This window comes from Tenrec ecaudatus, chromosome 10, assembly GCF_050624435.1.
Source record: "Tenrec ecaudatus isolate mTenEca1 chromosome 10, mTenEca1.hap1, whole genome shotgun sequence".
NCBI classification, from domain to species: Eukaryota; Metazoa; Chordata; class Mammalia; order Afrosoricida; family Tenrecidae; genus Tenrec; species Tenrec ecaudatus.
Window position 1 is genome coordinate 104,735,853 of NC_134539.1, and position 72,089 is coordinate 104,807,941.

At 43.8% G+C, this 72,089-nt stretch overlaps 1 protein-coding gene across 2 annotated transcripts; it reads right to left on the reverse strand.

The window, feature by feature from the left end:
• Nucleotides 1-14,054: 14,054 nt before the first annotated feature.
• CDRT4 (CMT1A duplicated region transcript 4) lies at nt 14,055-43,013 on the reverse strand. Of its 2 annotated transcripts, XM_075561091.1 has the most exons (3): nt 42,668-43,013; nt 20,449-20,525; nt 14,055-18,602 (listed from the first exon to the last, which is right to left on the reverse strand). In XM_075561091.1, the coding sequence occupies exons 2-3, from the start codon at nt 20,504-20,506 to the stop codon at nt 18,133-18,135; spliced, it is 528 nt and encodes a 175-aa protein (XP_075417206.1). In that variant the 5' UTR covers nt 20,507-20,525; nt 42,668-43,013; the 3' UTR covers nt 14,055-18,132. The 2 variants fall into 2 exon arrangements, with proteins under 2 accessions (XP_075417206.1, XP_075417207.1); XM_075561092.1 differs by lacking the exon at nt 42,668-43,013 and having other exon boundaries at nt 20,449-20,861.
• Nucleotides 43,014-72,089: the final 29,076 nt, after the last annotated feature.

Below are 72,089 nucleotides of genomic sequence, written 5' to 3' on the forward strand. Positions count from 1 at the left end.
GTTACCATATGACCCAGCAATCCCCCTACTGGGCATATACCCAGAAGAGCCAAGAAACAAGCCACGGCCAGACATCTGTGCTCCAATGTTCATTGCAGCACAGTTCACAATCACAAGGAGTTGGAAACAACCCAAATTCTCATCAACAGACGAATGGATTAAAAAACTGTGGTACATACATACAATGGAGTATTATGCATTGCTAAAAAGTAGTGAACGCTTGAAGCATATCGCCTCATGGGAAGAACTGGAGAAAATTATGCTAAGTGAAATAAGCTAAGCACAAAAGGACAAGTATAACATGAGTCTGCTGAGGTAAGTTTATATATATATATGAGAGAACAGAAAGGTAAGTGCAAAGGGGGCACAAGGAAAAAGCTACTGTATACAAACACTCCAGGGGTGAGGTCCAGGTAATATGGCAGGGGCCAGAACAAACCCAGGGATACTTACAGTAGCCAACTAAAAATAGGGTAGAGGGAGAAAAGGGGAAAGAAAAAAAAAAGATGTGTGATGGGGAATAGGGCACTGACCCACCCAAGGGGAGGGTATTGTTTGTGTCTCCACAGGGAAAGAGGAACCAGATATAAAGCCAGTGCCAGACGAATGCAGTGTGCCTGCAAGGAGTGGGGAGCCAGTGGAGGGACCTGAGGGCTGGGGCCCCATACTAGCTGCGTGAACAACAGCCCTTCCCCCCAGAAGAATTTACTTGAGAGGATGGCACTGAAGCTGCAGTTAGGGGAGAGAGGCATGTCTGATAAGAGCAAATGGGAGCAAATGAAGGGGGAGGGAGAGAGTGGAGCACATCCTGGCCCATCAGGCCTGGGGGACGATGTCCCTGCTCTGAACAGCCAATCGACAGAGTGGACAATATGTCTGATCCTACTATGAGACACGCCATCCCTTGATGGCCCAGGGCCCTAAGGGGGACAACACTGGAGACTCAGGGCCGGGACTGGCTCAGACTGACCCTGTGACACTGAGGCAAACCACTAAAGCATGCGGCAGAACAACCAAGCGAGCAGAGCAGGGAGCCCCCAAGTGAGTACAAAGGACAGACTCTGGGGTCAAAGCATGGTACCCCGTTGGACCTGACTAAAGGACATGCCTAGAGATCAAAAATCAAACCTTGATCTATTTACAGGTTTTTCTTTCTTTTAAAATTTTTTCCCTTTAATTAATTTATTCTTCTATGAGTAATAGGTTTTCTTTTTTGTTGTCATTGCTGTGAAAACAATGGGACCAGTGGTTCCGGGGGGACACGGGAGAGGGAGGGGGGGAAGCGGGGGTAAAGAGGTGGTGTTGACCAACCCAGGGACAGGGGAGCAACAAGTGATCCAAAATCAGTGGCAAGGAGGGTGTGAGAATCCTGGTAGGGATTCAGCAAGGGCTATGTAACCGAGAGAAATTACTGAAACCCAAAAGAAGGCTAAGCATGATAGTGGGACAAGAGGAAAGTAAAAGGAAATAGAGGAACTAGGTGACAACGGGTATTATTTATAGAGGTCTAAAGACTGGAATGTACATAGGTAAATATATTTATATAAGAGTGTGGGGAAACAGATCTATGTGCATATATTTATAGGTTTAGTATTAAGGCAGAAGATGGACATTGGACCTCCACTCAAGCAGTCAATGCAAGAACATGTTGTTCTATTAAGTTGGCATTCCAGGATGCACACCTTCCCAACATGATTGCTGAAGAAAAATGTGTGCATAAGCAAACGTGGTGATAAAAGCTGATGGTGCCTGGCTATCAAAAGATATAGTGTCTGGGGTCTTAAATGCTTGAAGATAAACAAGCGACCATCTAGCTGAGAAACATCAAAGCCCACATGGAAGAAGCACACCAGCCTGTCTGACCACGAGGTGTAGAAGGGACCAGTTATTCAACATCAAAGAACTAATAATCATATCAGTGGGTGCCCACCTTCCTGACAGGATCACTGAAGACAAACTTGTGCATAAGTAAATGTGGTGAAGAAAGCTGATGTTGCCCGGCTATCAAAAGATATAGGGTCTGGGGTCTTGGAGGCTCGAAGATAAACAAGTGGCCATCTAGTTCAGAGGCAACAAAGCCCACAAGGAAGAAACACACCAGCCTGTGTGACCATGAGCTGTTGAAGGGATCAGGTATCAAGCATCAAAGAACAAAAAATCATATCATTGTAAATGTGGGTGAATGCAGAGTGGAAACTCAAAGCCCAGCGGTAGCCAAAAGGACACCCCCTTACTGAAGGGTTGTGGGGAGGCAATGAGCCAGTCAGGGTGCAGGGTAGCAACAATGAAACATAATTTTCCTCTAATTCTTAAATACTTCCTCCCCCCGCCACCCCACTCTCTTGATCCCAATTCTGCCTTACAAATCTGGTTAGACCAGAGGATGTACATTGGTACAGATAGCAACTGGAAACACAGAGAATCCAGGACAGATGACTCCTGCAGGACCAGTGGTGAGAGTGGCAATGCCTGGAGGGTGGAGGGAATATGGAGCAGAAAGGGGAAACTGGTTACAAGAATCTATGTATAGCCTCCTCCCTGAGGGATGGACAGCAGAAAAGAGGGTGGGGGAGACGTTGGACAGTGTAACATATGACAAAATAATAATAATTTATGAATTATGAAGGGTTCATGAGGGAGGAGGAGTGGGGAGGGAGGGGGAAAATGAGAAGTCGTTATTAAGAGCTCAAGTAGAAGGCACATTTTTTAGAATGATGGCAAAAATGTATATATGTGCTTGACACAATGGATGGATGGATGGATGGATGGATGGATGGATGGATGGATGGATGGATGGATGGATGGATAGTGATAAGAATTGAACAAGCCAATATATGATTTTAAAACAATAAAGGCAAAATTCAAATAGTTGAGGAAAAGATAGCTTACTCATTATAGATTGTAAGACCTGGCTAATCAAGTAGACAAAAGTCAAGTTTAATCCCCTTTCATGCCTTTATGCTAAAATAAATTTGAGGTGAATCAAGAGTGTATGTTTAAAAGAGAAAATAAAGCTATAAAAGAAAAAAATCATGAGACAATCTTTTCATATACTCTTGGGAGACCAAATAAAAGCCTTTATAAATAAGACAGAATTCAAAATCCATATATAAAAAATTTGATGAATCTTTTAAAAAAGACAGAAAAATAAAAAATATATTGATGAATCTGACAGTAGATATTTTGAATTTTGTCTGTACAAAAAATACTAAAAACAATGACTGTGAAAATACAAATGAAACAGAGAGGAAAATATTTGAAAGGCAAGTGAAGGACAAAGGAGTAAAGTGTAAAGAATTTACTATAAAAATAGGACTTGTGAGCCAAAAGGAAAAGTCCAAGGGCTCATTTTTGAGAACATTTTGTTGTGCATTAGATAGAGGTGCACAGGGCAGATGATCAGTTCTATGTTCAACAGCTCATACACATTCTTTTTCAGTCCATTCATTGCAATGTCTTCAAGGCACCATCGCGTATCTACTTTTCCCGTTTCCTGTTTCCAACCCTCCTTCTTGCCTAAGTCTTTGTACTTTATCCTTGAGTGAATGTTATCCCGTGGATCTTTAAATGTCTCATGAGTCTCACTTTCTGGTGAGCTCCCTTTCAGACCTGAAGGGTGGCTACAGGCCTTGGTCTCAAGGATCTTCCCAGTTCTAACCAAACCTGATGTCTTTTATTACGTAGGGTTTTGTTTCACATTTTCTCTATCAAGGACCTTCGAACGCGATCCGTTTCAGAGCAGTTGGTTGTAGTAGCCAGGCACCATCTAGTTCTGGTCTCAGGGTCACGGGGGCTGATATTTTTGTGGTCCAGTAGTTCGTGGACTAAAAGTTTCCATAGGTCTTTCTTTCATTTTTCATATTCTTCTTCCTCTCGTGAGGAGATGGTTACTCACAAGCTTTTAAGATCCCAGTCTCTACGCGCCAAAGCAGGATAGAGAACATTGTCTTTGAGAATTATGCTATGCCAATTTACCTTAGTGTCCCCGAAGACTATGCTCCTGATTCCCCTAGCTCATGGACTTATTTTTTCAAGGTGTTTGGTTAAGCTCAAGAGGTTTTCATAAGTTTGCCCCCCATATACGCCACCACATTTATACACTTATTTGCAGCAAAAACAAATACTCATGTACCAATATAATCAAAGCACACACGTTGTTCTCCAAAAACAAAAGCACAATAGAAAATGTTTGTAAACAAGTGCAAAAGTCCTCTCTAACTCACCACTAAGAAAAAAAAAGAATTAAAATGTCAATTAATTTTGTTTTAAACCTAAATCAATGCACAGCATTGATTGTGATGTAAGGAAACAAAATCCTCGTGGATTATGGGCAAGAGAGTAAATCAGTGTGAACTTTAGGAAGGGCAACTCAACAATACTCATTAAAAGAGTAGTGTGTATGGCCAACAATTTCACTTTCAAGGAATCTTGAACAGCCAGTACAAGAGCAAGTGCAAGAACAAAAGTAGTGAGGTGTGTGTAAGGAGAAAACATCCGAGAGGAAAGGGAGAGGAGACAGAGAGGGTCTTGTGTGGTTCTAGCTTTGACCTCCAATGGGATGAAAAATCCTGAAGAAGTTTTTGAGCAGACAGATGTCATGTTCTAATTTCAAGTCTCAAGATTATATAGATAAATGTCCAAAGAGCCCTACCCCAATCTAGCAATGGTAGTCACCACTAAACCAAAACAAACTCTCTGCCACTGAGTTGATCCCTAGCTCATAATAATGAAAACCAGGCAGGGAGCTTGGTGGAGAGAATAACTCCGTATTCTACTACATGGTAGGCTTGCTGTTGCTGTTTCTGTTTTACCACACATGCATTGCTTTGACAATTTGTACAAGTGTTCTCACTCCATGTGAAATGCAAACCAGCGCTCTTCTCCCAGAAAGGTACCTCTTTACTTCTGCATCACTTTATATTTTAGGGATTGCTTGGAAGATGGATTCAATGGAGTTGTCAAGGAGCACATTCTCAGGGGAGGATTGGAGAACAAGGCACCTACCAAGGAGGTGATTCCAGAAGGCAGGGAAGGAAGTCAATGTCGAGTTCAATCTTCAACAGAATTCAATCTTGAGCAGCTCCTTGGACAGCCGGGGCTCAGTCCTGCCTGGAATGCTAGAAATCGCATAGAACCTGCTTTGGAGTTATTCTGCCCAATTTAAGAACAAGCAGGTTGGGTTATTTAACGTCCAGTTCTCATCTGTCATTACTAGGGGTCTTCTGGGACATTCACTCCCTGGCCCCTCCTACAAGCTGAGGGAAAGTTCTGTTGGCAGTGCCTGCGGTCAGATGCCACTGGCATGTGCTCAAATGGAGGGTTGTGGACTAGCTGCCACGGCAGTGTCCTTCTCAAATTCTTTACACTCTCCTTACCAAAAAGGACCCTTCTGTTTAACTCATTTCATGCGAAGACAGGATGATTAGAAAAGAAGAACTGAACCCAAGGACTGGACAAAGCCCACTTTATTCTATTTTTCCAGCGTCTCTTCATTCACCCACTCCCCTACACACACACACACGCGCGCACACACACACACACACACCATGCCCTTAAAAGAGGGCATGGATGCTGACTCCATCTGGTTGGGGAATAGAAGCTTGAAAAACATCCCTTTAGAAAAATCAATGGTGACTGATGTTCCATGGTTGGTTTTCTTTGTGTTTTAAGATAGCAGCCCACGTTTGACCATATCTAGTGTCACCCATCCTCTTTCTCCACACCCAGTCATGCCACTGTCCTTCCCACGAATCCCACTGACCCCAGGCCTCTTCTCTTGTCAAATATTCAGTCTGATGCCTGAGCCTCTCCGATGCTGTCTTGTCTTCAAAACGATTGGGTGAAATTAGTGGAGTCTGTAAAGTGATCTTGGATAATCTTTCCATTCTACCATTCCGGAACTCTAGAGGAACTAGCTTTCATTTATCTCGTGAGTTCTGTTATCAAAGGGGTGTTCAAAAAAGGCTCAACAGCCTCAGCTTAGTTGTAAAGAGGGAATCGTCTTTCACTTTGATCACTTTCAACAAAGAGCTCTCACTTGGGTGTGCAAGCTTCTGTAGTTTTTTCCTTCAATCCCTTGAGAGCGCTATGAGAGCTCGGCTTTACCTCCCACACTGAGTCCTGACCATCGTAAACCAGTGTCCACACTGACGGGCTGATGAGACAGGGAAGCCCAAATGGGTTTCAAACTGTGTTTGGATTTAGCGGTTTCCCTATTGGAATGCCTGCAGTGGTTTCCCATGACTCTTGGGATAACGGCTTGCTGTGTTGCTGCTGCTGCTGCTGCTGCTGCTGCTGTAACCACATTCGACCATTATTCACAAGCCTCATCGGGGTCACCCGGTCAACAAATCACCACTACTTCTCAAAATATGATCTCTAAATATGTCAAATTACAGATCAGTGGAATCAGATGACCAGAAAGTGAGTCCCAGGAATCGACGTTTTTTAGTACATGCATAAGACAGCTTCCGTGACCTCTGAAGTCTGAAGGCCACTGCTTCTGCTAGGCCATCTTGACCTTTTAAGGCCTTACATGAGCTGAACTCCTTCCTCCCAGAACCAGTTCTCTATGGCGGCATAACAGATGACCTTAAAACAGCAAATGTTTACTCTTTCACAGATTTTATTATGAAAAAGGATCTAGAAGCTGCTTGGCTGGGGCATTCCGGCGCAGGGCGTCTCACGCGGCTCAGTCAGGATGTTGGCCCAGGTGGCTGTCATGGGAAGTGGCTGGAGAATCTGTTTGCAAGCTGACTCATGTGGCTGTTGACTGGAAGCTCCACACATGGGCCTCTTCATGAGGCCTTTCACATGAATAGCACCTGGGTTCTCCAAAGCGGTATTCTCCCAGAGCAAGGATTCCAAGACAGAGAGGAGGCACCAGCCCCACCCTCAACTCTCAAGTCACTGCCATCAAGTCAGTGCCAATAGTGCCCCTGAAGGACAGAGTAGAACTGCCAGTTCTGGCTTCAGCGCTAATAATCTTTACAGGAGCAAAAGCCGCATCTTTCTCCATCGCAGGGACTGGTGGGTTCTACCACCTTTATATTGGCAGCCCGACGTGCAACCTATTCCACGCTTAAGGGGAATTCCGTTCCATCTCTTGATAGGAGGAGTTATTAAATAATTTGTAGACATAGGCTTAAAAGCGTATCATCTCAATACCATCACGAATGCTCTTTTTCCTAAATGTAGTGTTCCCCAAACCTCACCATTTATACACACATAAACACACACACATGCTTTCTCACCCGCTCTCTCCCTCATCAAGCGAACTCCTATGAGCTAACTCCCGTCAGGTTTCACACTAAGCACTGCTTCCTCTCAGAGCTCCTGTACGCTGTTCTGGTTGTGAGACTGCATGATTCTAAGTGGTGCCAGCCACTTATAGTCCCTCTCGGTTTGTTCAGTAACACCATGTTCATCAGGTGATCAGAAACAGTGGAGGCAATGTCTGCTCGGTCATCTACCCAACAGTGAAGAAGCCTTCTCCCACAGCCCTAAGCTTGCAGAATGCACTGCCCATCACGACTCGCAGCAGAGCCTGCACCACAGTCATCTCCCACAGAGCGGCTTCAGCCCAAACCAAGCTTGCAGGCTGAACTCCAGGAAGAAAGCCACGGTGACAAGTGTGACTCTGGCTCTAATTCGAGCAGGATTCCATGACTGCTTGATGGGTACATGTGTCCCAAGGCAGAGGCTGCACCACGGTGGAGGTGTGGGGAGCTGCCAAACACCAGGGATGATCGTGAGCAAGGGCTGTGGAATGGGAAGGGCAATCGATGCCTACACGGAGAAGCCGTGCTATCTGGTGACAACAGCAGAGCCTGAACATCAGATGCACTTTCTCTACTGTTTGTGTCCAGGCAGTCTCATAAATGAGTCTGTTTCCTCATCTGGGAAAGTAAAATAAGTAAACACATTGAAAATGCATATATTCCAGACGAATATAAGGCATCGTTGCATCCAGCCAAATCTGACAGTGGGCCAGCAAGAAAGGAGAATCATATCTCAAAGACTTGAGTGTTGTTCCTATCAAATAATTAAATCAATACAGGAAAAATTTATTTCAAAGGAGCATGAACCAGATATTTATTTTATTATTTTGCAAGTCCCTTATTTATTTATTTATTCCCTTATTTATTTATTTGTTACAGGTTTGGGGAAAGTTTACCGAGCAAATTAGTTTTGCATTCAACAATTTATATGCATTTTGTTTGATGACATGGGTGGAAAGCTCCTCAGTGTGTCAGGACTCTCCCACTTCCTCCCTGGGACCCCCACTTTTTTTGTCCTTCTTTCCGGCCCCCTTGCAAGATATAACAGCAAGTCTGACTTTCCTAGTTTTGTGGAAGCAATGAGCATAAACAGTATTTTCAGATACGCAGTTCATGTGACAGGAAAATATCTGCTATGTCAACTAGAGAAAAAGCCAATAAACAAAGGTGAGGATTCTGTTCATCCTGAATGAACATACAGCTGTGATTATTTCATACCCAACTTCATGGATAAAATCCATGAACCTCTTGGCGGTCTGTGGACCTCAGGTTAAGAGCTTGATGGTTTCTGAATCCTAGAAAGCACTTCCTAGGCCCCTTTGTCAGATCCTCTCTGGCTTCCAGGGGCCCCTTTGGAGAGCTTGTTTATTCTTGCACGTGTGAAGGCTTTGTCCCTGGGATATGAAGATCAGTGAAGTGACTGAAATGCAAATGTCTCCGTGGGAGATGTTAGGAATTCTGTAGATAACTTAGAGACTCGGTCTCTGCGATCGATCCATTGCTGGTTGAGAGAAGATATTTTCCATAAATGCTGAGACGGCAACTTCATAAGTTAGTGATTAGGAATCATGGAGGTCATGGCTGTGATGGTGGTGGTGGTGGTGGAAGAGAGATGGTGAAAGTGGTGATTACAGTGCTGAGAGTGAAGTGGGGGTGATGATGGCATTGAGTCAGGCGCATGGTGGTGACAGTGATGCTACTGATGGTGCCAGTAGTTAGAGTGGAGGTGATGTGGAGATAGGGACGGTGGTGAGGGGGAAGAGGTGGTGGTAGCGACCGGGATTGTGATGATGTGAGCACTGCTTGTGCTCGCTCCAAGAGCTGCCTGTAGGCAACCAGCAGGCATCATTTCCCACATTCTGTCAGCATGACCTAAAGAGGATTAGACAAAAACCCTCTCCTCTGCTAAACTGATCCTGAGTCCCAAAGGATCTTTTATTCTAGAATAGCAATTATCAACCTGTGGGTCACGACCCTTTTGGGGGGTCCAATGGCCCCTTTCACAGGGATCACCCGATTCATAACAGTAGCAAAATTACAGTTATGGAGTAGCAATGACAATAATTTTATGGTTGGGGGAGTCACCACAACATGAGGAACTGTATTAGAGAGTCATGGCATTAGGAAGGGTGAGAACCACTGTTCTAGAATGAACAAGTCAGGAATCAAGATACATACTGTTAACTATTGTGACTCTTTTCCAGGCCAGGAGAACCAAACCATGTCTATGAATGAAGCAATTGATGAACCCAGTGCCAATTTCATCTGTGATCAAGAAGAGAGACAGGCCCTTAATGGAGGAAAGTAGTACCACTTTCCAATATCCCATGATTAAGGGGGAATTAGGCCTGGATTCTAAGACGATAGAGACGCACCAAGATTCATGTTGGAAGTAGAGCTAGCCTTCGCCAGGGGATGGCCTGTCAGAGGATGGACAAGGGGACCACATTTAGACTTCAGAATCTCCCAAAGTAGCCACTCCTAGCAGTATTCATCATGTACGCTGTTGCATTTCTCTTATCCCCCAGTTTCATAGTAAATATGTCTTCCATTACAACTTGAGCAAAGCTGTGCTTTGGTGTCCCCACAGCTAGGTTGTAGTGAGGCAACACACCAGTAGCTGGGACCCTGAAGCAGCTGTTTCGGGGTTGTGATGGCTTGATATGATGACAGATGCCCATTAGAATGGTTTGAGGTTATGTGCAAGCAGACGGGTCGCCCAATTCATAAGAGTAGCAAAATTACAGTTACGGAGTAGCAACAAAAATAATTTTATGGTTGTGGGGGGGGTCACCACAACATGAGGAACTGTATTAAAGGGTCACAGCACTAGGAAGGTTGAGAACCACTGCGTTAGAGCTTCCTAGAAAGTCCATGAGAACTTCTAATTGGCCTCAGAGTGAAGACTCAAACTGTTGATTTCTAAGACTTGCTTCTCCTAAAGTTTAGATGATCTTGGTCATTTGGACTTCAGGGGAGCCCGAGATTGTACAATAAGTACCACTTAATTTTTAATGATGAAAAAAATCAACTATGAATATCAAAAGAAAGGGAAGAGAGAATAGACAAAGAAAATGGGAGGAGGAAACTCTATGGATAGAGCCCAAAAGGGAGGAAGCAGGAGATTCCGCAGCGTTTCCTTCTTGTGCTGATATGCACACTGTGCCCTTGTCTACAGAGAGGCCTGCAGCATTCTGGGAATGTGGTAGGAAGCAGGACTGTCATAGAGAAGAAATGGAAAGTAGAGCCAGTCCTTTTGCTCTGGACAGCTGGAGACATTGAAGCAGGGCTCAGTAGGCCAGGAGCCAGATGCTGAAGGCTTGGCACTTGCCCCGGATCTGGAGAGGACAGTCAAGGGGCCTCGAGGTTCCCTTTGAAGCTGTCCAGCCAGGCAGACGAGAAGTGGATATCCTGGAGCAAACCATGCACATGTTTGACACGTTCTCTGTGTAGCTTCAAGGGATAGAACCCAAAGTATGCCTGGACTGGGTATTGGCTGCTATGGTGATGGAGAAACAGAAATTAAGTTAAGCCAACCTATAAATGGAAGGCAGTTTTGCAACCGTTACAATTCTATTGGCCCCAAAGTTGCCACGACCTCGTCCCTTTCTATGAGCAGCTCCCCTGACACTAACCCTGCCTCCTTCACAACGCCTGTGCCAGGTGTCTTCGAGACCATGGCATGGGTCTCAAGCAAGTGCACTCACATAGGACTCCGAGCTTCCTGAGAAGGTGTGTTCCAACTGTGACTAGATCATGTGTCTTTCTAACCTCTCTACTGGGAGACGTGTGTCCAGTATGTCCCCTGCCAGGCCCTTAACAAAGTGTTTGACACACTTAGTTGTCCATTTGTTGGCTGTCCGTCTGCACAGAGCAAATTTGAGAGCAAGCAAACAAATCAGATCTATGAAACTATATCCCTTCTGGTAAAGGCTAAAGGGGAAAAAATAAATAGAATTTCCATCAGGTGGGGATGGTTTGGTTGTTTAAAAGAACAAAATAACCAGAAGCTATGTTTTGAGAGGGGGCATTGGTAGCTCAGGAGTAGAATTCTTGCCTTCCTTGTAGGAGACCTGGGTTCAATTCCCAGTCAGTGCACCCCAAGTGAAGCCTCCATCTGTCTGCTGTGAACGCTTACGTGTTGCTAGGATGCTTATTAGTCTTCAGTCTAAGACGCACTAGAGGGCAAGGCCTGGTTACTTACTTCTGAAATCTCAGCCAGTGTAAACCCAGTGGATCACAACAATCCAGCCCACAATTGATCGTGGTAAGGGCACAGTTCGGGGCAGGGTCTCGTCTCTTTGTGCATGGGGCCTCAATGGGTTTCGGGCTGATTTGGCAGAAGCTAAAACAAGTAACAAGTATTTTATGAGACTGTGTTTCCTACTCACTCTGCACCACCAATAAATCGGGTCCTCCATAAAGAAGGGCAAGGGCCTCTGCTGGCAGGATGAGCTATGCACTGGACTGCTGACCGCAAGAGCAGTGGTTCAAATGCACCAGTCAGTCCCTGGAGGGAAGATGAGGCTTTCTACTCCTGTCAGGATTTACACCTTTATGCTCTTGACTACTAAATAAAAAGTTGATGGGTCAAACCCACCAGTGGCACCTTGGAAGAAAGCCCTAATGATCTGCTTCCAAAAGTACACCGACTTGAAAACTCTGTCGAGCGGTTACAACCTGCACACGCGGGGCTGCCAGGAGTCAGAGCAGACGTGACGAGTGGATGGCTCTGATTGGGTCAGGACTGAAAGACACCTTATGGCAGAGCCACCCACTCCGTGCTTCAAACTTTCCACAAAAGCTAAGCCAAGTGGTGTCTCCAGCCTCTGAACATGATGAAAGAATCCATCTCTTCCCAAAGCCGGGCTTTGGGCCTTAGAGCTTCCTCGTATAAATAACGCACTTTATAAATAACCTGGGAATCTGTGTGTCAACTGACGGATCAGGCTCTGGCAATATGACCAGGCATACCACATCCCAGGTTCCAGATGTTGGGACAATTTGAATCCAGTCCCCACCACTGTCCTCTCCACCCCCCATAAGTACATTTGCCACACAAAGAGGGGTTTCTCCACCAAGGGTGCTCTAAAGGAGTCGTTATGGCTCAAAGGCACAGACTGGCTGTGCCCATCAAACCTCACTTGAGGACCCACCAAAGTTGTTATGGATGAAAATGAGCAGGAGGAGGCCAAGGAAAGTGGAAGAAGTTGAGTTTGGAATGGAGACCTGGGTTCCGCTCCCAATATGACTTTATCTCAATACGATTTCATTTCCTGTGACTAGATGGCCAACGGGGAGTGTAGGCATGTGTTGATGGGCGATGGACTGGGCCAGAGAAGCCCCAGCATGCAGACGTGTGTGAGTACGGGGTCCAAACACTCGGCACAGCTTCCTGGCAGTGTTAATGTTCTAAGGTGCAATTTCCACATAAGCCCTCCTAATTGGTAGACCCCCAGAACCCATCCCAGAGAGCTGGAGCTGGGTTTCTGACTTGTCTTAAATGTTGTGGCTTCTCATGTCCATTGTCTGCTAAACATAAGAGCTATTCTAGGTGGCAGAATAACTCGATCTTGAGGGGGAAGTGAATGGGTATCTTGAGGGCTATTGGCACCTTGGGCATGAAAACTTCCTAGAAAGGTATGTGAAGGCACGGCTGGGGTGGTTCACCACCTTCCATGTTGGTGAGAATTTTTACCTTCCACACTTGGTAAAGTCAAGGGCAAGTACAGAATTCTTACCTTCCATACTTGATAGACGGCCAGGGAAAAAGAGGACAAGATGGACTGACACAGTGACGGGAATGATGGGGCGGCATATAACAACAATTGTGAGAATGGCAGGGGACCGGGCAGTGTTTGGTTCTGTTGTTCACTCTGAGATCCCACGGCACCTAACCACACATCACCCTAGAGACCTGGGGTTAATTCCAAACCAATGGACCTCGAGTGCCACCATCACCACCAGCGTCGGTGGAAGTTAGGGTATTGCCGGGATGCTGAGCAGATTTCAGCAGAGCCTCTGGACTAAACTAGCCTAGGAAGAGTGCCTGAAAATCCTTCCTTGAACACCCTGTAGATCATAGCACTCGGATCTGCAAACTATGGGAGAGACTGCCAGGACTGGGCAGCGCTTCATGCCATCGCACAAGGGGCACCATGGGGCCACTGCCAACTCCACAGCAACCAGCTGGCTGAGGTGTGGCTTTCCTGGTAAGAGACAGGTTTGGGGAAAGGTAGTGAAGGGGGAAAGTGAGGGTAATTTCTGATTCTTTGAAAAACAAACCCACGCCTGTGCTTCAGTCTGGCTCTAACAACACTAGATCCACAGTAACACTGGAATCCCTGTTTACTTCACCTCCCCTACTCTCTCTTTCCCAGTTTCTTAATCTGCCAACTCTTATCTAGTCCCGATTAAAGGAGGGGCCTTCAATGGAGTGGTCAAGTGGTCTACAAGGGAAGAGATTCAGAACACTTCCAGGAAAGAAATCATCACATCGTACAGATGAATGTATTCACTCAGCTGTATCTCACAGAGAACGGGTAAAATATCAGCTGATACACAGATTGTGATCCTCATGCCTACTGTGGGGTTTCCACAGATACTGGCTGATGCCTGGCTGGGACTTCCTGTGCATCTCTGAGAACCCCTTTCCAGGACCACAGCTCCATTTTCTTCTTACCCTGGGAAAGAATCCCTGAGCGGTGCAAATGGATAAGCTCTCAACTGCTACCCAAAACGCTGAAGGTTCAAATCCACCCAGAGATACCTCAAAAGAAGGGCCTGATGGTCCACTTCTGAAAAATCAGCCACTGAAACCCCTATGGAGCGCAGTGCTATTCTGACGCATAAGTCCAAATCAGCTGGAATACAACTGGATGAGTGGGTAGGTGGGTGGGCTGGATGGTTCATTGGTTGACATCAAGACTGGGAATGTTATAAGAGTTTCATGGCTTGACATCAGCTGATCATGCTGTGCTGGGCTATTCCAAAGCAGTTACTTCATAAATGATTTAGGCCTCCCAAGTTAGGTCCTAGTCCAGCCACCAATATAATTGTAGGGTTCCCAGGCTGCCCTCAAACACCTGGTCTGTCCACACCTGCACTGTTGCCCGTGGTTGCACGGTTACCTTTGTGGAGACTCTCCTGCCGCCTCTTATCTGCCAAGCAACCTAACCACCTCCGTGAAAACACAGTCTTAGGCCCCAGCCAGGGAGGTTGCAGAAGGGCTGACTCCTTAGCGTGCCTGCCAAAGTGAAAATGGCCAGCCTGCTCCATCACGTAGCCAAAGTTAAACAGCAACTGTTTAAACACCGACCGTGGAATTCTCAAATGGGTAAATACCATATTGTCTGCAGCAGCCAAAGAATGTGTTTAAAAGCAGCTGTTCAGTGTGTGTCAGAACAAGGCCTTAGTTACAGAGCAACAGAGGCGGGCCAGTCAAATACATATTCTAGTGTTTCATAAACCTACTTGTGCAGGAAGGTGAACTGAAGCAGCTTTCCAGGCAGGCAGAACATTCCAAAAGCTGAGCCGATAAATAAAACGCGCTGTGGAGAACCAGTTCCCTTTTCAAGGTGGAAGTTAAATATATTCCGAGTAAGCTGGGGCAGATAACGAAGATGACATGCAATGGGATAAGCCGCCCATCATTCCACGCCCCATCTGCTGGCATGAGAAGGGTTCCACATACACTTCTGAGAGGACTAGAACAATGCAGCTCAGGTCCTCTTGAAAAAAGCTGGTTCCACCAAATGTCCACAGACCTGGCTGTTTCTGGTGCCCTAGGTGCCGTGGTAGCCTGTGAGCTGGTGTGTTATAAAGTCAAGAAAATGCCGCCTCCCTCCTTGACATTTGTACCCAAGGGTCTTCCGTGAAAGTGCCCCTTACGTGTTTGACTCACCAGGTCCCACCTTCAGCGTGCTCAAGGAAGCGGGGTTGCTACTGCGGGATTCCATGCATAACGGGACCAGAACTTGGTGATCCATAGGGCTCTCGTTGGACTGAACTTTTGGAGATAGCTTGCCGGGTCTTTGTTCCTAATTTGTCTGGGTCGAGAAGCTTTGGAGAAACCTGTATGTCATCATAACAGCATCCAAGCCTCTGTCTTGACTAGGAGACAAATCTAAACAACAGATACTGCAAGTTACTCAGGATCACCTTCGAGCTCCTCAATAGCCAAGAATCCCTTACTCGGTCCAGCTGGTCTTGCCCAACCGCTTCTTCACTGCGAAAATGATTCCCCAGAAACCCCCATGGTCCTCATGTAAATACAGTCATAGTTCACCAACTGTCTATTTTGGTAAGACCTATGAATCCCAGTTTGGCCTCAAACAGAATCTCTCATTTGAAAAGGAATTAGACTTTTTCTTTATTAACATTGCCCAAGAAGGAGCTAAATATGGACTGTGATCTCAAAAAAAACAATGTTCATCACATTACAAGGTGTTAATTATGTCCAAATAATTATTATTGAGAATAAAATTAATCTAAGCCATCCCATCTATAGAACATTAGTTTGGAGGATACATTTTTTTAAGCCCACTGCCATTGAGACTATTGCAACACAGAGCAACCCTATCAGGTTTCCAAGGCTGCAAACCTTCATGGGAGCAGACAGCCTCATCTTTCTGCCAGGGAGTGGTCAGGGTATTTGAACTGTCCACCTATGGTGAGCAGCCCATTGCATGCCTATAAAAAACTAATAGGCACCAAAAAGTTCAATTAAAAACAAAACATGTGACCTTAGGTAAATTACCATATATTGCCACCCTCAAAGAGGAAGAAAGAGCTCTGAGCCCTGGGAAACGCCAATACTCATTGATCTATTATCCCTACCTTCCCAAACACATCCTGGCCATTGGCAGTCATAAAAGGACAGAAGAAGGAGACACATATTTCTGTTGGAGGAAATCTGTGTCACCTCGGTCCACGTCTGGATATGCTCCATGGACACAGAATATGGCCATTCAGACTCTCCGTCGTCCACCAATACTTTGGCCAAGAATTCATTCTGGCTAAAGGTTGGAAAGCTAGCTCCTACTTTGTGTGTCTCGATCCAAATGCATAGCGCCCAGAGATGATTTTCACAAAGCTGCATCTGTGTCTGCCAAGGTTTACCCAAAACCCTTAGATGTACAGGAGGACATATTTATAAAACAAATGTTTCTGATGGCACATGTTTTAGCACAAAGCATCTTCTACATCTGTGAAGAAGAGGGGGTGGGTATTAACAGCTTTTCAAATGTCAACATCGAAGCCCAGGCTTTCAAGGCCATAGGAAAAGTCTGTGTTATATCCAGTTCTCTCACACTTCAGGAGAGGTTAGGAGACCAGGAAATAGTGAATGGCACTGTGCTAACAGAGTCAAAGAAGAGAAAGCTAACAAGGGACTCGTGGTCAACTGATGAGCCCTAAACATAACTGGCTCCATCATGCTTCTAAACATGCTGCCTGCCTGATTGTCCCCTGAGGAGTGCCTTTCATCACTTTACTTGGAGCCAATCAGAGCCAGTTCAGAGTGGGATCACCTCGAGCTGCTGTCCGACAAGTAACCATGAGGGTCCAGCCAGGAACTGCTCCCCACCAACCCTGCTCACCAAACTCACTGCCAATCCAGTAGACACTGACCCTACAGGGCTGGGCAGAACTGCCCTTGTGAGTGTCCAAGACTGTAACTATTAAGGGGAGTAGAAAGCCCCATCTTTCTCCCAAAGAGTGGCTTGTGGTTTTGAACTTCAGACCTTGAGAACCACAGCCCAACTTGTAACCACTACACCACCAAGACTCCATCTGCTCACCAATGCAACCATGCTGAGGAATGGAGGCGTTTTCACCTGTACTTTTTCAAAGTGGCTTTGGTGAGCAGGAGCAAAGTGACCCTGAGCAAAGTCCACGGGGGGAATGCCTCCATTTCTCAGCAGAGAGCATCTTTCCTCCTATTGCCACCTTGAAACACATCTCAGTACCTTATTCAGGTGCCAGGTGGAGGCGTGGATCACTGCTGGGCTGATTATTAACCTAATTATATATATATATATATATTCCACTCAGACTCTCAGAACTGTCTTCAAACCTCATTCTTGCTTTATAAACTCTGCCAACAAGGCTGCTAAAGAGCACATTCTGCTGCCTTGTTCGCTGTTTGCATCCTGTTAACTCCCCATCTTGTTCCAGTCAGCCGCCCCCAGAAAGGCCTATTCTTCACCCCAGCAGTGGCAGCTTCTCCCAGAAGCATTTGAATTCCATTTTCAGTTCCTCTAGCAAACTCAAAAAATCAATTTCATGACTTGTCCTCAGAGACATTAACACCAACCAGACAGCATCCCTTCTTCGGGCATCAGGTTGAAGCCCCACAGGGTCTCTCCTTCCAGCTCAGACACCAGCTGAGCAGCATCTCACCCAGCCTCAGAAGTCCAAGACTTCTCCCAGTGCCCAAGTTTTAATAAGTTCAATATATCCCCTTTCCCCCACCCCTTGTAGTTGCTACCTCCTTAGTGTTCCCTTTCGGCCTTTCCAGTCACCTGATTATTATGTCTTTATGTGATATTCTCGCTGATAAAATGGCTGATGGGGTTTTTGTCCCCTGCCTGGACCCTGAAGAATTCATTCACAGTTAGGTTCCAAGCATCTCTGGGAGGTAACTGGTACCTGGCTCAGCCCAGCCCCTGTGAGACTGCAATGTAGATGCTGGGGGGAGATGACCCACTTAAGATATACATTCCGATCTGGTTGATCAATGCCAACCTCTGTATGATTGGGATGAATTCAAATGCCAAGGAAATAGTGAGGTTTGTGGCAAATGGAGCTTAATTGCCATGTAATCTTGTGGGATGGTTGCAGAACTGCTTTGCTAAACATCGGGATGGTTTTCTTTACTGGCCAGTAGTGAGTTGTGTGGAAGCATCCTCTTCATGGACTTTCGGGAGAAGATGATCTTATTACAGTTTATGGTGGGACATTCTCTGGAATCTGCCATGAAGCGTGTGGGTTCTGGGAGAGCTGTGGGCCCCGTGGCCATTGCAGATAAAGCACCCCAAACTGACAGGGAGGTCTCTGACAGGGTGTCCTTTATCACATCCTCACTTGAGGACTTGTGTCGTCTCAGTTGAGTGATGCTGGAAGGCTTCTGCAGCCTCGACCCCTGCTGCTGCTGCTGCTGCTGCTGCCGCCGTTCTTCAATGATTTCCATGCATTCCAGCTCGCGAACTCTGCTCTTGTCAATGAGTTGTTTCACCACGGAGGAGGTATACGTGACGTAAGCTGGCCAAGGGTCGTGCTTTTCAAGCAGATTTAAGGGAAGACCAATGTTTTCGGTGAGTTCTGCCAACCAAGAAGCACAGAAAGGATTTAGTCACTTCAGTGCAATAGCCTTTCAGAGAACCGGAATGGAGCGGAACGCTCCGGCTCTGTGAATTCCTCCCCATCGTCATGACAAACTTCCACCCCTTATACTCTGCAGAAACAAACCCCAGTGCAACATGGGGGGACAGAAAGCCATTCTGGAGGGGATAGCAAGTGGAGAGCAGCATTCATGATGAGAAGACTTTGGGGTCCAGCAGTCTTGGTTGCAAATCTCTATGTGATCGCAGACAAGTTATTTGACCTCTGAGCTTCCACTGCCTCACCAATGCTATTGCGAGGATTAAATAAATATACTTCAAGTGCTTCGAATGGTGTAGTTGGGGGTGGGGGGTGAGAGTATTGGTTCTGAAGTCAGACGGTGTGTTCAACTTCCTACTCTAACCCCTTTACTACCCGTTGACCTTGTACAAGTCTCTGACCTGTACTTCTAAACTGCAGTTGCTTCAACTATAAATTGGTGATTAAAATAGCTTTAATCCCTGAGGATTAAAAACAAAAATCAAATAAGGTGCTGCCGAGCTGATTTGAATTCATGCTAACTCCATGTGTTACGTAGAGCAATACTGTACTTCATAGGGCTTCTTTATTTATTTATTTATCTATTTATTTAGTTAGTTATTTTTAGGCAGGTGGAGGCTTCCAGAAAGAAATAGAAAACTTGCTAGGCATATTCTACAACACTCTTCCTATGGTTTTCAATGGCTCATTTTTCAGAAGTAGAATGCCAGGCCTTTCTCTGAGTTGCCTCTGTTAGCAGCCAAGTATGTTAAAGCTTATACCTCCCCCCGGGATTCCTAAAGATGAAAAGAAATCATTTATGTAAAGGTTTTAGCACAAAGCTGACATGGAGTAATTAGCTAACAGTACGGATGTCTCTTTGCCTACCCTATTTCATTCCTCTTCATCAGCCGGGTAAAGTGAGCATCACCTCTATCAGAAGATGAAACCAAGGGTGGCAGGCTAGCTCAACTGGTGAATGATGGATTCGAACTCACAAGTCTTTCAGGACCGCTGCCGGCCGGAAGTGATGGGTAATTGGAGCACAGGAGTTTTACTAGGAATTGTATTCATTGACTTAACAAGCAGCTTGTGCTCCTGCTGATACTAAACCATGGTCCAATAGTCCCTCCCTCCTTTCATTGACAGCATCACTAAATCTAAAAGAAATGCCTCAGAATTTCTCTTCTGAAGCTGGCACTGTCCCTGCTTCTCAAAGTGGGTGCATACATGCTCAGTTTTTCTATTTCATTGACCGTTTCGATAGGCGCGTGGGAGGGAAAGGAGTTCAATGCTTCATCTTGCTAACTCCAACCTAAAGACCATGAAAACCCCTGTGGATGAGAATAATACAGTCGAGACTCAGAGGAGAGAGTTATTGCTGGGCATTCAGGAGCCGGCACAATCTGGGAGCCGCTCTTTAGTAAAACATAGGCTGTGACAGGGCTTCGTCCCCCAGGAGGAGTCCTGCATTCGCTTTCTAAGGAAGATGAGATGTGTGGCAGTGCGGCAAAGCTTTGGCTGTTCACCCCGCTCTCCTTCAAGCCAGTGCAGACCACAGAGATCATCGGGTGTTTACATGAAGCTGCCACCAGCACATCTAAAACCGGCATAAAATGAGCAGCAGCCCCGCTCAGCCTCCTGCAAGAATTGTCGTAATTAATGTGGCATCTGTACCAGAGGAACGAGAGACCACACAGAGAGCCCTGCCTCTCACCCCCCGCCCCCCTCTGCCCTGGACTTCAAACCCTCTAACCTGGGCCAGCCCCACCCCCAGCAGATTTCACAGTCAACAGTCCACGCCTACCTTCATCTGTCTTCTTTCTTCTATTATTCCTCCCTTTCCTTTGTAGAGAGTCCTCCATGTCAACGGTCCAAATGCCTCTAAGGAAATACACTTGTTAATCAGGACCACCCCAAACTGGCCTCAGAAGAAAGCACTTAGTCACAAAGGGATCCTGAGTTTAAAGGTCACAACCATGGCACCTTTTGTGAAGCTGAACAGAGCATGGGAAAGCCCGGATAGAAGGTCAGGACAATCTTCCTGGGTCATGCTGTGAGGGAGGGAGTGCTGGGACCAGCCTGGTGGCCATCTGGTAGTTTGATCATTAGAGGCAGGTGGAAAAACTATGTTCCAACGTCAACATTATGCTACCTTCTCTACCACAGGCTAAGTCCTAACTCATTCAAGTACGGTCAGTGTCTACCCTTCAGGTTGACTGCTCTGTCTGGAATGGTACGGGGGAGGGAGCTGCCAGGAATCTGATCTATGAGGATGCTTAGGAAAGAAGGTGTGGCCTCCAGGCATAGGCTGGATAAGGAAGAGCTCAATGCCTTACTTAGTCATGTGGGTGGGCGATAAACTGGCAGAGGTCCATATTTGTGCTCACTCCAAAGAAAGCTGATCCAAGAGAATGCAGACATTATCAAACAATGTCATTCATACCCAAGGCAAGTAAAATGCTGCCGAAGATAACAAAAAATGGTTTCAGCAGAATCTGGACAGTTAAAAAAAAAAACAAAAAGTATCTGGACAGTTTCAAGCAGGCTTCAGAAGAGGACATGGAACAAGAGATATCACTGTGGATGTCAGATGGAGCTCGGTTGTAAGTAGAGATATTTGAAAAATATTTGACTGTGTTTCATTGATGATGCAAAGATATTTGATGGTGTGGACCATAACAACTATAGACAACCTGGTGAAGAATGGGAACCCCAGATCTGTTAGCTGTTTATTGACCAGCAGGAAGTTACTCTAATAAAACAAAGGGAACTGAATGAATTAAAACCAGGAAGGGTATGCATCGAGGTTGTATTTATCCCATCTATATGCCAGCTGACCACCACTTGTCTGCCACTTTGTCATGCTGGCCTGGCTTGTGTATTGCTATGATCCTAGAAGCTCTGTCACTGGTAGTTCAAATACATCAGAATCCCCCAAAATGAACAAGTCTTAGCAGACGAAGAACAGACTACGACGAAGGGATCAGTTGCCTACTTTAGAAGTAGTCACCGAAAACCTTATGGAACCGTCTGGAAACATTGTCATACACTCAAGTCCTAATGAGTGGAAGCAGACCCTTACTGGAGGCAGTGTCAGCGAATTGGTCCCTCTGGTTGGAAGGCAACTGAAATGTAACCACAGAGAAGCTGCTTTCTCATCGTAGAGTTGGCCACGGTTGTAAGACTGGAGTAAAGCCTGAGGGAGTAAAGCCTCAGGAGCTTCCTTTGCTCATGTGGCACAACTCAAGGTGAGAAGAAACAGCTGCCAAAAACCTACCACTAATAAGAACTTGAAATGTACAAAGTACGAACCTAGCAACATTGGAAGTTGTCAACAATGAAATGCATAAAGATAGATATCCTGGACATTAATGAGCTGAAATGGATTAGGAAATCATATGGTTTGCTACAGGACACCATCAAGAGAAGATGTTTTCAAAGTTCAGGTGGAATACTGTGTTAGTCCAGGTAGATTAGAGAAACAAATCCAGACATAGTCATATGAATGTAAGAGAGAACTTATATCAAAGAGTAATTATATTTTAAGAAAACAACCCCTTCCAATCCCGATCAAGTCCTTAAGTCTGATATTAGCCCATATTTCTGCTATCAGTCTATAAATTCCTCTTCAGATTCACGCAACACAAGCAATAATGCCAAATGCAGGAAGATCACAGGCTGGTGGGTGGAGAGTCTTGTGGATCCAATGGCAGAGGACACATCTCCAGGGCTCTCTGTCATCAGCATAGCTCCATGTGGCTTGTCAACAAGGATGTGAAGCAGACAGAGAGTGTGTGTCCTCCTCCCAAGGAGAAAAAGAAGTTGTTTCCAGACTTCTCCTGGTGGGTGTTACTTTGTGACCTGATTGACAGGCTTGACTTTACCCCTACATTCTATTTAGCAAGCTGACATGAAATGATGTAACTGAAACAAATACACTCAAAGTCATATTTTGGCTCTTGTGGACTACTTTTCATTTTCTTTAGCTTCAACCTGAACTTGCATATAACAATTGATGGTCTGTTCCACAATCAGTTCCAGGTTTCATTTCAATTACTGATAATTGAGCTTTCTCCATCAGGCACTCTCCAGCTTTGTTTTTATCACCTGGTGGTATTTTCCAACTGCTGTCCTTTCCTCTTTGTTTCCAACGTTTTCATTCCAATCACCAATAATTACCAATATATCTTGATTGCTCATCTGATCAATTTCAGACTGAAGACATTGATCCGAGTATTGCAAATAATAAAATCCAAATCCCAAGGATGGAATAGTATCAGAGCTTAAATTGTGAACACCTGGTTTGCAAAAGGCTATCATTAACAGTGGAAGCCCAAAATCCATTTTCAAGGTCCACACGTGGATTAATCCACCAATGAATTCCCTCTGAGCATACTCAAGAGCTATGAATATGATAATAATATCAGACAGAGAGCATTGTAAAGTTGATTATGGCAGATGTAGTTAGGTTAAAATGTAGTACCTTAATACTAAAACTATAAATATATGTACATAGATCTATTTCCACACCATCCTATATATATTACATATGTACATGCCTGTATTTAGACCTCTGTAAATAACCTTTGTCTCTTAGTTCTTTCCTCTATTTCCTTTTACTTTCCTCTTGTCCCACTATCATGCTCAGCCTTCATTTGGGTTCCAGTAATTCCTCTCAGTTACATTACCCTTGATCAAAACCTACCAGGCCTCTCACACCCTCCTTGCCACTAATTTTGGATCACTTGTTGCCCCTTGCCCCTGGGTTGGTCAACACCACCTTCCTTTCCCCCAGGTCCCCCAGGAACCATCGGTCCAGTTGTTTTCTCCTCCAGACTGTTCATCCAGTCCATCTTATCTAGATAGATCTGCATAGATAAGAATATGCACAAAAAAACAAGGCATAGCGAGACAAAGTGACAAAAGAGGACACAACGATGACAACAAAAAAGAAAACCAATGACCCAGAGAAGAATAAATTAACTAAAAAGAAAAAATTTTAAATTTTTAAAAAGAAATAAAAACCTATAAATAGATAAAGGTCTGATGGTCTGATTGGTCTTGTAAATAGATTAAGGTAGCAGATGGACATTGGACCTCCACTCAAGCACTTACTCAATGCAAGAACACATTGTTCTATTAAATTGGCATTCCATGATGCGCGCCTTCCCAACACGATGCGAACTTCCCGACACATTTGAAGACAAATGTGTACATAAGAAAATGTGGTGAAGAAAGCTGATGGTGCCCGGCTATCAAAAGATATAGGGTCTGGGGTCTTAAAGGCTTGAAAATAAACAAGCGGCCATCTAGCTCAGAAGCAACAAAGCCCACATGGAAGAAGCACACCAGCCTGTGTGACCATGAGGTAGCGAAGGGATCAGTTATTAGGCATCAAAGAACGAAAAATCTTACCATTGTAAATGAAGGTGAGTGCAGAGTGGAGACCCAAAGACCATCTGTAGGCAACTGGACACCCCCTTATAGAAGGGTCGTGGGAAGGAGACGAGCCAGTCAGGGTGTGGGGTATCAAAGATAAAGCATACAACTTTCCTCTAGTTCTTAAATGTTTCCTCTCCCCACTATCATGATCCAAATTCTACCTTACAAATCTGGCAAGACAAGAGGATGTACATTGGTACAGACAGGAACTGGAAACAGGGAATCCAGGACAGATGATCCCTTCAGAACCAGTGGTGAGAGTGGCAATACCTGGAGGGTAGAGGGAAGGTGGGGTAGAAAGGGGGAACCAATTACAAGGATCTACATATAACCTCCTCCCTGGGGAATGGACAACAGAAAAGTGGGTGAAGGGAGACGTCAGACAGTATATGACAAAATAATCATTTATAAATTATCAAGGGTTCATGAGGGAGGAGGGAGCAGCGAGGGGGGGGGGAAATGAGGATCTGATACCAAAGGCTCAGTAGAAAGAAAACATTTTGAGAATGATGATGGCAACAGGTATACAAATGTGCTTGACACAATGGATGGATGTGTGGATTGTGGTAAGAATTGTACAAGCCCCCAACAAACGGATTTTTTAAAATTCCACAAAAGCCAAAAAAATTAAAATGTAGTATCTTAACACTTGATCTCCATTTAGACCTGTTTAAAAGCTATTTTAATTTGAAAAACCAAAGGGGGGATGGGCAGTACATGTGGATTAAGCGTCAGTGAATTAGACCAGGCAGGTCACTATCTTTGTCATACAGAATGCATTGGAAAGTGAATTATTGCAGATGCAGTTAGATTAAAATTTAAGACCTTATCATTGGATCTCCCTTTTGGCCCATTTAAAATTTGTTCTAGTTTTTAATATTTTCTGCTTTCTTTTTGACTGAAGTTTTTCTCTGTTTACTTTGTTATTGTTGTTAGGATTTTGTTTGTTTTGTTCTATGTTTTCTGTATGTGAAATCCAGGATATGTAAAGCTATAGAGACAGTAACTGGATTAATGGGTTCTTGGGGGGTAGCAGGAAAGATTGGGGTGAAATAGGGAACTAATAGCAATGAGTACAAGAGAGTAGAAAATGTTCTAAAATCGATTGCGGTAGTGATTCTACAATACTTGGTATGAATAAGCAATTTAATTGTATGATGTGTGAATTATATGCCAATAAAACTATTTAAAATTTTCTTCAAGTTCTGTAGCTCAAGCTTTAGTTGCTGATGCATAAATCTGAATAACAGTTGTGTTCACTGGATTTCCTGATATGCAGACAGCTATTATCCTATCAAAGACAGCACTGTACTTCAAGCTAGATCTTGCAATGTCCTTTTTGACGATGAACACAATGCTATTCCTCTTGATTGTGTCATTCCTGTAGCAGACCAAATGTTTCTCTGATTTAAAGTGGTCAATCCCAGTCCATTTTAGCTCACTAATGCCTAGAATATTGATCTTTGTGCATTCTCTTTTATTTTGATGACTGCCAATTTTCCTAGATTTATACTTCACACCTTCAAAGTTTAATTATAAATAGACTTTTGCAGTTACTTATTCTCATTTTGAGTCGTGCCTCATCAGCAAATGAGGTCCCGATGAAGGCTTTGCTCCACAGGCTTTGTTCTATCCACCTTATCATGGTCGACGCTATTCTGAGAAGGTAGCTCTTCATCAGGCATGTAGGGCCTTCCCTCCTCAGGGACCCCTTGTCTAGTGCCCTGCCTGACTACGTTAGTGATAGACTCATTGTCTAGCACTGTGTCTGACAAGGTCCTGCTGCTGCTGTTCATAAGGTTTTCAGTATCTGACTATTTCATTGCTATCCATCAGTTTTCAATGGCTAATGCCTCTGAGGTGGACAGCCTATTCCTTCTTCAAAGTCAGTTCTTCGTCTGGAAGCTCTGTTGGAAATTGTTCACTTTAGGTGACCCTGCTGGCATTTTCCGTTCCATCTTATATGTTAGCTTCCAGAATCACAGCAGCATATAAGTCACACCAGTACGACAGACAGACAGAGAAGTGCGGGGAGCTGTGCCATGATATTTCAAATACCAGCAGGATCATACATCGTTTCAGTGGAGCTTGTAGAGTAAGACAGACTAGGGAGAAAAACCTGGTGATCTACTTCCAAAATATTTAACAATAAAAACCCAGATCGCAACTGGAAATTGTCCTGCATGTGCGGGAGATGAAGCCACCTAGGTTGAAATGCATTTCAACTAAACGTTGGCCATAACAATGGACTTGAGCATACCAGTGATTATGAAGATGATGTGAAACTGGGCAATGTTTCCTTCAGTTGTCCATAGGGCACCGTGACTCCAAGGTAACCCAATGGCAATTACAACAAAACTATTAACTATCTGGATGTCAGAAACGTGTCCAGCGCATTTCCTTTCTAGTTCTAAGACATATGCCTTTATCCAAGAATTCATTTTTCTACATGTTCAGTATTTCCAACTCCATTTCTAAAATACGGTTAATCAACCATGCCATGAAAAAACATTTTGCACTACAGTGACTTGGGGAGTTGTGAATAAATTATTTCATCCTTGCTTCTAAATTTATAGTTAATAAACTTCACAGTCTCAGAGAAGCTGAGTTATAAGAGGATCATTTATCTCAACCTCGTCTTGCTCAAATCCTCTTTCTATATACTGGTGGCCAATCCTGCTGAATGGTCGATTGTCCCATACCTGCTATGGAAATCTAGAAAAAGTTCATAGTCAAGAGAGGAAATATTTGAGGCTGTCTCAAAACTCATGGTGAGCAATTGGAAAGCACAAGGAGCCATGTAGTTGTGATTAAGTCTGAAGAAAAGCTGTAGGTTTTTCTAATTTTGTTCAATTCCAACACCAAAGTCCTGTTTTGCCTCCCTATAAATGATATGCAAGCCAACAGTGTACAGACAAAAAGAGCATTGGCAGGAGGCAGACGTTCAAGTGGCTTTCATGAATGTTCACCGAGGTCCATATTTAATTTCCTGGGATTTCAAGCCCAGTACTCCCACAATCCCCACCTCCCCTCTCATCTCACCATTTCTAAAATCTATTTTGATACAATGGGTTAGCCCCACACAGATTCAAAGGAATGACATTTGCCTTAAACCTGACATAACTTTGTACCTCATACATGTTGCTAACTTCTGAGGACTTCCGTTATTGTACTACTAAGAATGAAGATGAATTCCTTGTCTGCGTCCATCACAGACTCATGTTGCTGTCAGGTGCCACTGAGCCAATGCTGATTCGCAGTGATCCAAAGCGCAACAGAACAGAACATGGTCCAGATTCGTGCCAGCTTTACAATTGTTCTTTTGTCTCAGCCCACCGTTGCAGCCACTGTGTCAATCCATCTTGTGGAGGGCTTCCTCTTTTTGTTCGCCTTCTACTTTTTTAAGCATGATGCCCTTTTCCAGAGACTGGCCTCTCTTGCTAACATGTCGAAAGTGGGTGAGACAAAATCTCGCCATCCCTGCTTTTCAGAAACATTCTGGGTGTTCTCCCAAGACAGATTTGTTTGTTCTTTTGGCGGTCCATGCTAATTTCAATATTTTTCACCAGCATTATGAGTAACAATCCAAGATTCTTAGCCAACGCTCAGAGTCATAATTGCAATAAAATGTTTTCTGAAAAATAAAATTGCTTCTAAGCTAATGGAGCCCAAACGTCACTGCAAATTGGAATAATTGTCGCTGTTAGGTACTATTGACTCACTGTTTTCTTGTCGCTCAGAGCAGTGACTTAGGGAGAGCAGTGTCTATAAACAATGCTTGATATTGTTTTGGGTGTTGTTAGGAGCCATTGAGTTGGTTCTGATTCTCAGTGACCCTACAGACAACCGAACAGTGCACTGCCTGGTCCCACACCACCCTCACAATTGTTCCTTTGCCCGAGCCCGCTGCTGCAGACTCTGTGTCAATCCTCCTCGTCTCTGCCTCTCTACCTGCCCACATAGCGTGTACTTCTCCAAGGGCTGTCTCTTCTCACAACATGTGTGAAGTGTGGAAGAGAAGGTCTCTCCCCCCTTCCCTCTACAGGAGCGCTCTGGCCATACTTCTCCCAAGACGGGCTCGTTTGTCCTTTAGGCAGTCCATGGTACTGCCAATATTCTTCTCCAGCACCACTGTTCAGATGCATCCCTGCTTCGTCACTCTTCTCATTTCCACAGGCATAGAGGCAACTGAAAACACCATGGCTCGGGTCAGGCACAAAGTAACATCCTTGCTTTTCAATTCTTTAAAGGAGTCTTGTGCAGAATTACCCCAAGCAATGTGTCTTTTTGGCCGCTTGACTGCCGTTTCCATGAGCATTGATGGTGATTCAAGCAAAGCAAAATCCTTGACAACTTCATCCTTTTCTTCATTTATCATGATGTCGCCTACTGGTCCACCCGTGAGGATGCGGGTCTTCTTTACATTGAGCTGTAATCCGTACTGAAGGCTGCCGTCCTTGATCTTGATTAGCAAGTGCTTTTAGTCTTCTTCACTTTCAGCAAGCAAGGTGTGTCCTCTGAATATTGCAGGCTGTTAATAAGCCTTCTTCCAATCCTGATGCCACATTCTTCTTCATATAATCCAGCTTCTCCAGTTATTTGCTCAGAATTACTGAGCAACTTTTAAAATTATTATTATCTGGTTCCCACCATCTAACATTGTGATTGAATTGGAACTGGATATAACCTAGGGATTGAGAACCGTTGTTCTATAATCTAGGCCAAAGAAACACTTATAATCTATAAGCAATTGTTATTAACTAGAGCGCTGGATGCAGAGTGGTGACTTGTTGGGCTGCTGACCATAAGGTCAGCAGTTCAAAACCACCAGCTGCTCCTCCGGAGAAAAGCATGGTGTTTTATTCCTGTTAAAAGCTGCAGCCTCCGAAACCGACAGGGGCAGTTCTAGTCTGTTCTAAAGGATTGCTCTGAGTCCGCATCCGCTGAATGACAGTGAGTTTGATCTCTCCATTCTCCAGAGAATTAAAAAATGGAAACTGTTAAATGCTCAGCTACTTAACCAAAAAATTCTAACCCACTGGCCACTCAACGGGGAAAATAGGATGCAGTCTGCTTCCAGAAAGAGTAAGGTCTTGGAAACCATGTACAGAAATTCTACTCTGCCCTGTTGGGTTGATATATGTCAGAATTGACACAAAGGCAATGAGGTTTGGGTTAGGAAACTAGGAAATTAATCCAGAGGATATTTTCAGTGTCTTTCCAGTGGTGAATGTTTTTTATGTTGGGGAGCATATTTCTGTTCTGCATTAGGGCCCTTAAGTTTGTCTCTCTTTTTTTATTGATGATCCTGATTGTTCTAGGTTTGATATTTAGGTCTTTATTCCACTTGAGTTTGTTTTTGCACATGGTGTGAAGTATGGAGAACATTATGCTGAGTTAGTCAATCACTAAAGGATAAACACTGTTGGTATGGGACCATGACTATAAAATAGAAAACAGCAGAAGTGATGCCCCAGGAGGTTGCTGATAGTGTCCTATAACAGAGTGACAATGATGTCTCTAAGGTGAACCAGAGACATATGTAAACCATACACGCATGAATAGATTTGGGGGGCTTATCCTTAATTCTAGCCCCATTCTAAGAACAGTTAGTTCCTAGGACATGGCCCTGCTGAATGCTCACCCTCATGAAGAGATGCCTAAAATATGGGTGTGATAGCTAAGTGTGGTGAAGAAACTAGATGATGCCCAGTTATCTAAAAGAGTAATAGCTAAGGTCTTAAAGACTTGTTTTCAAACAACCAGCCATTTAAGTGAGTCCACGTGGAGGAAGCACACTAGCTTGTATATAATGGTAAAGAATTGAATCCAAATTTAAAGGAGAGAATGGTATCAAAAACTTAAAGTGTGACCATCCAGTTTGCAGATGACAGTAGAAGCCCAAAACCCATTTGCAGGATCTACACATAGATTAAGCTTCCAATTAATTCCCTCTGATCATGGTTGATGGATATTAATTTCCCTGTTATGGGACAGAGAGCATTTTAAAGTTGATTATGGCAGGCATAGTTAGGTTAAAATGTAATAGATTATCATTTGATCTTCCTTTTGGCCCATTTTAAGATTGTTTGTTTTGTTTTCTTTTTAGTGAAGGTCAACTCTATTTCGATTAAGCCCCTGATGAATCTCCTGACGGTAGATCAGGGATGTGGACAGCCTTGCTATCATGGAGAATGCACTGGAATGTGGATTGTTGCAGACGAAGTTAGGTGAAAACTTAACCCCTTATCCTTTGACCTCCAATTTTAAATTTGTTCTAGTTTTAGTATTTTTTGTTCTTTTTTTCTACTGAGATTGTATCTGTTTTACTTTGTTATTGTTAGTTTATGGCTTTGGGATACTTTTTTATTTTCCTCTATATGAAATCCAGGATAGATAACTCTACAGAGAGAGTAACTGGAGCGATGATTCTTTGGGATTATGGTAAGGGAGATGGAGGGGAAATGGGGAGCAAATACAATGAGCACAAAAATGAAAACTGGTCTAAGACTGGTTGTGATGCTGCTGCTAGTCCAACTCTTGTGGCTGTGATGGAACTGCTGAATTGTGTGGTTTGTGATTTATATGCCAAGAGAACTGTTGGAGTGGAGAAGGAAAAGGCATGGAGGAATAGGCAGCCCTACAACTTGGTAATCAGGAAACCAAGCATGAAAGGTTGAAAGGAATTTGTGCTCAAAGACTTTCCGTCTGCCTGCCTTTTGACTTACAAGTAATGAGACCATGAACACGTGACCTTACAATGGCTAACCAATCAGTAAAAGAAAGTCTTGCTAAACTCAAACAATGAAGGCATTGTGAACTTAGAGAACACATGGGGGGAACAGCCAGACACTTCCCAGGTCTGGTCCCAATCAGTGGACCAGGTTACCCCTTTTAAAACTCTAGCAATCCTGGGCAGTGTTTATTTTTAAGAAGGTGTCGTGCACTTGACAGTTTGCCTTGAAGCAAAGAACTAAAACACACCTATCCCCATCCCAATTCTCTGACATTTTGCATTGAGGAAAACTTTGGAAGTAATTCTCAAGTGTCTCCTACAATAGGGGTCTTGGGGCCACAGGCACATCTGTGGTGCTTTCCACAGGCCACTCCACAACTATATGGATAAACCTTAGTGCCCTGCAACAACAAGGCCACACAAAGGACGGCCACTGACACTCCCAACAAATGTGAAAACCCAGAGGAAATGGGCACATTTCTAGAAATGTACCACAGAAATCAACACACGCTGATGTAGAAAACCTCAACAGGCCCATAACAGAAGAAAAATATAAAGAGCAACTCATTAAAATACTTCCACACAAAAAAAAGTCCAGGGCCAGATGGTTTCACCAGGGAATTCAAGCAAGCCTTCCGAGAAGAACTGACAACAATCCTACACAAACTCTTCCAGATTAAAGGAAAACAAACTTCCAAACTCATTACATGAAGCATAACGCTTCTAAGGAAACCAGGCAAAGACATTACCAACATAGAAAACTATAGACCAATATCCCTTATGCATATATTCTCAACAAGTTCCTGGGAGATATATATATATATATATATATTCATGATCATGGGACTCATACCTGTAAACAGGATGGTTCCACAATAGAAAAACAATCAATTCCATCCATCCTATAACCACATGATCATAACAGTTGATGCAAAAATGATGAAACTAGGGAACACCGTGGCATGAGTGGACCTGGAGAAAATGATGCTGAATGAAATGAATCACAAAAGGACAAACATATGAGACCACTGTTATAAACAAGGGGAAAAAGACAAAGACTTCCATACCAAAGGGAACAGACATTGGAGATTGGGGGGGCTGGGGGCGTGTGCCAGGGGGAGCAAGGGCAGACAAGGGAAGGAAGATAAAACAATAGACTACAGGGATGACATGTATTGATTCACTTGGGTGAATGGGAAGATAGTAATTCCCAAGAGAGAGAAGAGAAATCAAAGGAGGGAAGAGGGTAAACTGGGGTTGGGGGTGGGGTGGAATTGATAAGTAGTTTAAACTGTTTAATTCAAAATTAATTATCTGAAATGGAAAAGCCCCACTTAATTCATACTTTTTCCATTTTTTTTTAAAAAAAGAAAGGGACTAACTGCAAGATACCTTATCTCATTCATGTACAAAGTCTTGATCCAGCCTAGGGGGTGCCAAGCTTTTGAGATGGAAGAGCTAATCCTGTCCACTCACAACAAGTTAAAATTAGTTGAGAGTTATAAATATGTTTGTTACAAACAAATGAAATCATTATCTGAACAACCTCTTTTAAATTGTCTGCATTTTACCTCAGAGCCATATGTATGTACCGAAAGAGCTCCATATGGCTTAAGAGCCACTGTTTGCCAACCGCTGGCCTAGCCACAGAGAGTACGGGCAACAGTGGGGAATTGAGGTCACAGGTAAGCAGCGGCTGAAGGGTGTCAGGTGAAGGTTAAAGGTTTTAAGGAGCTCTTTGAAGGGAGGCAGGCAGCCAGACAAAAGGAAGAGGATCTTGTAGGCCTTCGGGGCTGGGGTGGATGGAGAATGAACAGAGGTCCCCACCAGAGATGGGAGGCTGCAACCAGTGAGAAATTTCAACCACCACCTTCACAGAATGTGATAGGGGAGCCCACCCTGTACATGTATCTCGATACCCATCAGGAGTGGTGAGCAACGGGAGGTGGTTAGGCACCAGTACTGTGATGCTGTGGTTCTGCACCTGACACTTCCCATGCCAGAATGCTAAAAATAGACATGTCACATATGGCACACAACTCCTGGGTGATGAGTAACCCCAAATTATGATTAAACCTAAATTTCCAATAATTGTCCCAATGACTGTCTATAGTAAAACCACATTCCAAAAAAATGCCCTTCCCAGATGGCTTCACAGGACAATTCTACTAAGCATTCAGGGAAGAACTGACACCAATCCAGTACAAATTCTTCCAGAACATAGGAAAAGAGGGGAAACTCCCAAACTCTTTCTGTGAAGCTAGTATAACTCTGTTAGCTAAAGCGGGCAAAGATGCCACAAGAATTGAGAACTATAGACCAATATCCCGAATGAACATTGATGCAAAAATCCTTAACAAAATACTGGCCAATAGAATACAAAAGCATATTAAAAAAATAATTCACCATGACCAAGTGGGATTCATACCAGGGATGCAGGGATGGTTCAACATACGAAAGACCATCAGCATTATTCACCACATTGGCAGGAAAAATTATAAGAACCACATGATATTATCAATAGATGTGGAAAAAGCATTCGACAACATCCAACACGCATTCCTGTTTAAGACACTCAAGAAGATAGAAATAGAAGGAAAACTCCTCAATATTATACAGGCCATATATGAAAAACCAATAGCTAACGTGGTAGTTAATGGAGAAAAGACCAAAGCAATTCCACTGAAAAAGGGGATCAGACAAGGATGCCCCTTGTCCCCACTCCTATTTAACATTGTACTGGAGGTCCTAGCTAACAACACAAGTTAAGGAAAGATATTAAAGGTATTCAGCTGGGGAAGGAAGAGGTGAAATTATCATTATTCACAGATGATATGATTCTACATATTGAAGATCCCTTAGACTCCACAAGCAGAGTGTTGGAAGCAATAGAGGAATATGGAAGAGTGGCAGGATACAAAAGCAACAAACAGAAGTCTATTGCTCTGCTCTACACATCAGACAAGTTCACAGAAGAGACTATTGAAAAGGCAGTGCCCTTTCCAATATCCAAGCACAAATGGAAATACCTAGGGATAAACCTGACTAAAAAACCAAAAGATATGTATGAGGAAAATTATAGAACACGGATTCAAGAAATCAGGAGTGACCTCAACAAATGGAAGAATATCCCATGCTCCTCGATTGGCAGACTCAATATAGTAAAAATGACAGTTCTGCCCATGGCACTATATAAGTTCAATGCTATCCCGATAAGAATCCCACCATCCTTCTTCAAAGAATTGGAAAAACAGATTACCAACTTCATATAGAAGGGGAAGAAGCCCAGAATTAGCAGAGAACTCCTCAAGAAGGACAAAGTAGGAGGGCTTGCTCTACCTGATTTTAGCACATACTATACGGTGACAGTAGTAAAAACAGTATGGTACTGGCATAATGACAGATATTCAGACCAATGGAAAAGAGCTGAAGACCCAGAAATAAAAATATCAGCATACAGGCAACTGATCTTTGATAAGGACCCAAAAAATTTAAATGAGAAGCAGATGCCATCTTCAATAAATGGTGATGGAAAAATGGATATCTACCTGCAGAAAAATGAAGCAAGACCCTTACCCCACTCCATGCACAAGAATAAACTCAAGGTGGATCACAGACCTTGTGATAAAACCCAAACAATTAGGGCCATTAATGAGGAAATTGGGACAAACCTGAGAACCTTGGCACAGGGAATACACAGACTATCAGAAATAGGGAAGGATAAAAGTACAAAGGAATCACAAATATCAAGTGGGATATACCGAAGATAAGACACCTGTGCACATCGAAAGAATTTACCAAGAGAGTAATAAAAGAGCCCACCGACTGGGAAAACATCTTTAGCAATGACACATCAGACAAAGGCCTTATTACTAAAATCTACAATGTTTTGGAAGCTTACAATAAGAGATAAACTAATTCCCACTGAGGAGGAGGGCAAAGGACAGAAGTTTCACAGAGTCTGCAATCCGAATGGCCAATAAACATGAGAAAATGTTCCTGATCATTAACCATAAGAGAAATGCAAATCAAAACAATGAAGAGATACCACCTAACACCCTCAAAGATAGCCCAATTCAAAAAATCAGAAAGTAACAAGTGTTGGAGGGGCTGTGGTGAGGTAGGAACTCTCATCCACTGCTGGTGGACCTGTAGGTATGTACAGCCACTATGGAAATCAATTTGGCGATTTCTCAAACAGACAGAAATTATGCTAAGTGAAGTAAGCCAAGCCAAAAGGACAAATATGACGAGTCCACTGAGGTAAATTTATTTATATATATATATATATATAACAGGTAAATGCAAAAGGGACACGGGGAAAAAACTACTGTATACAAACACTCCAGGGGTGAGGTCCAGGTAGTACAGCAGGGGCCAGAACAAATCCAGGGATACATATGGTAGCCAACTAAAAAGGGGATGGAGGGAGGAAAGGGGAAAGGAAAAAAAGGTGTGTGATGGGGGAATAGAGTACGGACCCACCCAAGGGGAGGGTATTGTTTGTGTCTCCACAGGGAAAGAGGGACCAGATATAAAGCCAGGGCCAGACAAATGCAGTGTGCCTGCAAGGAGTGGGGAGCCAGTGGAGGGACCTGAGGGCTTGGCCCCATACTAGCTGTGTGGACAACTGCCCTTCCCCCCAGAAGAATTTACTTGAGAGGACAGCACTGAGGCTGCAGCTCAGGGAGAGGGGCATGTCTGATCAGAGCAAATGGGAGCAAATGAAGGGGGGGAAGAGAGTGGAGCACATCCTGGCCCATCAGGCCTGGAGGACGATATCCCTGCTCTGAACAGCCAATGGACAGAGTGGACAATATGGCTGATCCCACTATGAGACACACCATCCCTTGATGGCCCAGGGCCCTAAGGGGGACAACACTGGAGACTCAGTGTGGGGACTGTCCCAGACTGACCCTGTGACACCGAGGCAAACCACTAAAAGCATGTGGCAGAGCAACCGTGGGATCAGAGCAGGGAGCCCCCGAGGGAGTACAAAGGACAGACTCTGGGGCCAGAGCATGGTACCCCATTGGACCTGACTGAAGGACATGCCCAGAGATGAAAAATCAGACCTTGATCTATTTGCAGGTTTTTCTTTCTTTTTAAAATTTTTTTCTTTTAATTAATTTATTCTTCTATGGATAATTGGTTTCCCTTTTTGTCCTCATTGCTGTGTTCTCACTCATCACCTATCTTGCTATGGCTTGATTTTTGAGTGCATATTATTATCTCTACAGATCTATCTAGATAAAATAGACTGGATGAATAGTCTGGAGGACAAAACAATGGGACCAATGATTCTGGGGTACATGGGAGAGGGGGGGTGTGAGGGTAAGGAGGTGGTGTTGACCAACCCAGGGACAGGGGAGCAACAAGTGATCCAAAATCAGTGGCAAGGAGGGTGTGAGAATCCTGGTAGAAATTACTGAGAGAAATTACTGAAACCCAAAAGAAGGCTGAGCATGATAGTGGGACAAGAGGAAAGTCAAAGGAAATAGAGGAAGGTGACAAAGGGCATTTATAGAGGTCTAAAGACTGGAATGTACATATGTAAATATGTTTATATAAGAGTGTGGGAAAACAGATCTATGTGCATATATTTATAGGTTTTGTATTAAGGCAGCAGATGGACATTGGGTCTCCACTCAAGCACTTACTCAATGCAAGAACATATTGTTCTATTAAGTTGGCATTCCAGGATGCACACCTTCCCAACCGACACGATTGCTGAAGACAAATGTGTGCATAAGCAAATGTTGTGAAAAAAGCTGGTGGTGCCCGGTTATCAAAAGATATAGCATCTGGAGTCTTTAAAGCTTGAAGATAAACAAGCGGCCATCTAGCTGAGAAGCATCAAAGCCCACATGGAAGAAGCACACCAGCCTGACTGACCATGAGGTGTAGAAGGGATCAGTTATCAGACATCAAAGAACTAAAAATCATATCAGTGGGTGCCCATCTTTTTGATATGAGCACTGAAGACTAACGTGTGCATAAGCAAATGTGGTGAAGAAAGCTGATGGTGCCCGGCTATCGAAAGATATAGGTTCTGGGGTCTTAAAGGCTTGAAAATAAATAAGTGGCCATCTAGTTCAGTGGCAACAAAGCCCACAAGGAAGAAAAACACCAACCTGTGTGACCACGAGCTGTCGAAGGGATCAGTTATCAGGCATCAAAGAACATAAAATCATATCATTGTAAATGTGAGTGAGTGCAGAGTGGAAACTCAAAGCCCATCTATAGGCAACTGGACACCCCCTTACTGAAGGGTTGTGAGGAGGAGATGAGCCAGTCAGAGTGCAGGGTAGCAACGATAAAACATATAACTTTCCTCTAGTTCCTAAATGCTTCATTCCCTACCCCCAACCCCCACTATCATGATCCCAATTCTACCTTACAAATCTGGCTAGACCAGAGGATGTACACTGGTACAGATAGCAACTGGAATCACAGGGAATCCAGGACAGATGACTCCTTCAGGACCAGTGGTGAGAGTGGCAATTCCTGGAGGGTGGAGGAAATGTGGGCTAGAAAGGGGGAACCAATTACAAGAATCTACATATAGCCTCCTCCCTGTGGGATGGAGAGCAGAGATGAGTGTGGGGGGAAAACAACAGACAGTGTAACATATGACAAAATAATAATAATTTATGAATTATGAAGGGTTCATGAGGAAGGGGAGCGGGTAGGGAGGGGAAATGAGCAGGCAATATTAAGGGCTCAAGTAGAAGGCAAATGTTTTGAGAATGATGATGGCAATAAATGTACATATGTGCTTGACACATGGATGTATGAATGGATTGTGATAAAAGCTGTATGAGCCCCCAATAAAATGATTTATTTTAAAACTCATATATCATATGATTCAATTATTCTAGCATATGAAAGAGTTGTAGAGTCATCACCACAATCAATTTTAGAACATTTTCTTCTTGTTGAACTCATTCTTATTAGCTCCCCATACATTACCACCACCACTCCAGCCTCCTTTGCCACACCTCCAAGAAACCATTCATCCAGGTGCTGTCTCTAGAGATTTACCTATCCTGGATTGCATACACTGAAAAACATATGAAACATTGCTTTGAATAACAAAGCAAAACAAGAACTTTGGTTAGTCTCCATGAGATGACCCATATAAAGCATTGAGCACAGTACCGAGACACATCATCAGAGCTCTTTGTTTAGACTGACTGTACCATCAGTGTTAATGTGCAAGACTCTGATGTCTCACATGGTGCCAAAGCAACCTGGGCCACATTTCAGGCTGGGGGAGTTAGAAACAAAATGATTCCCACTAAAGATAAACCAACAAGTGGGAGATCAAGGAACAAGCTGGAACAGTAGGAGATCAGAAGATATGCTCAGAGGACCCTTCAACACTACTGCTACCCACATTTGTAGCATCTCAAACCTCCATACCTGCTCCACAATCCCTTCTCAAACCTGGTTATACCATCTACTCACCAAAATGACAAATTGCTATCCTATGGAGATTATCCCCCAAACCAGGCAAGTTCTGGGGTGTCTGTGTCCAAGTACACTCACATATATTTGTTCTTTGCTGTCATCAAGCTGACCCCCAGACTCCTGTGGACCTCATGCACAATGGAATGAAATGCTGCCCAGGACTGCACTATCTCCTGGATCAGATGGATATTGAACTGTCCATATAAATGTGTGCATGCTACGCCCCTAGCCATGCATAGAACATTCATATAGACTCAGGGGTAAGCATCTACGAACCATGCATGAATAAATATTATACACACACACACACACACACACCTTTGTAACTCTCTAAAGTCTCTAGCCACATCTACTATTCCACTCTAGTTTTTATATCATTCATTTCAACTGATTTCTCTCTCTCTTCTCGGGTCATTGTTGCCCTGGTTCAGAATGACTTAATCAGCAAAACTGGGCCACACAGTCTCACCAGGTTCCTACTATGAGTAATCTAGAGATTTACATATGCATACAACAGGTATGAATACTGGGGAAACATAGTGGAGCACAGAATTTGAAGTCAGGACAGCTGTCTTGAAATTCAGCTTTACTTCTTGATGTTTAATCGTAAGCAAGTTAATCATTCATTGTGAGTCTCAATTTCCTCAAATCTAAAATGTGAAACATTCTACCTTATGGGATGTTATGATTATCCAATTGATGTAGATATGATAAAAAGTATATCATATATATATATGTGTGTATATATATATATATATATATATAGAGAGAGAGAGAGAGAGAGAGAGAGAGATTCTGCTCTAAAAACTCAAGCCATGATAGATCAGAATAAATGTCATCCTTCAGTTTAAACTGCCAGGGGAGTAGAAATTAGAAGGAATAGAGTTGAAGAGCAAGGCCATTTAGAAACTCAACCATTTGCCCTTGAGAAGTCCTAGGGACGCCATGCCAGAAAAGGCATCCCTTGCCCAGGAACAGTGTAGGTGAACACGCAACTCGTCTCCTCTTCCCTCACAGCCGCTGGTTTACCAGAGCGTAGACAAGGCCAACAAAGACCCAAGAGTAGTTGGGTTTATAAGCTTTGTGATAAACAGCCTCTAAGACAGGTTCCAATGATACTTTCTTCCGATATTCATACCCCTGTAGACTCCCCAACCTCTGACAACACACAAAATGTATTGCTCTTAGTTAACATGGAGTTGGTTTCAATTCATAGCAATGCGGAGTCCAGTAAAATAGAACACTGCCTGCTCCTATACCATCCTCACAAAAGTCGCTGTGTGTCCGTCCATTATTACAGCCACTCAGTCATGCCATCCCATTGAGCGTCTTCCTCTTCTTCACTGACCCTCTTCCAAGCACGATGCCCTTTCCCAAGGGCTGGTCCCTCCTGATAACATGTTCAAAGTACGTGTGATAAAAGCTGGTTATTCTTACTTTTAAGAAGCATTCTGTCTGTACTTCGCCCAAACCAGATTTTTGTTTCATTCTTTTGGAAGTCTTTGAGACAGTCAATATTTCAACGAGACCATAATTCAAAGGCACTGGTTCTTCTCTGGTCTTCTACAGTATTCTTATTCATTGTGTAGCTTTCATATTCATGTGAGGTGATTGAAACTCATGTGGCTTGAGTAAAACAGGCCTTAGTCCTCAAAATGATGTCCTCGCTCTTTAATATTTTAAAGAGAGCTTTTACAGAATGGTTGTCCAATGTAAATGTGTCCTTTGAGTTTTTTAAAAACAATTTTATTGGCACATAATCCTCATATCATACACTTCGATAGTTCAGGCTTATGAAGAGGGGTTGTGCAACCATTACACAATTGAATTTTAGATCATTTTCATCTTTCTTATACTCATTATTAGTTCTTCATTTCACCCCAAGCTTCCTGCCATAGTGCCAAGGAACCATTAACTCAGTTACCGTCTCTATAGATTTACTTATCCTGGGTGTCATTTACAGAAAAACATGCTGTTGTTGTTTTTAATCTAGCAATGATACCAAAGTGAAACAGACAAAAACTTCAGTCAAAAAGAATGTAGAAAATATTGAGAACTAGAACCATTTTTAAATGGAGAGATCAAATGATAAGGTGTTAAAATTTAACCTAACTGTATCTATAACTATCCACTTTCCAATGCACTCTGCATGATAATACAGCTGTCCATATGCCTGGTCTATGGTCAGAGGGGATTCACTGGTGACATAATCCGAGTGTATTTCTTCTTCTTCTTTTTTTTAACTGAAACAACTTTTAAATGGACCAAAAGGGAGATCAAGTAAGATATTACATTTTAACCTAACTATACCTGTCATAATTAACTTTATAATATTCTCTGTCTAGTAACAAGGCTGTTCACATCCCTCAAACATGGTCATAGAGGATTCACTAGAGGTTTATTCTACAAGTGGAACCTGAAAATGGGGGTTGGAGTTCTACTGTCATTCATTTACTTCTGCAAACAAGGTGTTCACAATTTAAGCTCTGATACTATTCCTTCCTTTGGATTTGAATAATATTATTTTCAATCCTTGGACCACACAGGCTGGTGTGTTTCTTCCATATGTATTGCGTTGACTCTTCACTTAGGTAGCTGCTTGTTTTAAGACAAGCCTTTAAGATGCCTGACACTATTCTTTCTGATAGCCGGGCACCACCTAGTTTCTTTGACACAGTTTGCTGTAGCACCTTTATCTTCAGTGCACTCTCATGAGGGTGAGCATTAAGCAGGGACATGTCATAAGAATTCATTGTTCTAGGATTGGGCCTGAAATTAAGTTCGAGCCCCAAATCCATTCACATATCTGTGTCATTTTGTGTTACAGGACATTATTAAATATTTCCCTGGGGCATAATGGTACAGAATTTAACACACAGTTGAGGAAAAGGAAGTTATAAAAGTATAACTCGTATACTCCTCCCACGCCTCTTCCATCTCTAGGGCACGATCCAATTTCTGCTTAGAGAAGGGAAAATAAAGGTAAAGCCAAACACGTAGGCCTATAAAACACCACAGGAATGAAGCAATCCTTGTCACGAAACCACCTTTGACCAGGTCATTTTTACACAAGAGACATCCTGAAGGGGCCGGAGGGATCGAAGTTGGAGTGAGAAGACAGGATATTGGCTGTGGGAAGTTTCAGAGATAAGGTTGAGCTGTTTGCCTTACACATTATTTGACAGGACTAGAAACTTAAATTCGAATGGTTTCTTTTAAGGAGCAATCCTTTTGTCCTTTCCTTTTCTTTTTGAAGGTCAAACCTTTTAAGTCCTATTAAAAGCTGAATTTTTTTAAAGCCTCCTGAAAGTCCAAATGGCTATGTGAGAGCTGCCAGTTAAAATATGAGGCCTGTCAAGGAGCTATTCAGTGCCTCCCCACAGAAGTACTGAAGCCAGGGGGATTACCACCAATCTTCCATCTCCGTCCACTCATGCACTCACATACATGAGCATTCACACACACATCAGACAAGGTCTCAGAGGTAGGCCTCCAGGGCCCATGAGCACAAGATCTAACATGGTATTTGTGAATACCATGCCTTACTTGGATTGGGGTTGCGTGCCCCATGCCTTACTTGGATTGGGATTGTTCTGATTCAAGAGGTTGGCGAGGGGCCTTTCCAGAAGGTGGACTGTCACCAAAAATGGAGACCACAAGTCAGCATGGTGTCACCTTAAGAGTGTTCCCCGAATTGTTCATCATCTCAGGACATAGGCATAGAAAACAAAATGTAAAACGTTATTGTGAATGAATGCCTGTGCCGGGCAGATTTATCTCTGCATTGAACTGACCGGTTTTCTCACACACTCTACAAGAGGAAACGCTAAACTCTTCATAAGGAAATTCCATTATCTCTTAATTCCATTTTTCCACCAACTTTTGGAAGCTCCCTCTTTAAAGGAGCCCCGGGGTGACCTGCAGGTTCGGCATCGGGTTGCTAACCACAACATCGGTGGTTCAAACCCGGCAGCCACTTCTCAAGACAAAGACTGTGCTGGGCTGCTCCCGAAAAGAGTCAGTCTTCACCTACAGACTCTCTGAGGCAGAATTCACTCAAGGCTGGCTTTCACAGCCTTAAACATATTGACTATCTACACTTCACAAAGAAGGACCTCTATGGTCTTATAAGGGCCTCTTCAAAAAAACTGGGATAATTCACCCCAATGCTTCAGCTGCCCAATTCCGAGAGCTGATATCCTAGCCCTCGTGTCGCACGCTTCCTGTATTTCCATTTCCTCCTCTAGGAAAATACCGGTTTAGGTCTGACGCTTTCTACTCTCCCTTCCAGCTCTGCCCTCCCACATGTCTCCCAAAACTCCCAGCCCGGCAGGCCCCAGTCCTGGAATGCTCTCATTTCCCAATAGCTCACCAAATGAATTCCTTATGCGCCCAACTTCTGGGTTATCTGTACGGGGAAAACACTGCGAGGCCTGACCTTCAAAGCACAGCTTGCTCTCACTGCCTGCCGCGTTTCCAGAGAGAAGCAGCTAACGTTTGCCCTCTGTGGTGGGAAATGCTACCAGCACAGCAAGCAGCTGTGGCGGGGAGACCACAACAAGCCCCTCCTGGGTGGGGAGCAGCGGAGCCTGCGCAGACGGTCTTTCCATTGGCCAAGTGGAAATTGGAGACGTAGCCGGCACCATTGCCAACTGCCATAAACCTGTTTCTGTCCTGTTGGAGTTGCAACGTGGAGCCAGAAATCTGGAAGAATTTAACACCCAGCCGATGCAGACACAGGAAAACATTGTTCAGAGTAAACACTGGAATCCTTCGCTCATCACCCGGGAATTCAGAGCCGCCAGGGTCTGAGCTCAGCGGCCTCTCCGAAAAGGCCCCGTCAAGCCTTCTGTTTCAGGGCTGAGGGTGGGTGGGGACGGGGTGGGCACGGGGGTGGCTTCCCACGCTCGGTTCCGGGTAAGACGTGGACCTGACCTGGAGGTCGGTACACAGGGCCTCTTCTTCCTTGGAAACATGGGCAGTCCTGGGTATAGCCTCCAGCCAAAGAATTCACCGTGTCCCCACAGGACCTGACCTGGACGCAGAGGCCCCATGCTGGCCCCAAACTTGTCCAAGCAGAGAGGGGCTCAGGAGGCTGTGGGACTTTCCATTTCCTTTGCGTCCGGCACGCTGTGAAGCAGTCACTTTTTTCCCTCGAAGAAGAAAAAGAAAGCAAGCTCTGTGTGCTTGGGAAGGGTGCGTGCCGCACACCAAGAGACGTGTGCGCCGGCTGGGCTGGGCTTTGGGAGCCGAGACGTCTCTGCATCTGCTTGAGGACGAACTCATTCTCTCTGCCATACGTGAACTATGTGCCAGCGACCTCCCTTACCCACCAGCTCTGGAAAGCCAAGAGAAAGGGTTCATTTGACCCAGGGATTAAGTCATAGGTCCCAGAAAGACGCCCTGCTCCCAAATGTTAAGTCACTGGTGTCACTTTGTCACTCTGCCTAAAATCCCATGCATGCAAGCACAGGATACATGGAAGACTATTAGTCACTCACACCTGGACTGGAAAGAAGGCGTAGAGTTTGGTGAAAGATGAAAAAGTAGACCATCTGTCCAGTAGCAGGGCGGGAGTGGAGTGGAAAGAGGTGGTGTTGGAGCTACAGGCCTGGTGAAGGGCAAGCCTGAACAGAACTAGTGTGAGAGGTTTGGTCAGCGTGTGGGGTGACACAGTGGCACTAACTGAAAGGGTGCTGGTTCAAACCCACCCAGAAGTCACCTCAGCAGACAGGTTTGGCCATTTACGTTCAGTGTACCGTTCTGCGGGTTTGGGTTTTGATTGGGGCTTAGGAGGAAAGCTTGGGTTAGAACAGAATGTAAGATCCTGACATTCACCCCATTCCTCAGCCCTGAGGGTTCAAAGACAGCTGGGGTAAGGTCAGGTGTGAAGTGAAGAAGTCCCCCCCATCCATTCATCCATCCACTCAGTGCATATTCATTGAGCACTGCCTACTGAGCCAGATGAACAAGAGGAATGTGGTGCTTCCTTCAGGACGCACGTGATCTACTCCAGGGATTATGGAAGCATGGTCGGTGGACCAGCAACACCTTCATCACCTGGGTACTTATAAGGAATGTAAATTACCTGGCAAAGAACTCTGGGATAGGGGCCAGTAGTCTGTGCTTTAACATATCCTCCAAGTGATTCTGACACACACTCAATTGTGGCCCAGCATGTCTTGATAATAGAGAAATGCAGAAGGTTTGGTGTGCAGAGGATAAGTTGTACAGGGAGACAAGAGTGGAAGCAGTTCCAGAGGCTGTGGGATTCAGTGCCCATGTGAATTCCCAGGAAACAACACTGGAAATGTAGACAGAGGACTTTCTTTAAGGTCATAAAAGTTGTGCAAGTGGTAACGTGCTTAGGGATTCAGAGCAGCTGTGTCAAACTGTGGTGTCGTTGGAAACTTTTGATTCTAACTTCAGTAACTCTTTCCTCCCCGCCCCCAAGCTTGTCTTCCTTGGTGACAATTCCTAAAACGTTATTTTAAAGGAATCTCCCCTCCACTCATGAGCAATCCAACAGGTGGACGTCTTTAAATTTGCAGCAATCACCTCAGCTGAGCAGTGGTGATTCCGTTTGAAGACAACTCTGAGAGGAAACCATGAGAAGGTTGCTTCATTATCTCTGTGGCTCCTCGTCATTAACTTTCCACTCGACTTTCAAGAGAGTTCCCACCCAGCCTTTTCTAAGAGATTCCATTTGTAAATAGAAAGACCACCCAATGAAGTAACTTCCATGATGCCAAACTCAACCATTGATTTTGTAAATATAGCTTCTATGTTTACACTTCTAGTGATGGATCCCTGGACAGCTTTGGTACCACTGGCATTCTTGGATCATTCTCTCCATTGATCCTGCTTCTCTCTCTCCCCTCTCCCTCTGAGAGCCCAGAAAGAAATTCATCCACCACAGCTTATCTTTGAGAAAGGGCCTCCCTACATTAAATGAGGAAGAGTCTTTTTAACGAATGGGGATAGCAAACCCAAATATATATTTACAGGAAAATGAAACATGATCCATATCTCATACTATATATAATCATAAGCACAAGTCATAAAGATCATCCATGAAAAACTAGAGACAAACTTAGGAGCCCTAATACATGGCATAAATAGATGATTAAGCATAACAGAAAACACAGAACAGCAGCAGACACCACGCAAGATGACTGGCAACTTCTAAATATTAGGCACTTATATACATCAAAAGATTTCACCACAAGACTCAAAATAGAACCCACACACTAAAAAAAAGTTTGGGATATCAGATAGGAGATTAGTCTCAAAAATACCTAGACACTTCAACAAGAAAAAGTCAAATAATCCAATTTAAAAATGGGCAGAGAGCAGGTATCGCATGCTATAGTGTCTGGGGCCTTAAAGGCTTGTAGTTAAACAATGGCCATCTAGCAGGGAAGCAGCAAAGTCCACATGGAAGAAGCACACCAGCCTGTGTGATCCTGAAGTGTCAACGGGAAGAGGTATCAGAAGTTCAAAAGTACGTATCCAAATTGATATGAAAGGCAATGGACATAGTGTAGACCCAAAGTCCATCAGCAAGACAACTGGACAGTCCCTCTTAGAAGGGACTCACGGAATGAAGGATAAATCCTGGGTGCAGTGTGGCACTGATGAATCACATAACTATCCTCTAGTTCTTTAAGACTTTCTCCCTTTACTATTACGGTCCTTGCATTATATACCTCATTGGTCATGTTGGATTTGCATATGTTCATTTGTACATTTAAGGTCACTCAATACCTGGTAGTCAAGATAGAAGGCCCCTCAGAGACAGTGAAAGGAGTAAGGATTCCCTGAGGGTATGGAAAGTGGGAAGGGCTGAGAGGGGAGTTGACAGCATTGATGATTATATAGCCCCACCCAATGGGATTTAACAACAGGACTGTACAGGAAGGGAAGGTATATATTTGAATGAGTAAGATATGGCAATAAAATAATAATTTAAATATTTTTAAGTGGGCAGAGGATATGAACAGACACTTCACCAAAGTAAACATCTACATAGCCTAACATTATTATGAAGAAAATAGCTTTAGAACATTAGCCATCTGATAGATGTAAATCAAAGCAACAATGAGATCCCCTCTCATTCCAGCATTATTAGTAGCAAAGTTCAGAAAACAATAAATGTTTGAGATGTGCTGGAGGATCTAGCATCCTCATATACTGTCAGCAGAGCTGTAACAAGGTACTATCACTATGGAGAATGGTATGCCACTTCCTGAAAAAGTTCACAACATGATGCTGAGGAGTGCATTTCTTCAATGTCAGGCAATGATCTGCTTAGACGACATCAGAAGAGTGGTTTCCTCTGAGAAGAGAGAAGGTTGAAGGAGGGGACGGGGAACTTCCTGGTGCCAGCAGGACTCTACTTCTCCCTCTGGGTAGTAACTTTCAGGTATTCTCCTTGGGCCAATCCCAAAACTATGCATTCTTATCTTGTTCAGATTTCAAAAGAAAAAGTCTTTTTCAAAAGTTCAAAAAGTTTCCAAGAGGAAGGAAATAAAAGATGATAAGATGATTTACTGGGTGTCCATCATTGTCTAATTGCTTTTGGAAAGCATGAATTGCAAGGTTTGATGTGAGTCATGAGTGAGTGTGTGTGTGTGTGTGTGTGTGTGTGTGTGTGTGAGAGAGAGAGAGAGAGAGAGAGACAGAGACAGAGACAGAGACAGAGAGAGACAGAGACTCTGCATCAGTGAGGAGCCTGAGAATGAGTGGGGTGGTGACAGAGAAGTAAAGGATCAATTGTGGAAGAAAAACCTTCCAAAGCGACAAAAGGGTGAGAGAGGGTTAGACTACCCTGGAGAGTGTGGTTGAAAGGATGCATCGTGGGTTTGCATACAGGAAAAGCAATGTACCCCAGAAAAGGAAGATATGGCTGTCAACTAGACATTTTAGGTCATAATTAGCAAATTGGCACATGTTTCAAAGACCCACAAGAAAGTTTCCACAACCTGAATGTTCCCAAAAGCCTTAAGAATTTCAGAGGTATGACAATGAATTTTTAAATCAGAGTTGGCCAAATATTTCCCAGGCAACAGGCCTGGCCTGCTACAAATTCCCAGTGCTCTGGTTTCAACTAGGCCCTCACTGTAACTTGGCAAAAGTTCTCTTAGTTTCTCCTGGATTTCCTGGCTCATTCCTTGGGTTCCCACCTCTAGGTGAGCCATGAGTTCTACTCCCCTGGCCTCTCTGTATCAGACTCCCACCCACTCCATTTCGCTGGAGGCCATCAGACATGGAGCATGTCAACTCCAACTTAACCGCTTTCTTCTCGGCACCCTCCTCCTCCTCGTGTCTGTTCCTGCTAGCCTGCTTGCCTGCTTACTGTGCGTCACCAAGTTGCAGGAGAAATGGGACAGAAGCACCACAGACACTCACACACAGAGACATACAGACAGACATATACAAGAACGGAAATAGAGACACAAACGCACAAAGACACACACATACACACAAGGGCATATAGACTCATAGACACACAGACAGATGCACACCTATTTACACATGAAAGCATAAAAACACAATCTCACACACACAAGAGCACACAGACTCAGACAATGTTACAGGCACATACAGAAACACACACCGACATGCACACACACGTAGACACAAGCAGAAGTGCACATAGACACACAGTAAGAAACGGTAAGGAGAGATGACGGAGGTGGGTGGGAGGAAGAGCATGTCAGTAGACTGACAAAAGTGTGTGAGCTCTGGACGTCCTGGTCCCAGCACAGTGAGTGTCCCAGGGCGGCAGAGGGTGACGATGAACCAGGGAGCTCTGCGTCAGACCCATGCCCTTAACCCTTTCTGAATCCAAGAGCCAGACAGGAGCTGCCAACATGGAGAGAGGACCTTTCTGGCCTCTATCAGACCCAAACACCTCAGTGGGCTGAGTTCTCTGTGCTACGGGGGAGGCAATGCTGCCCTGTAAAACCTCACCCTCGAGAAGCCTAAGGCAAGAATGGAGAGCGCCTCCTCATCTGTAGAAACCACAGTTCATTTGGGTTCAACCCCCTGATGGAAATGTGGGTTTCCACCCCAGCAAAACAGAATCCACATTTTAACAACACTCCAGATGATTCTTAAGCATTAACTGGTTCAAAGCCCTGGAAGAAATTAAAGTTATCTCACTTTTCATCTGTTCTCTCACCCCTACCCATATCTCTACCACAATGCTGTTATGGATCCTAAGAATTTACCAATTTTGGTATCTAAATATTCTGTTCTTCATTGTTTTGAAAAATTTAACTTGAATATTAGTCTGACTCTTTAAAAAGGATCTCTTGTTTGTGGGCACTGACTTCTCTTCTTTTCTACTGGTTTCTTAGAGTCTTTGCCAATCTAGCCTAACAATTTCTTGGTACCAAGTTGTGTTAGGAGGTAATTCACTATTTGGATTTTGGGCTAACGCTTATTTCTAGGACCAATCTAATAATAATTAGTTCTCATGATATGGCCTTGCTTCATGCTCACCCTCATGAAGAGAGCACTGAAGACATGTGTGCTACCGTAAAATGTGGTGAGGGAACTCGATGATGCCCAGATATCAGAAAGAATGGCTTCTAGGATTTTAAAGGCTTGTCTACAAACAAAGAGCCATCTAAGTGACATGTCAACTAGGTCCACATGGAAGAAGCACACCAGCCTGTGTGAGTGAGCCAAAGATTGTACATAATCAAATCAAAATCCCTAGGGGGGAGGGGAGGATATCAAAGATTACATTGTTAATCCCTGGTTTGCAGAAGGCTGTGGATGGCAGTGGAAGCCTGCAATCTATTTCCAGGGTCCACACATGGATTAAGCCTCTGGGAAATCCCTCTAAGCATAGTTGAGAGATGTGAATAGACTTGTTATCAGGCAGGGAGCATTATAAAGTTGATTATGGCAAATGTAGTTAGGTGGACATGTAATATTTTATCAGTTGATCTCCCTTCTGCCCCATTTTAAAATTGTTTCGGATTTTAAAAAGTGAATCCCCTCTGACCATAGACCAGGAGTGTGAGGAACTTTGCTGGCCTGCAGAGTGCATTAAAAAGTGGATTGTAAAAAATTAATTAATTAATTAATTTTTAAAAAGTGGATTGTTGTGGATGCAGTTAGGTTGATATTTAACACCCTATCATTTTCTTTCCTTCGTAATCCATTCCAAAGTGGTTTCCATTTTCAACATTTCTTGCTTTCTTTTTGTTGAAGTGTTCTGTTTTGCTGTATTCTTGCTGTTAGTTTTGTTGTTGATGTTTTCTTTTTCATTTGATTTTGTTTTTTCTTTATTGGGAGCTAATACAGATACCATACCGTTCCATAGTTCAAGCAGTGTTGTACAATGCCTACCACAATCAATTTCAAAACATTGTCTTCCTTATTGAATTTCTTGATACCAACCCCCCTTTACACCACCCCACCCTCCACCTTCCCCACCTGCTACCAGGAGCCCTTATTCCACCTGCTGACTCTATCGGTTCATGCATCCTGGATTTTACCTACACGAAAAACAAAACTTCAATAAGACTACCCAAAATGACAAAATGCGTCAGAGATAAACCCCAAAGTGGGAAAACAAAACAAACAAACAAAACTCACAAAATATTGAAAACAAGATCAAGTCCAAAGTATAATCAGAGGGGGATGAAGTTCAAGTCAGCTTTGTCATTTTGACCTCCTGTAGTCGTCTCTCTCATACTCTGTTGGGTAACCAGTTTTTTCCATTCCTCCATTATGGCTGGAGGGAAATCCCCAGAGGTTTATTTCTTGTATTGATCTCACGAATGTATCTTGGGCTTCAACTATCATCCATAACTTTAAGTTGTTTTCTTTTCTAAATGTGTTTCTGTATATGAAATTAGGATAGGTAAGCCTATAGAGACAATATTGTCTTAAGGAGATGGCAGAGGAGGTTGGAGGGAACTGGGGAAGAAATTAGAATGAGTATGAGAAGGAAGAAAATGTTATAAAATTGATTGTGATGATGGGTGTACAGCTCTTCTTGATATGAGTGAACTATTGAGTTGTATGGTTTGTGAATTATGAGCCAATAAAATGGTTTGTTTGTTTTCCCAAAGAGGTATTTCACTACAGAGGAAACCAGCACCAGCTCCCCACAACATTTTATAAGGGGAAAGCACTGGTATACTTGTGAGTGTGTATTTCCCGTTCCTGTTTAATTAGATCTCCCAAACATGTACATTAAAAAAAAAAAAAAAAAAACCCAGGTGCAAACTCTCTCCAAACAAACTGCACCCCGATCTATGTGTGACCAGGATACAGTGGGGTTCCTGAGTGGTGTAAATGGTTAAAACACTCCATTGTTCAAAGGTTGGAGATTGGAACCCACCCACAGGCACCCCAGAAGGAAGCCTGGCAATCTATTCCCCCCACGCAGTCCAGCCACTGATAAGTCTGACAAGTACAGTTCTACTCAAACTCACAGGAGATCACAATGTGTCTGAATCAACTTGACAGTAACTGTTGTTTATCAAGAGATGCTAGAGAAGAACCCTTTCACAAACAGAAGACTCATTCTCTAAGACCGTGGCCACCTGGAGTTGGGTGTGTGATTTTACTTTCATCAGTGGAGATTTCCCTCCATGGAAACATGTAGTGCTCCTGTGTGTTACCTGTGAGATGTCTGTGATTCCCCATTTTTCGGGCAGCTGTCATTGGTCCTCCTGTCCAGGGCTTACTTTTTGTCTGCAGAGGTCTCCTGTGTCCTCAGTCCCACTTCCCCTTTTGTACTCTCTCTGCTCCTGCCAGCCATCTCCACTCTGCTGCCCTGAGGAAGTCAAACAGCCACAAGTTAGGGGTAAATGGGGACATTGTGACATCAATAGTTGCTATGTGTCCCTGCCTTGAAACTTTCTTCCTACTCAGTAAGGATTGAATGATGCAATCCTAAAGCAAGTTGAAGCTATAATAATCATTCCTGCCACCATCAATTTGAGGACTGTTACGCCTAACCCAAGCCAGGGGATTTCCAATTGCCTCCTATGCATGAAAGATGAACAATGTATAAGAAAGGCAGAAGAAGAAATGGCATGTTTAAATTATGTTGTTGGCAAAGAATATTAAAAGTACCATGGTCTGCCAGAAGAACAAACGAATCTACATTGGAAGAATATAGCCAGAATGTTTCATAGAAGTAAAAACAGTGAAACATGGCTCATGGTCTTTGGATAGATTACCAAAAGCAACTCCATGACAAAAAGGACATCATGGTTGGTAAAGTGTCTATGAAACAGAGGAGACCTCCTCAACAGGATGAATTGACACAGTGGCTACAACTGTGGGTTCATGCATGACAATTGTGAGAAGGTACAAGGCCAGGTAGAGTTTCATTCTGTTGTACATAGGGTCCTATGAGTTGGGATCAACTCAACAGAACCCAAGAACAAAAACAAAAATTGATGCTGGACCTTAGACTAGGCATTTCATTTGTTTTATTTGATTTATCGCTCAGAAGGACTCCAGGTCTCAGGCTGGGCCTATAAGTCTATCTTCCTGTGATGGTTGTTAATAGTTGCTTTTGAGTCAGTGCTGACTCATGCAATCTACGTACAACAGAAAAAAAAACTTGCATGACACTTTCATGATCACTGATGAGTTTAAGTTCATTTTGGTGGCTACTGTGTCAATTCATTTCATTGAGAGTGCCCCTTGTTTCACTGACTCTCTGCTGTGCTACACATGGTGTCCTTTTCTAGAGATTGGCCTTTTCCTGATGACATGTTCAAAGAAATCAAGATAAAGGCCCACCATCCTCACTTCGAAGACGCATTCTGGTTGTGTTTCTTTTAAGACTTCTGCTGGCAGTCCACAGTGTGGTCTATAGTCTTCACCGACATCACATTTCAAAAGCATCAATTCCAATTTGGTCTCCCTTTTTGCCATCTGTTCACATGCATACGAGAGGGTACTCGGGGGGAAAAATGGAATGGTGCTGAATAGAGAGAAGCTTTAATAGTACACATTTCTCCCAACAGGTGAGCATCCAGCAACTCACTTGGAGTTAGTGCACCCAGCAGCGTCGTCTGGGAAGGATATCTCTGGTCATTGTGAATTTTTTCATAAAAGCCATTTCACTCAGACATCCTTTCTTGTGATAGTGTATTTAAGAGAACAGCATGTGGTTATGAGGATTTTTTTCCTGCTCTGAAAAAAATGCTACAGAAATTGTTATGATGTTGAACACAACTTACAAGGACAGCACTATGGGAAGAACTCAAGTGTAAGAGCAGTTTTCTTGGGACCTCCAGGAAAATGTCAACGGAGTGACACATACCAGAGGGACTCTACAGAATCCAGCCCAGGAGAGTTGGTCAGAGGGAAATTCAACACTGTTGGAACGCAGGAGGAGCATCATAAGATAAGTAGGCACAGACCCATGGGGGTTTTGAGGGGCTGGGGGCTTTTGGCTTACCTCAGAGGAAGCCGGCTGGGGCTTGACCTTGGCCCTGCCACTGTATCTGCTGGAGCTGGGACCATTTGGAGCCTGTAGGAGGGCTTGGTCTCAACAGAGCCACAGTTTGCCCCTGCCTGCCTCAGGGCAGGGACAGGACCCCTGCAGCTCCTTGGGATCTGGGTTCAGCTACATTGTTGCTTCTGTTTACATCTCTCCTCTGTTCCCCCACAGCACTGGAAGGTTGTGCAGGGGCTTTTTCACAGTACAGCCACAGCTTGCCACCACCTGTCTGGGCAGGGACTAAACCCAAACCCTTGTAGCTACACGAGCAGGGATTGGGGTTCAGCTATATTGTTGCTTCTGTTTACATCTCTGCTCTCTGTGCCCCCAAGGTCTTTGAAGGCTGCTCCGCAGCTTTCTCTGGCTCAGCTGTGGCTTGCCCTGCTGCCTCAGGGCAGGGACTCAACCCTTGCAGCTCCATGGGAGGGGAGTGGGACTCAGCTACATAGTTTCTTTTGTTTCCCTCTCTTCCCTATATTCCCGCACAGTCTAAACTGTCTTACATATTAATTTTTTTCCCTCCTCTTTATCTCTTTCCTGCTCTCTCACTCTCCACTGCTGTACTAACGAACACTCCCTTTGGCCTATGGCATTTACACCTGTACCGCACCCAGCAAAGTCAGTTCCACCCTGTGTAGTTAGCCCGAGGCTAGAAAAGCCCCACTTTCCCTCCAGGGGATACTCTGCCTAACTTCTCACTGGGGAATTCCTTCCAGTGTGCCTGGGGCATAAAGCAGCTCAGCCAACACTCATCAACATTCCAAGCTGTTGCAGGAACCTCTGCCTAACCTCTGCAACACCAAAGCAGGCAACCCACCAGCCTTCTGGGTCACTCCCCTGAGAGGGAAGCCACAGGAGGATCAAGTGGTAGGTTAATCCCATAGTAAAATTAACTGTAGGCAGTTCGAAGAAGCATTCCTATAACTCTTCGACTCCCTGGAAAATGGCACCTGGCTCCTCTAAAACAACACAATGCAAACACCCATCAGCCCCAATGACCTCAACGAATAAAACAGGAGAAACAAAAGGCAATCACAGAAGATGTCCTGAACATAACAACATACATAGAAGCAGACATTGAGCTGCCACACAAAGAGATTTTCAGAATGTTGCTTGGAGTCATATAGGATATGAGGGGAAAAAAATACAGAAAAAGGATGAAATGATAGAGGAGATAAAGGCCATACACCAAAGGGAAATACAGGCGCTTAGGGAGGAGATAACAAAAACCAGTAGCAGAAACAAGGACCTTGAGAATCGACTCAAGGAATCAGAGAACCGCACCAGTGACTTGGAGGACAGCCAAGCAGACTTTAACAAACGTGAACAAAAATCTAATAAGATCATCAGAGAAGCTGAAGAAAACCTAAGAGCTATGTCTGACGCTATGAAGTGGAACAACATTAGACTTATTGGCTTACCAGAAGAAGGCACAACAAAGAAGTCATCTGCAACAATACTGAGAGAATTCTTGGAGGAAAACTTCCCCAGCTTAATAAATGAAAACCAGGCAACCATTCAGGAGGCTGAAAGAACACCAGCTAGACTGAATCCCAAGAAGACGTCACCAAGGCACATAATAGTTAAATTATCCAACCTTGAGGAAAAGAAGAAAATCATGATAGCAGCTAGAGAAAAACAAGAAATCACATATAAAGGCTCCCACATAAGAATATGCTCAGACCTATCAGCAGAAACTATGAAGAAGAGGAGAGAGTGGAGTAACATATTCCAAAAATTGAAGGAAAATAATGCAAACCCAAGAATGCTCTACCCAGCCAAATTATCGATCAAGATAGATGGAGAAGTAAGAGTCTTCCCAGACAAAGAACAACTCAACGAATATGTTAGAAGAAACCCAGCCCTACAAAAGATCCCTGCCAACCCAGTATGGGCAGAACAAAACTTACCAGGCATAAATAAGAGACCACCACATAGAACAACCTCACACAGAGAGAAACCAAGAGAATCCGTGGACTGGGAAATCATCTTTAGCACTGACACATCAAACAAAGGCTTTATTACTAAAATCTACAATACTCTGCTGGCTCCCCAAAAGAGAAAAACTAATTGCCCACTTGAGAGGTGGGCAAAGGACTTGAACAGAAGTTTCACAGGGGCAGAAATCCAAATGGCCAACAAACATATGAGAAAATGTTCCTGATCTTTAGCCATAAGAGAAATGCAAATTAAAAGAATAATGATGTACCACCTAACACCCTCAAAGGTAGCCCAATTCAAAAAATCAGAAAGCAACAAGTGTTGGAGGGGCTGTGGGGAGACAGAAACTCTCATCCGCTGCTGGTGGACTTGTAAATATGTACAACCACTATGGAAATCTATCTGGCGATATCTAAAACACATGAAAATTGAGTTACCATATGACTCAGCAATCCTCCTACTGGGCATATACCCATAAGAGGCAAGAAAGAAACCAAGACCAGACATCTGTGCTCCAATGTTCATTGCGGCACAGTTCACAATTGCAAGGAGTTGGAAGCAACCCAAATTTCCATCAACTGACAATTGGATTAAAAAACTGTGGTATATGCATACAATGGAGTACTACGCGTCGCTAAAAAGCAGTGGTGAACATATGAAGCACATAGAGGCATGGGAAGAACTGGAGGAAATCATGCTAAGCAAAGTAAGTCAGGCACAAAAGGGACAAGTACAACATGAGCTCGCTGAGGTAAGCAATAAAATAATGCAAAGGGGGCATAGGGAAAAAGCTACTGTATACAAACATTCTTGGGGTGAGGACAATGTAGTATGGCAGGGACAAGATCAAATCCAGGGATGCACATGGTAGACAACTGGGGAGGAGGTGGGGAAAGGTTAAAAAATGGTGAAAATAAGGAAGAAATGGGTAGTGGGGGCATGGGGCGCTAACCCACCCAAGGAGAGGGTATTGGTTATATCTCCACAGGGAAAGAGGGATCAGACTTCAACCCAGTGCTCCAAGGTGTGAATACGACATTCCAGCGTGGAGTAGGGAACCAGTGGAGAGGTCGGGGAGGCTGGCCCCAGTACCAAATACTAAGTGGATGCCTGCCCCTCCCCCCAAAAGAATTTATTTTGAAGGACGGCATTGAATCTCCAGCTCCGGGAGAGGGAGATATCTGATTGGAGCACATGGGAGCAGATGAAGGGAGAGTAGGAGAGAGTGGAGCACATCCTGGCCCACCAGGCCTGGAGGACGATGACCCCAATTAGAGCAGCCAGTCCACAGAGTGGACCACATAGCCAGGCCCACTATGAGACATAACATCCCTCACTGACCCACGGCCCTGCGGGAGACAGCATCGGAGACAGAGTGTGGGAATTGCACCTGACCTGATCCCACCACACCAAGGCAAAGCACTGGGGGGAGTGTAGCAGAACAGCAAGGGAATGGTGCGGCAAGGTCCCCAAGGAATGCTGAAGGTGGACTTTGGTGCCAGAGCGTGGTGCCCCAACAGACTGGACTGGAAAACACTCCTAAACGCCAACAAATGATCCTTGAACTAACTACAAGCTTTTCTTTCTAGTTGTGTTTTGTTTTGTTCTTTGTCAGTGGTTTGTTGTTGTTTTCTTGTATATTGTTGCTTGCTTTTGCTCTGTCTTGTTTTTGTGCATGTTGTTATCTCTGTAGGTCTGTCTAAATAAGATAGACTGATCATCTAACCCAGAAGCAACAAAGCCCACATGGAAGCAGCACACCAACATGCGTGATCATAAAGGGCCGAGGGGACCAGGTTTCAAGCAACAAAGGCAGGAGGGGGATCATATCGTGAATGAGGGGAGTGCATGATGGGGACCCAATGCCCATCTGTAGACAACTGGACATCCCTTGCAGAAGGGTAGTGGGGAGGAGATGAGTCACTCAGGATTCAGTGTAACAATAATGACACTCACAACCTTCCTCTGGTTCTTAAACGCTTCCTCCCCTCCAACTATCATGATCCCAATTCTACCTTGCAAACCTGGTTAGACCAGAGGATGTACATTGGTACAGTTGGGATCTGGAAACACAAGGAATCTAGGACAGATGAACCCCTCAGGACCAACGGTGAGAGTGGTGATACTGGGAGGGAAGTGGGGTAAAAAGGGGAAACCAATCTCAAGGATCTACATATAACCTCCTCTCTGGGAGATGGGCAACTGGAAAATGGGTGAAAGGAGACACCGGGCAGTGTAAAATAAGATAAAATAAAAATGTATAAATTATTAAGGGCTCATGAGGGAGTGGGGAGGGAGGGGGAGGGAAAAAAGGAAAATTAGCTGATTCCAGGAATCCAAGTGGAAGGCAAAGTTTGAGAATGATGAGGGCAATGAATGTATAAGGGTGCTTTACTCAATTGATGTATGTATGGATTGTGATAAGAGTTGTATGAGCCCAAATAAAATGATTTTTTTTTTAAGATAGGCTGGATGAACAATCTGGAGGAAAAACAACAGGACCGACAGTTCCAGGGAGGAAATGGGTTAGGGGAACGTGGGGGAGGGGGGTAAGGAAGTGGTGTTAATAGACTCAGGGACAAGGGAACAACAAGTGATCCAAATTGGTGGTGAGGTGGATGTGGGACACCTGGTAGGGCATGATCAAGGGTAATGTAACAAAGAGCTATGGCTGAAACCCAGGTAGGAACGGAGCATGATAATGGGACAGGAGGAAAGTCAAGGGAAATAGAGGAAAGAGCTGGGAGGCAAAGGACATTTATAGAGGTCTAGACAAAGACATGTACATATGCAAATATATATATGAGGATGGGGAAATAGATCTACGTGCCTATATTTATAGGTTTAGTATTAAGGCAGCAGATGGACATTGGGTCTCCACTCAAGTACTCCCTCAATGCAAGAATACTTTCTTCTGTTAAATTGGCATTCTATGATGCTCATCCTCCCGACACAACCGCTGAAGACAAAGCGGGTGAATAAGCAAATGTGATGAAGAAAGCTGATGGTGCCCAGCTATCAAAAGAGATAGCGTCTGGGGCCTTAAACGCTTGAAGATAGACAAGAGGCCATCTAGCTCAGAAGCAACAAAGCCCACATGGAAGAACATACCAGCCCATGTGCTCACGAGGTTCCAAAGGGATCAGTTATCAGACATCAAAGAACAAAAAATCATATCATTGGGTGGACACCTCCATGATACGCTCGCTGAGGACAAACGGGTACATAAGCAAATGTGGCCAAGGAAGCTGATGGTGCCCGGCTATCAAAAGGTATAGTGTCTGGGGTCTTAAAGGCTTGAAGGTAAACAAACGGCCATCTAGCTCAGAAGAAACAAAGCCCACATGGATGAAGCACCACACCAGCCTGTGCAATCACGAGGTGTCAAAGGGATCAAGTATAAGGCATCATCAGAACAAAAAATCTTACCATAGTGAATGAAGGGAGAAGTGCAGAGTGGAGACCCAAAGCCCATTTGTTGGCCACTGGAGATCCCCTTGCAGAGGGGTCTAGGGGAGGAAATGAGTCAGTCAGGGAGCGATGTAGCACCAATGAAGAATACAGCTTTCCTCTAGTTCCTAAATGCTTCCTCCTCCCCTCCACCCCCACCACCCACTATCATGATCCGAATTCTACCTTGGAAGTCTGGCTAGACCAGAGGATGTACACTGGTGCAGATAGGAGCTGGAGGCACATGGCGGATGATACCTTCAGAACCAGAGGTGTGAGGGGTCGATACTGGGAGGGTAGAGGGAGAGTGGGTTGGAAAGAGGGAACCGATTACAAGGATGTCAACAGAAAAGGGGGTGAAGGAAGACGTCGGACAGGGCAAGAAATGACTAAATAATTTATAAATTATCAAGGGCTCATGAGGGAGGAGGGAACAGGGAGGGAGGGGAGTAAAAAGGACCTGATGCCAAGGGTTTAATTGGAGAGCAAATGCTTTGAAAATGATGAGGGTAATGAATGTACAGATGTGCTTTACACAACTGATGTATGTATGGACTGTGATAAGAGTTGTATGAACCCCTAATAAAATGTTTAAAAATTAAAAGAGTAGTTTTTTCATTTCATAAAAGGTAAAATATCAATTGGTGACAAACCTCATTTTAGACATGCGTCAACTTCCCAAACAGATGAAAATGTCTACTCGTACTACATTTGGAGTTTATTCCACCAGGTCAGACTGTTAATCAAGCTTTCTATTAAAAGGTCTGAAAAGATTGTATAATAGTGTGCAACAAAAGAAAGGCCTGATTTGTGGCAGACAGGCGACAGGTTTTGCCACCACAACAATGCACCTGCTCATGCAGCCATCTCAGTACATCAGTTTTTGACCAAAAGCAACCCAGCATGCCTCTCTTGACCCACACACCTTACTCACCTGATCTCTCTCCGTGTGACTTCTTTTTGCTTCCAAGAATGAAACAGGACATGCAATGACAACGATTTGACAATGTAGAAGAGGTGATGGAAAAAAATGAGGGAGGTGTTGCAAGCCATCCAAATAGATGAGTTTGAAAATGTTTCCAATAAATTTAACAAATGTATTAAGTCTCACAGAGTGTTCTTAGAAGATGATGAGGTTGTTTTGTAAAAGCAAAATTAAATACATAGCTTTGAAAACATCCCGGCTTTTGGGGGGTACCCACCTCGTATGTGGTACTGAGGCACCTTAGTTATCCAAGTGGTGCTTTCTTCCCTTAATATCTATGCACCTCACCCTTCAGAAAGAAGACACTGTCCAGTTGGATTGGAGAGAGAACTGATGTCAGCAACAGTTGCTCAGGTCCAACCTGCATCTTGGAGAGTGGTTAGGTTTGGGTGCATAGTTGGACACGCTCTCCAATGCTAAACATGGGCAGTTAATGGAGTGGAGAGAAGAAAGGATGATTCTGAGCAGCTCTAAGAAGGGAAAAGGTACCGTATACACTCAATATTGCCAATCCAAATATCAGCCAAGGCACCTAATTTTGCCACATAGACGACATTTAAAATGTGACAAGGATGAAACATATAACTTTCCTCTAATTCTTGAATGCTCTCCCACCGCCACTATCATGATCCCAATTCTGCCTTGCAAATCCTGCTAGACCAGAGGATGTACACTGGTACAGATAGCAACTGGAAACACAGGGAATCCAGGACAGATAACCCCTTCAAGACCAGTGGTGAGAGTGGCAATGCCTGGAGGGCAGAGGGAATGTGGGGTAGAAAGGGGGAACCAATTACAAGAATCTACGTATAGCCTCCTCCCTGGGGGATGGACAGCAGAGAAGAGGGTGGGGGAGACATCAGACAGTGTAACATATGACAAAATAATAATAATTTATGAATGATGAAGGGTTCATGAGGGAAGGGGAGTGGGGAGGGAGGGGGGAAAATGAGCAGCCGATATTAAGGGCTCAAGTAGAAGGCAAATGTTTTGAGAATGATGATGGCAACAAATGTAAATAAGTGCTTGACACAATGGTTGTATGTAGGAATTGTGATAAGAATTGTATGAGTACCCAATCAAATGATTTTTTTAATGTGCTAAAAAACTCTGCTTTACATGAGTATATATGGTAAATCAGGGGTGGAACTTCTGGACACCTTTTTGTGTGAGATGTCGGGGATGGGCAAGTGAGCATAATTTCACAAGAACCTCCCATACGCCCGACCCATAAAGACACAGCTTGCAGTTACTCTGAGCTATTTATAGGCCTACTGATGCACTTAAGAGGGCCCCAGGCCTCATCTGGGAGCCAGACTTGTGCACTGGTTTGAGAGACTTAGGAATGACATCAGTCTCCCTACCTGCCAGTACACAGGGCACACTGCTAATCATCTCTGATTTCTATATTGTGCCTGGCATGAAGCCAGGTCTAGAAAACAAAATCTATTGCCCACGTTATTTCCCTCCCACGAGACTTGCATGGGTTTTGATTGCTGGCTTTCTGGTAGTGCATCTGCCCCCTGCTTGTGGGCAGCAAATTCCCTGCAAGTCAGCACGATGCAATCTGTTCGCACCCACAGTTTATACTGGCGGTGCAAACAATGTGGAAATGACAGCCCCTAGCCTCCCTGGACCCTATGGGATCCCAGGGCTTTTCCACCCCAGGCAAGACCCCACCTGAATGGCACAGGTGGTCTCCAGAACTCACTCCATGGCAAGATTGTGCTGACAACAGAAGACATAGGGCAAGATATGACAAAATAACGAGGTATAAATTACCAAGGGCACATGAGGGAGGGGAGAAAGGGGAGGGAGGGGGAAAAAAAAGAGGACCTGATGCAAGGGGCTTAAGTGGAGAGCAAATGCTTTGAGAATGATTGGGGCAGGGAATGTATGGATGTGCTTTATACAATTGATGTATGTATATGTATGGATGGTGATAAGAGTTGTATGGGTCCCTAATAAAATGTAAAAAAAGAAAAGAGGAGAAAAAAATGATTAGGGCAGGGACTGTACAGATGTGCTTTATACAATTGATGTATGTATATGTATGAACTGTGATAAGAATTGTATGAGCCCCTAATAAATTGTTAAAATTAAATTTTAAAAAAAGATAAAATTTTAAAAAAGAAGAAAAAAAAAAGAAGACATCTCTAGGTTAGTTTCCCCAGGAGACACTGCCTCTTAAAGAGTCTGACTGATACTACCAAACATGCAGGCACCCCTCAGTAGAGAGCACCTCTACCAGGACAGAGCAGGGAGAGGAGATCCAAAGAGGAGGCCCATGTAGCCACATCTTTGAGCAGACCCAGCACTCTGAAGTAGCCCAGTGTGTTTTCCATGAAATGTCACTGGCACCCTTTGGGAAAACTCTACAGACAGTTGGTGAGTACAGCCCTTCCCTGCTGGTAACATAAATTGCCCAAGCCAACCAACCTCCCTCTATTAAGGTATGGTAGGGATAAAGAGGTCCTTATCTTGCCCAAGCAAACTAACCTACCTCTATTAAGGCTTGGTAGGGATAGCTAGGCCCTTATCACATGTAGAATTGTTTATTCCTTCCAATGGGCCGTGTTGTCCTTTGATCCTACTTCTTCTGAAGCGCTTACATTGTACTGCAGTCATTCGTGTGTCTGTCTGATTGCAGCTGTTTGAATAATTAATGCAGCCGTGGCCAGGTTTTACTGCAGTCATGTCATGGGCCAGGCAATATGCCAAGCTCTTTATATCTATTATCTGACTTAGTAATCACAAGCTACAGTACAATACAGTAGATACAGTATATACCTAAACCCCATTTTCCAGATGAGAAAAGCGAGTCTGAGAGAGGTTGTAAAACTTGGGCAAGCAACAGGCTGGGTGCTTGGGGGGAGCTAGCACACACTGTGTCCGGGCAGTTTGATTTCAAAACTCTACCTTATTTTGCCGGCACTTTATTTTGGAACGAAGGAGCCCTGGTGGGGTAGGGTTGTTCCACACTGGGCTGCCAGCCACAAGGTCAGACACTCAAAACCACCAGCCGCTCCACAGGAAAAAGGCAAAGCTTTCAACTCCAGGAAAGAGTTACAGTCTCAGAAACTCAATTTAAAATGGTGACTAATATATGTTAATTTTATCTTGATTAAGCTGGTTTTTTTAATTAAAATAACTACTGAATTATCTTTTTCCAAATACTTATCAAAGATGAGAATGAGAGTAGATGAAAGATTTAAACATCAGGGATTTCTGTTCATTTTTCTCCTCATGTTTCCACGACCAGAAACTTGAGTGAATAGAAGACAAGTTATGAGAGTTGGTAAATCATGAAGAAGATGGTAAACAGTAAGACAGAATATTGAGAAACCAAGTCATCTCTACCCAAATATTCCCTTCCTTCAGGATTTGCTTACGAGTTCTGATGGCCCAAATCGCTTGAATTATCTGTTATTTCTTCTAGACGTACATCAAAACTCCCAGTTTTAACTTGCAGCTTTATGACTGTACACAAAACATAGTAAACCAGTCAATCCTTAACCCTCAGCCTCAAGGAAGAATGATACGATATAGTTATCCAGAATAGCGGGCAATCATCACCAGAATTTCTTTTACCTTCGGGAATCATTGCATAATTCCTCTTGTAAGAGATCAACATACCTATTTTTATTTTATTTTTGCCAAATATTAATATGACTCCACACTCTCAAAATAAAATGTTGAGCCACACAGGAGGCTGAGACTGGTTTTCCGTGTTTATCTGCATATGGTGGATAATGCACCTGAAAATACAAGCACTTGCACATTATATATATATATATAATATATATATATTCCCCAAAAAAATCCATAACCATGTATCTCTCAGTCCCCAAATGTAAAAAACGTTGTGGAACCTCTGGGTCTTACATGTTCTCTGCTGCTTCTCAACCCTTCCTCTTTCTTTGATTACTATAGCCCTGCGTTCCTAGCTGTCAGTATATAAAATAGCTCTACTTCCAAATTATTTGAGGAGCCAGGACAGATTTCCATGGTCCACATCCAGCAAAGCTGGATGTCTTTCGTTATGTAGGGTGAATTCTACAAAGCTTCTAATTAATAAGTATCTAGGATCACCAATCTAAACCATCACTCTTCCATCCACCTTAAAATCCTTCCATCTTGTAACTCCCTACATGCACTTCAAGTCTACTTCACTTCTGATAGACAAAGCTATCCTTCTAGCTTGATGGTCTCCAACATGCCATTCATACTGTCTCACCGGAACATGTGTTTGCTTACTCCCGCCCAGCCAAGGCTTCTTAAGGAGAGCAGCTACATTTTAGTTACTAAAGAAAGTGAGGCAGTGAAGAGCATGAGGCATCTCAAGGTTTAATCCAGTGCCTTAGGTTGGGTATGTGTTCAGTAAATACATATTTTTCATGAATCTTTTTATTGGGGGACTCTTACAAATCTTATAACAATCCATCATTTAATTGTATTAAGCACACTTATGCTTATGTTGCCATCAACATTTCCACAACATTGTCTTTCTAATTTTTTTTAATAAATGAATTAAGCGTCCATTACATTATGTGGTGGCATTTATATAAATACCCATATAATAAATTCATCCACTTCCTCAAAATGCCTTTCATGTGCACCTATCACAACAATCCCTCAACTGGTCTTGATAATCTGCCTCTATACTTGATGCCTGGCAACCAACTTCTTTTAAGTCTCCTCCTTCCCTTACCCCCAGTCCCCCACATATAAGCAAGTTGATAAGAAAGCTTAGATGCTGCCTCCTTTGGCGTCAGTAGGAAATTCAAGCTATATAACCTTTTATCTGTGCACAGATATCCTCTGCCCAACCTATAACACTCATAAAAACCCACCTTGCTCTCTCTCACACCATTTCCAAGATGCTTATTAGACCTTTCTGACTCTCCTCACTCGCTTAATTTACATACTATATCGACCAATCCCTGAAAGATGCATAACAAGCTCAGGTCAAACAAAAAAAGTCTTAAACCACAGGTTGTTTACAGTTTGTCCAATAAATGTAAACCTACCTGGATAAAAGTAACAAACTCTGGGGTAGAGAAATAGGATAAAGACAACATCTCAGGTCTTTCAAGTAGTGTTTCCAAAGAACCAAAAAGCCACATAGGGATTCATTTGTCCATATTTCCCCACTGCCTACCCTCTCAGCAAAGAGCAAAAGTCGATTCTTACTGAAGTCTGCATAATGCTGCCAGTTTAACCTTCTACTGCAGTGGTTCTCAACCTTCCTAATGTCACAACCCTTTCATGCAGTTCCTCATGTGGTGGTGACCCCTCAACCATAAAATTTTTGTCGTCGCTACTCCATAACTGTCATTTTGCTACTGTGATGAATCGGGCGACCCTTGTGAAAGGGTTGTTCAACACCCCCAATGGGGTCAGAACCCACAGGTTGAGAACCACTGTTCTATTGCTCATACTGCTTGTCTCATTCTGCAACTAGTCCAGGGTGGTATATTTTTTTTATTCTGTTTGAAATGAGCTTGTAAGTCATTCAAGATGGCAAATCCACTTCAGTTTTACTTTTGCTCCTTTTACAGCCACTCAGACCAATATTTAGATCCAAGGGTCAGGAATCTAGAAGGTCAGGGTGGTATATTTTAAAGTACTAGTTAAATTTGTTTCTACCTGCTTCCGTCACAATCTTTCTCAGTAAAAGAAAGGCTCGAAGAAACCAGTCGTTTTCATGAAAAAAGATAGATGTGAAATCAGGCCAGCTGAGCCAGTTTCCTTCTCTGAAGCCACACACACACCTTGCTTGCTGAAGGGCAAGAGGACTTGAAGCACTTGCTGATCGCAACCAAGGATTGCAACCTTCAGTGGGGATTGCAACTCAGTGTAAGGAAGACCGAAATCCTCACCACTGGACCCAGAGGGAACATCATAGCAGATGGAGAAAAGTTTGGAGTTGTCTAGGATGTCATCTTGCTTGGATCTGCAATCAATGCTCATGGAAGCAGCACTCAAGGGATTAAAGGACCCATTCTGTGGGGCAGATCCACTGCACAAGACCGCTTTAAAGTGTTGAAAAGCAGGAAGGTGACTTTGAGAACTAAGGTGAACCTGACTCAAGCCATGATATTTTTCATCACCTTAGATGCATGTTAAAGTTGGACATTGGATAACCAAGTCCAAAGGAGAAGCCAGGCATTTGAATTGTGTTGCAGTAGAAGAATATTGAACGCAACACGGACTGCTAAAAAGACTAAGGTTTTTGTTTTGTTTTTTGGAAGAAGTTCATACAGAGGGGTCTTCAGAGGCTAGGAGGGTGAGACATCTTATATTCTTTGGACATGTAAGGAAAGACCAGTCCCTGAAGAAAGACACCATGCTTGGTAAAGTGGAGGAGCGGTGCAAAAGAAGGCCTTCCGTGAGATGGGTTGGCCCACTGGCTTCAGCAATGGGCTCAAGAATGGGAACGATTGTGAGGATGGTGCAGAACCAGACAGTGTTTCATACTATTGTGCATGGGGTTGATATGGATTGGAACGGACTCAGTGGCACCTAACAACAGCAAAGCCACCCAGTATTGGGGCTAGGAGAGCAGAAAGAGCTAGTAGAAGAACAGATGCAGGAGGAAGAGAAGCTGCTCTAGGTCCCAAGCCCTAGAGAAGGGATGCTATATCAAGCTGATTTCAAGTGTGGATTCCCATTGACCCATTAACTATGGACGTCCAGCATTCAACACAGCTCCCAGGGCCAAGTAGAAGGAGCATGTCAAGCACCTCATCAGGTAATCGGGCACAAAAGCAAAACCCTTCCAATAGAAACATATAAGGCCTTTTCAGAATTTGTCTAGGAGACAAAAGGATGTGTCCATCTAACACTCAAGAATGCTCACTTTCCTAACTACATCAGTGGCTCCAATGTTGTTCCTGCACACGGAGTGCCTGCCTGCTTTTTCATCCTGCAAAATCCTATCCATCCTCCAAGGCTACTTCATCTCTGTTGGGGAAAGTTAATCATTCTCTTTGGAACTCTGTACCATGCCACTCCTTCTCACTGGCTGTCCTACAGCATTCATTGTGCGTGTGCTTGTTTACTGCAATGGATCAATGGCTTCTATAAGCAAGCAAATGTATTTTAGTTATTATATTCCCAGCAAAAAAATTAAAAAGAGTTGATAATGTGCTTGGCACATCTCTTGCCATGCAGCATCAAATTATTATGTTTATTAAGCCATAATTAACTTTTGAGTAGTATACTCACATTGCATTGCATTTCTAGTACTATATTAAATGAAAATATTCCTTTGTTGAACATAAGCAGCAAATAAGTATCACAGTGAAGTGAATTTAGACCCTTGTTTTCTCATTCCTTCTTTGTACGGCTCCAGGAACTCTGAAGTGGCCTGTGACGCTCTTGAACTCCCATAGAGACTTTGTATACATCAAAGTCCTATTAACTAACAATTCAGGAAATAACTACTGATTGATTGTTACTTTTCAAAATTCCTTTAGAATTCATCATCCAGAGGTTGATTATATTCCATAGAAACACATATTCAATACCTTTGCATTTCCTGTCCAGTTCAAGATTAAGAATGCTACATCCCCACACTTATCTCATGTGTTAGTCTGTTGACTAGAGAAACAAATTCGTAGAGACACTCATACATGTATAAGAAAGACCTTTATATGTAAGAGCAGTTGAATATTGAGAAAACATCCCAGCCCACTCTAGATCAAGTCCCTAAGTCCGATATTAGCTCATATATCTGATACCAATCTATAAAATCCTCTTCAGACTCACGAAACACATGCAATGATGCCAAATGCAGGAAGATCACAAACCAGTGGGTGGGAAGTCTTGTAGAGCCAGTGGCATTGTAAGCATCTCAGAGCTGGCAGGGGTCTCCATGTGGCTTCCCCAGCTCCAGAGGTCTGGCTCCATCAGCCTATTTCCGTGTGCCTTCTCCAGAGGGATGTCTCCCAGGAAGTGAGCCGAGAGAGAGAGTGTGTCTCCACCCTCCAAGGAGGAAATATAGAAGTTCCTAGAATCCTCAGGGGAAAGCCATGCCTACACAGATACCTCATTGGGTGTGACTTGATTGACAGTCTAGACTCCACCCCTACACTTTTAATCCTCACATTGACACCAGATTATGTAACTACCACATCTCACGAGGCCCCTGCCTCCTGCCCCAACATAGCAAATATCTGTTCCTAGCATATTTCTTGCATGGCTACCAAATACCTGTGAACCACAGGGAGTCAGTCTTCCAAGTATCCTGTGGCACAGTGGGAAGAGTTTATTGCTCGTTGCCATTGAGTGACTTTCAGCTCGTTGAAACCTTGTGTACAACAGAACAAAATGCCACCCAGTCCTACACCATCTTCATGTATGGTGACATTTGTGGATCCATTATTGTGGCTACTGTGTAGTGTCTTTCAATTTAGAAGTCTTCCTCTTTCAGCACTATATCAGTCAGTATTCGGATGTGATCTATAGTGTTTTTATGAACTAATTGTCAGAAGTAGATCACCAGATCTTTCTTTGTAGTCTGTTTCCATCTGTATGCTCCACTGAAACCTACCCACCATAAGTAGGTTTTTGTAGAATATTGAAAACACCATGAACTGCTAAAATGATGAAGGACACTGCTGGTATTTGAAATGCCAGAATTCAATTTTTCATCATTAAAAACATCTGCTCTATTCATTAACATAGGGTGTTTTGAGTATCAAATTAAAGAATGGATTTAGAAATGTTTGCAAAGTGTCCTCTTAAATATCCAGACTCACTGCAATTGAGTCCATTCTGACTCATAGAGACCCTAGAGGACAGAGTAGATCTGTTCCAGTGGGTTTCAGAGGTTGTCACTATTTGGGGGAGTAGAAAGCCTCATCTTTTCCGCAAAGAGCTGCCAGTGGTTTCAAACTGCTGACCTTGTGATCACCGGAACTCCCAAACTGTCCTAGGACCATTCAAAATTTAATAGTTTTATTATTAGCATCATAGAAGTAAAAAGCCAGATTTTGTGTGGAGAAAGTTCCATTTACATGCAAAATATACTTGAGAGTATATGCTAATTAATCTATAAGGCAAATGCTAAGCGACACACACCGAGCAATGTGGCTTTTGGTTGCAGTGGAGTTCGCGCCTGCTCTTGGTGACTGTTTGCACAACAGAACAAAGCATTGCTGGTCAAGCACCATTTTCACAATCCGTGGTATGTTTGAATCCATTGTTGTGGCTACTGTGCTAATCCATCTCACTGAGGGTTTCTCTTGTTTTCACTGTCTCGATGCTTTAGCAGACAGGATGTCCTTTTCTAGAAACTGGTTTCTCAGGAATGTATGCCAAAACAAGCCAGCAGAAGTCTTGCTATCCTCACTTCTAAGGAACATTCTGATCGTACTTCTTCTAAGACTGGTTGATTCAATCTTCTGATGGCGGTGGTCATCGTTACGTGCTTTCAAGTCAGTTCCACTCCCAGCAACCCGATGTCCAACAGAGCGAAGCGCTGCCCAGTCCTGTGCCATCCTCGCAGTGTTCTTATATCTTGTTAGGACAGTTATTGCAATTCCTCTAATCCCTTTCTTCTAAGTCGGAGTTCCATTCCCAAGCAATCTCCAGAAGCACCTGCCACTTTCAAATCCCCTAGAAGAGCTTCTTTTTCCAGGAGTGTCAACCAGAGGTCTCGAATCAAGGCCTGGGAGTTGAGATCATGATTTCTTCCCAGAGAAAGCCAGAGTGCTAGTACATAAAAAGATGGGCAGTACTCGACGAAAGGTGGGTCAAACACACAAGGGTATCTAGATCCATTTTCGTTTAAGAGATTTCCGTAGCCCTCCAATCAGTGTCTAATGGGTGTGACACTCTGTATCAGCCCTCTGATACATCAGTTAGTTCAATGGACAAACATCCCCACCCACCCAGATCTTGTACTCTAGGCAAAGACAGTAAGTCAGTAAAGATTAAGAAAAAGCATTGTCATCAATGCAGTGCCTATCTCATCTATGCTATTGAATGAATGAATGAATGAATGAATGACACTGAGGAGTGCATCTGCCAAATGAAATCCAACTACCTCCCAAGTCCATGGGAGTAGCAAAAGAAGACTCATGGCTTTTCAAATGTCACAGACTAGGCAACATTTTGTTTCGATGTCTGTTAATTCAATGCCACCTAACAGCAATAGCAAACACTGAGAGAGAGTGGGGCTTCAGTAGATAGAAGTGGTTATGTCTCTGAGTTCCAGGAGGGCCATAATAACTTCACCCACACTACAGAACCTGACGCCTAGTAATTTCCCATTCTTTTACAAACACATGGGAGACTGAGGGGAGAAAATAGACATGTAAGAGCCCTGCTACAATAGCCTTTTCATGGAGCTCAAACTGAATGTCTCTTAAATACTGTCTCTCTGTTCCTTTAGGAATCTCCTTGCCAGGCTGCCCAATGTGAAGAGAACTGTTCTTATTCCAAGGAGAAAAAAAGAAAAGCATGAAGTCATCCTATTTTGCAATCAGGCATCTTCAATAGCCAAGTGCATTTAAATCCAGTGCTCCCTCCCTCGATGAGATCACAGGATGCAGTGAGTACTTGCAGCTGATTTGGTGAGGCTTCTGAAAAAGCAGAATTCTAAAATGACAACTTCAACACAGGCAGTGCCCTCTGAATTACGGAATCGCTCAAACCGGTCCCTGCTCCCCAAGCAAAGGATGCGACTCTCCATTTGCTTTAAGCAAGGACAGACGCGCTTCTTCTCAGTGCCGTTCATTCGTTCAATAGAGTACACGAGAGAGCAGGCACTGCATTGATCACAATGATTTGCTTAAGCTTTTCTGACTTGCTGTCTTCTCCTAGGGTGTAAGCTCGAGGTGACCACGAATGAAAGACATTAGAAATCATCTGTGAGCTTTTTGTTCATCTGTTTACTCACTCGTGAACAATGTTTGGGCACTGTATCCAAGAAAAAGAAATAATGCTCAACAGACACAAACTCATCACTCCCCTCAGAGGGGGAGGGAAAGACGAGTTTGTCCTAGCTTAGACACAAAACCATATACCGACACTCATCAATTTAAAAAGTAAATGAATCATTTCAAGTTATTTGTGAGCCTAAGTGTGCAGATGTGACCCGGTCATGGAAGTCAAAGAAGAGTTCTCTGAAAAAATTAATAATTCAAATGAAGTTAATGATGAAACCCTTCCCATAGTCAGAGTTTGCCCTACACTCCATCTTTCTGCTATCAGTCCTTATGGCCAGACTGGGCCCCTGAGGGCAGCAGTGGTGCCTGAGCTATTTGGATTGACCGGGGCCTGTAGTGGGGTGAGCTCCAGCACTGCCTATGCTCCTGCACACTGGAGGCAGAGGACTATTTGGGGAATAGCCAACTGGGAACAGGGAGAACTTCATGTATGCAGCCCTCTGGTTCCGCTTGTCAGAGTATCCTCTCATGGAGAGAAGCCCCTGCAGGCCTCTTTGGCAACTTTGAGTAAGTGTCCCAGGTACCTTTTCTCTTTATCTTTGGAATTTCCTAGAAAGATTATTTTCAAATAAAGGAGGTATGGTGGGTAGTGGTTACTCACTAGGCTGTGATCTGTCAAGGCCCACAGTTCAAAACCACCAGCCGCTCCAAGAGAGAGAACTCTGAGCTTTCTATTCCCACAAAGAGTTACAGTCCCAGAAAGCTGCAGGGGGCAGTTGTACCCTGCCCTATAGAGTCATTATGAATCAGCAGTGACTCAATGACAGCAGGAAATTAATCGAGACCCTGGAGTTAAACTGATCTGGCTCTGATCATGCCAGATTGAGTCTGGCATCTTCTGCCTATTTATTGGTTGGCAAAGGAACTATTTAGATAATAAAGGTGTTTCCCCTTTGAGAGGAGGGGTGAGCTGCAGAAATAGGCCTTTGGGAGTCAGGAGCTTGTATTTGCATCTCAGCAATATTACTAACTTCACAAAAGTTTGAATCAATCACTGGACTCTTCCAAGACTCCTTCCTCAATTACAAAAAAAAGGGGGGGGGTGTTATGATTCAATGGCAGAATTCTCACTTTCTATCCAGCAGACTGAGCCCTGGTGGCATACAGGGTTACATGTTGGGCGGCTGACCACAAGATCAGCCAATCCAAGCCATCAGCTGCCCCAAGAGAGAAAGATGAGGCTCTCTAATCCCCTAACAATATACACTCTTGGAAACCCATGGGGGCAGTTCTACTCTGTACTAAAAGGCCGCTATGAGTTGGAATCAACTTCCTGGAAGTAAGAGGGAGATACGGGAGACTCAGCTGCAATTCCTGGCCAATCCACAGTGGCACTGGACTGCTAACCACAACGTTGGCAGTTGAAACCCACCAGCAGCTCCACAGGAGAGACTTGAGGCTTTCTGTTCCCATAAAGATGTATAGCTTTGGAAGCCCTAGAGTCTCTATGAATTGGAGTTAACTCGGTGGCAGTGACATTTGGGGGTGCAGGATACCCAGCTTCAATTCTTGACCAATGAACCTCAGGTACAGTAACCATCCCTCTGTTGCTGGAGACTTGCATTTGAACAGGTTTCATCAGAGCTTCCAGACAAAAATGGAGTGTGGAGATTGGTCACGCACTTTGCTCCTGAAAATCAGCCAATGAGAACTCTACGCATCACAACAGGGGCAACGCAGGACCGATCAGCATGCCATTCTGTTGTGCACAAGAGGAGCCAAGTCAGCAGCAGATAATGCAGAGATCCTGAAACTCTAAAGCTAAAGATCAATTATTAACAACTAACCCTCAAAGGTACCCACTTTCTGAGAACTTTTGTTCTCAGAAACTTTTTTTCTCACACAATTGAATGACCTTGGGGTTCAAGGTCATGCAGCAAAGCTCCATGGTGTCTACCACCAACAACAAGAAAACACTTGTTGAAGAAGGCCTTTGCCAGGTGGAATCCTATATCTGGATAGAATATTG

Bases quoted from the DNA above. Each gene is read 5' to 3' on its own strand.
- CDRT4 (XM_075561091.1), bottom strand. From the start codon at position 20,506: ATGGAGGACTCTCTACAAAGGAAAGGGAGGAATAATAGAAGAAAGAAG. The intron at 18,603-20,448 runs GTAGGCGTGGAC...CTTGGTTGGCAG, and splicing joins AAGAAAGAAGACAGATGAAG to AACTCACCGAAAACATTGGT.